The following is a 72,089-nucleotide window of genomic DNA, read 5'->3' on the forward strand; positions in this document are numbered from 1 at the left end:
CAGTCCATCGGACTCCAAAGAATAATCCACATATTTCCCTTCTAGAGTAACCTGAGAACGTAATACCTGACAAACCTCTGCATACCATCCATCCTCTGACAAGTGCCGAAGTATACGGTCTCTCAAGTCTGTGCCCATGGATACGGTGTAAACCTCATGACGTCTCCTACTCAAGGCATTTGCAACTACATTTTCCTTTCCCTTGATGTAGTGAATGTCAAAATCATATTTGCACAAGAACTCCATCCATCTCCTCTGACGTGCATTAAGGTTCGGCTGAGTGAAGATGTACTGAAGACTCTGATGGTTTGAATGCAACTCGAAGTGATGACCTAAAAGGAAGTGTCTCCACCTCACAAGTGCATGCACTACTGCTGCGAGCTCAAGGTCGTGAGTGGGATAATTAAGTTCATGAGTCTTAAGTTTCCTAGACTCGAAAGCTATGGCCTTACCATCCTGCATAAGAACTACCCCTAAACCCTCTAGGGAAGCATCTGTACAAACCATGAAGTCAGCTGAAGGATTTGGTACAACAAGGATAGGAGCGCTAGTAAGTGCCTTCTTGAGTTCCTGAAAGGCCTTCTCGCACTTCTCTGTCCACTCAAATTTCTTCCCTTTACGCTGAAGAGAAGTAATAGGGTGTGCGACTCTAGAGAATCCCTCGACAAAACGTCGGTAATACCCTGCTAAACCCATGAAACTCCTGACCTTTGTCACACTGGTAGGCGCTGGCCAATCCATAATAGCCCTAATCTTTGATGGGTCAACTGAGATCCCATCACCGAAAATAATGTGTCCAAGGTACTTGACCTCAGATCGAAAGAAAGCACACTTCGATAGGCTGCCAAACAACTGGTTATCCCGCAAAAACTGCAATACCTATTTCAGGTGCTCCTCATGCTCCTTCTCATTTCGAGAATATATCAGTATATCATCGAGGAACACAATAACAAAACGGTCCAGAAAGGTACGGAACACCCCATTCATGAGGCTCATTAAAATTGCTGGGGCATTCGTAAGTCCAAAGGGGACTACGGTAAACTCATAGTGACCATATCTAGTGCGAAATGCGGTCTTGTGGATATCACTTTCCACTATTCTCAACTGATGGTATCCTGACTTCAGATCTATTTTGGAAAAGACTTTGGCACCCTGAAGCTGGTCAAATAAATCATCAATTCTGGGCAAAGGATATTGGTTCTTGATGGTTACTTTATTTAGCTGCCAATAATCCATACACAATCAGAGAGATCCATCCTTCTTCTTAACGAAGATGACTGGTGCACCCCATGGGGATACGCTAGGACGGATATGACCCTTCTCAAGAAGTTCCTCAAGCTGAATTTTAAGTTTATTAAGCTCATTTGTGGTCATTCTATAAGGTGCTCTGGAAACTGGCTCGGCTCCTAGTACTAGGTCTATATGAAAGTCAATCTCTCTGCGGGGAGGCATTTCCGGTAACTCTGAAGGAAATACATCTGAATATCCCTTAAGGATAGGATGGTCATCGAGCGATGTTTCTTTTTTCTCCTCTTCCCCTCTGTCACTGATAGTGATAGCAAAAAGCTGACATCCCTTCTACATGCTCCGCTTAAGCTGCATTGCGGAGATCATACGAAGAGACACGGGCCTCTGAATCTTGGTGATAACTATGGGCGAACCATGATCATCCTCACACTCGATCCTTTTCAGGCGGCAATCCATCTTGGCTCTGTGGGCATAAAGCCAATCCATGCCAAATACGATTCTGTAAGATCCAAGTGGAGTCACTCTAAGGTCTACTAAAGTGGTGGTCTTGCCAATTTGCAGCTGACATGCCCTAACCTCTTATTCCACTGACACTCTAGCCCCCGAAGCTAATTCCACTTCCCAACTGACACCCTGCCTAGTTGCCACTAGCCCGCAACGCTCCACAACCAATGGAGATATAAAGGAGTCAGTAGCTCCTGAATCAAACAAAATAGATACATTGTTACCTTTGATTATACATGTAGATTCGATAACCGTGGCCTGATGCTCAGCCTGGCGGTTGTCAACCGCTGTGAAAACTCTATGGGACCTGCCCATATCACCAACTGTCGGCTCTGAAGCGGCCATCCGCTGACTCCTTGCTACCTGTTCCTGAGGGCAATCCCTCGCCATATGCCCCATGGCTCCACATGTTAAGCAAGCACCCTGTGCCTGGAACTGGGCACCCTGAGGCCTAGAGAATGACTGACCTCCTGTCCTACTGGATCTGCTGTACCCACCCCTGGAGGACTGCTGAGTCCCCGCCGGCTGTGTGTACTGCCCTTGTGCTCTCTGATCACGTTTTTGTCCTTGAGTCTGCCACTGCTTGGGCTTGGAGCCCTGCTGATACTGTGGAGGCTTCTGCCTCTGGTTCTGTGGTGTCTGTTGTGGAAGAGGGGGTTTGGAGAACCCCTGAGAATTTCGGTTGTTCCCTTTCCAATGTGGTTTCTGGAATCCATAAGTCTGAGGTGCGGGATTTTGGTTCTGAAACCGATCCCTATTGTCCTGTGGTCTAACCTGAATTTCCTCGCCAATCAGTGCCTTCTCTACAGCAACCCGAAGGCTCTCTGGAGTGGACATCCTAACAGGCCCGGCTATACCGGCATTTAATCCCCTGATGAAGCGGTTTACAAGAAGTTTCTCATCCTTTAGATAATCTACATAAGGCAACAACTCAAAGAATTTACTCTCATACTGGGTTACTGACAAGCCTTTTTGTTGGAGATCATGAAATTTGTCTATATGACGCTGCCTGAAGTGTTCTGATAGGTACCTCTCACGGAACCTCTCTGTGAATATCTCCCAAGTGAGTGTATCAGGCACTAATCCTCATTTGTACTCTTCCTGTCTCCACCAAGTGGAGGCTGTCCCTCTCAGAAGATGAACTGCAACACGTGCTTTCAAGTTGCTCTCATAAGAACGCAATGCAAAACACCTCTCAAGACTCAAAAGCCATGCCTCGGCCTCTACTCCATCTGTAGAACCTCCGAAGGATGGTGGTTGGAGGCGCATGACCTCCCTGATGAGATCCCCTGGATCTCGACGACCTCTCTCAAAATAAACTGGTTCCACCGTTGGAGGTGGTCCTGGCATATGCACTGACTCTGGCTCATTTCCACCCTGACTCTCTACAGGAATCGGAGCTGGGCTTCTGCTTCATTCTCTATCAACAGATCTATGACTCCCAGAGTCATGACTCCTAACCTAAGGGTTCTCTGCTGGGATCCTTTCCTGAACAATGCCAATAAGATTCTGAATGGCTGCTAAGAGGTCTCGGTTAGGTTCATTTGGCTGTTCGGGAGGTGCTTCTGGGTTCTCCTCTAGAACTGATGCCTCCCTCTCTACCTCATCGCGTGCTATGCGCTCACGTCTAGGACCCCGTCCGTGCTTGCGAGCTTGTCGCGTCGTCGGAGGCATCCTAAGAGGAAATAAGGCAAAACAATTAATTTATTTCTTTTAGAATTAAATTCAATTAAATTCAAAAATCAATTTAACAAAATAATTTTAAATATTCTAAGGCGAAACGTAAGTGAGCAAGGTTCCTAGTGTGGAAACCTTGCTCTGATACCAAAATGTCATGCCCAAAATTTAGGGCAAAAACGGAACAAATTTTTTTTTTAAAACATACTAATTAATTAACAAGTTCACTCACACGACAAGTGTTATAGAAATTTCCATAATTAAATTCGAGTTTGTTAAATATTATCTGCGGAAAACTAATTGGTTTAATTTTATCTCCACGATATACCTAGTCATTAGGTTTATTAAATCAATCATGTTAAAGAAAAATAGGAGAGAAAAATTAATTTAATCTCCAATATGACTATATAGCCTAACCAACCATTTTTAAATTTCTCTTTATTACTTGCTTCAAATTATAACCAGAATTATATAAATATATATATATATATATATATATTTATATATACATATATATATATATTTATATATACATATATATATATTTATAATTAAATACTTAATCCAAATTATGACCAGAATTTATATATATACATAACATATATTTTAAATATTTTAATTCTAATTCAAAAGCACAATAACTTTCTAAATATTAATTCATATTTCCCCAACCCTAATTAGGGTTCTATTTTCTCATTTATATATTATCAAATCTAATTATCATATTATTTTTTTAAATTCCTTTGCCCTAGCCCCACCCGAGCTAGGGTTTAACGCATATTTTTTTTAACAGAAATTTTTTTGCTCGGCTGAAGACCCCAAGGCGGCCATGTTTTTTTTTGTGCAGGTTACGGAAGTTGGAGGTGGGGAGGGTCGTGGCACCACTGTGTGGGCGCATAGTGGGCGCCGCGGCACCACTGTGTGTCCACACAGTGGGCCCCGCTAGCGGCTCCCCACTGTGTGGCCACACAGTGGCGGCTGCGGCCGTCCATTGTGTGTCAACACAATGGGAGCCGAAGCGGCTCCACTGTGTGAGCACACAGTGGGCGCCGCGCGGCCCTCACTGTGCATACACACAGTGGGGTCCGCGTGGACCCAAAAACAATTCCCCTTTTTTTTGGTTAAAAATTTAATTTAATTTTTTTTTAAAATATAATATATATAAATATATATATATATATATAAATATATATATATATATAAATAAATATATATATATATATATATATATATTTATATATATATAAATATATATATATATATATATTTATATATATATAAATTTATAATCATAGTTAAAAAGGGTGAAAATATTTCAATATATTTATATATTTAAAAAAAAAAAAAGATTTACATGCAAAAATTTTAAACTAATATAACAAAGGGAAAAGCATTAAGTTAATTCAGGAATATATATATAATTTATATATATATATATATACATATATATATATATATATTTATATATATATATATATATATATGAGAAGCTCTTTAATCAACTCTAACTAAAAATACAATTTAGAAATACATTTTAAGAAATACAATATACTCACTAGAATAAAAAGATTCATTGATTTTTCCTCAAATAAAATATTTACATAAAACATCTTTTTTCTTTAAAATACTTAAGATCTTTCAGCATAAATAAACTCCTGTTTTGCCACAAGTAAAATATAGATAAAATTTAAATGAAATCTATTCTTTTTTTCTCCATAATACAAAGAAGCTTTTGCATGCAACTCAAAATAACTTTTCTTTTACTAAAAACCAGAAGTAGAAATAAAACAAGCTTTTCTTTTTCTTTCTTTAACAGCTCTAAGATATTCTACGAATTTACAAGATGTTTCTTGAATAGCCACAACAATAAAACTTCAAGTCTATTTTCAATAATTACAACTTGCTTCTCCTTTCTATGAATGAGGCATACTTCTATAACAAATTTAAACAAATATCTGCAACTGGATTTAAGTATCTTCAATAATAATCTTCTGTATCTTTTTCATGGATCCTATTCTCTTTCTCCTGACTTTCTTGCATAATAGATAAACACAAATATGACCACGGAGTGCTCACCTCCCAACCTAGGCTAACTGGTAGCCACCCCCGAGCTCGGAGAACCAATTCCTAGACGGGTAACAAACAGGCAAACACATGGAAAGCAAATGCATACATATATTCCAGACACATTCCCAACTTGGCTTTCACAGCACCACACTTTGGTGATGAACATTTTCAAAGGGTGGTAGTGGACCAATACCCTGAGGAGAACTGCAAGTATGAATAAACCAGAAGCCACCTCATGGCACAATAATAATATCAAGAATCTCAACCCCTTATTCCTTATGCCCCCCAAAGACATTCTAGCCTTATATCCCTCCTTATGACCCCCATTGCACAAACAGGCCATGCAGCAAGGGTCACACAAAGTGTTGGGAAAAATGGTGTCTCAACCTTGCATTTATGCGAGGTTACTATTTATAGTAAGTTTTCATTTGAGCACGAAATGGTGCGAAACTCTCCCTAAAGCTTCTGGTTGGTTAGATAAGCATTCCGGTAAAGTTGTGTCGCAAGGTCACAACTAGTTTTGAAGATATTAATGTTTTCGTCTTGGAGGGGTGCAATAAAATATTTAAACTTAATTTTGGGGACTTTAGAGGCTCCGAAACGCCCTGAAAAGTGGCCGTAACCGGCGAAGCCGGTTACAAGGTGATAGAGCACTTCGCAAGCTTTCCGGCGCTTCAAATGGTTCGTCAATCGGACACCCGGTTCTCAAGTTATGGCCTCCGGAAGTTTGTACTCTTGAAATAGGAAAAATAATTTGTATCGGATACATAAATGAGCTGTAAAAGGGAGCGACACGTGTTGATGTGTGCTTTAACATGTCATAGGGCATCTAGAAGGGAGATAAGGTCGGCTACGCCTTATTGGGTGGTTTTAGCCCATGGTTTTGTAATACCGTTTGACGGTTTCCTGTATTGTATCTCCTATTTATGAGGTGTGTGAGATAGAGGTTGTGTGGAAGAGTCTTATGGCTATTGAGTTGCCTCTGAATCTCTGATTAGTGGTACTCCTGCGAAGAGCTTGCTCTGCAAGTATGTTGTAATCTGTTTTTGATTGCTGAATAAAATATTGAGCTGCTTTTGGAGGGTGGGGTTTTTCTCCCGAAAGGGTTTTCCCAACGTAAATCATTGTGTTGTGGTATGATTGCTATTATATCTATTTCTATTTTCTGTAACTGTTGTAATGATCTGAAAAAGTTTTGCATTACCCTCCTCTCAAGGTTAGTGTAGGAAGTTGTTTCCGCTACTTAACTTCCTTACAAGTGGTATCAGAGCCTGATCACCTTTGGTTTCAATTGTGGGCAGTTGGGTTTTTTGAACTAATCCAGATTTGAGTGGGAGCTTGTGCAGAAGACACTTTTTGATCTTGTTGCAGGAATATTCAAATGGCGAGTTCGTCAGGGAGAATAGAGGTGGAGAAATTTAATGGAAGTAATTTTGAGATGTGGAAGCTGAAGATGGAAGATCTGCTAATAGATCGAGATCTTTGGGATGCTGTTGATGCGAATGTCCAAAGGCCCTCAGATCCTACTGCGGCAGCTCAGTATGATGTTATGGACCGAAAAGCCAAGGGTCTAATCAGACTGTGCCTGGCAGACTCTGTTCTAATCAATATCCATGAAGAAAACTCTGCAAAGAAGCTATGGACTAAGCTTGGTGAGATGTATCAAGTGAAATCTTTATTAAATCAAATTTTCTTAAGAAAGAAATTGTATTCCTTGAAGATGGAAGAGGGTGGACGAATTGCAGACCACCTGGAAGCATTCAATATGTTGGTGGCTCAATTAGTATCTGTCGGTGTTAAGATGGACGAGGAGGAGAAATGTCAGATCTTGCTTTGTTCTTTGCCTGATTCGTGGGATTCTCTTGTTATGGCTATCGGTAGTACTTCTGTTGTTTTGAAATCTGAAGACGTGGTGGGTGCCCTACTCGGTGAAGAGATGCGAAAGAAGGTATCCATCAGTTCAAAGGAAGCCCTAACCGTTCGTGGAAGACCTAAAGAGAAAGGCAAGAAGAATGAGAAGCGCGACAAGTCCAAATCCAAAGGGAGATCGAAATCTCCTGGAAAGTCCAAAGTCATTTGCTGGAACTGCGGTAAATCGGGTCACATCCGTAAGGACTGCAAAGAAGAAAAGAAGAAGAAGAAAAAGAAAAAGTTTGATTCTGATTCTGAGTCCGACAAGGAAGATGGCGATGCATTTATTGTGGCTTTGGCGACTCATGCAGGTAATGATGCCTGGCTAATTGACTCGGGTGCATCTTTTCATATGACTTCCAATAGAGATTGGTTTTCTGAATATGAAGGATTTAATGGAGGTAAGGTGTACTTGGGTGATGATTCACATCTAGACATTGTTGGTCGAGGTAAAGTTAGAATCAGGTTTTCTGATGGTAGAATAAAAAGGATTAATGGTGTGCTGCATATCCCTGGATTAAAATGAAACCTGTTATCTATGAGCAAACTGATAGATGCGGGTGTGCAGGTAGTCTTTTCTGAAGCAGGATGTAAGATGATTAAGGGTGCTATGGTAGTTGCTAGAGGTGTCAGGTTTGGCACTTTGTATAAGCTTGAAGCATACACTGTTGAATGTAATAGCACTTCTGTAAAAAGCAAATCTGTTGATACTTCACTGGAAGATTTGAAGGTTTCACCTTCAGCAGATGGAAATGGTTTTTGGGTACCTAAGGGTGCTCTTTCATCTGAAGCAAAGTTACCTACAAAGAAGACTATGTTATGGCACCAGAGACTTGGCCACATTGGAGAAAAGGGTCTAAGGACCTTGAAAAATAAAAACCTTGTTGAAGGTTTGAATGACTGTAACCTTGACTTTGATTTCTGTGAGCATTGCATTTATGGAAAACAAAACAGCGTTCAGTTTTACTCGAGTTCTCATAAAACTTGTGGTGTTTTGGATCTTATCCATTCTGATGTGTTTGGTCCAGTAGATGTCTCTTCGATTGGAAAATCCACATATTATGTTTCATTTATTGATGATTTTAGTAGAAGGACATGGGTTTATTTTCTAAAAAGTAAATTTGAAGTTTTTAGTCGTTTTAAAGAATTTAAAGCAATGGTTGAGTTGCAGACTAGAAAGAAAATAAAATGTTTGAGAACTGATAATGGCGGTGAGTTTTGCTCTAATGATTTTGATAGATTCTGTAAAGACTGTGGAATTAACAGGTAGAAGACAACTCCGTATTCTCCACAGCAGAATGGAGTTGCAGAAAGAATGAACAGGACACCGATGGAGAAGGCTAGGAGTATGTTGAGTGGTGCTGGTCTCGAACAAAAGTTTTGGGCTGAAGCTGTTGCCACTGCTTGCTACCTGATTAACAGGTCTCCTACATCAGCTCTTGTTGATAAAACGCCTATGGAAGCATGGTCAGGTCACAAGCCTTCATTGAGACATCTTAGAGTTTTTGGTTGCGAGGCATATGCACATGTGCCAAAGGAGAAGCGAATAAAGTTGGAGAACAAGGCTGTGAAATGTATCTTCATCGGGTATAGTTATGGTGTGAAAGGATAAAAGCTTTGGGACCCTGTTGCACAAAAGGTAATTCACAGTAGAAGTGTTATTTTTAGAGAAATTAAGTCTCCTTCTGTTACATTGCAGCCAGAACAGACTAAAAAAGAAGATGTGATTCAACTTCTTTCTACACTTGAAAGAGTTGAATCGAGACCCCTAGATAGGCAAGAATTTGAGGAGAGCTCGTCTAGCTCTGAATCTTCAGAAGAGGAGGAAGAACCTCCAACTCAGCTTGTTCGAAGGTCTACAAGACATAGACAACCACCTGAAAGGTATTCACCTGATGATTGGAGATGTATTTTTGCTCTGAATACTAGTGTGGATGAACCGAAATCTGTAGAAGAGGCATTAGGTATGAATGATGCAGAATCCTGGAAGATTGCTATGGAGGAAGAAATAGCAGCTTTGAAAAAGAATGATACATGGGATCTTGTACCATGCCTGAAGGACGAAAACCTGTTGGTTGTAAATGGGTGTTCAAGAAAAAGATTGGTTCAGATGGAAGCATTGAGAAGTATAAAGCAAGGTTGGTTGCAAAAGGCTACTCTCAGGTTGAGGGTGTTGATTACGGTGAGATATTTTCTCCTGTTGCAAAAATGACGTCCATTAGATTTTTGCTTTCTATTGCTACTGCTTATGATTTAGAGGTTGAGCAAATGGATGTGAAAACTGCTTTCCTTCATGGTGATTTGGAGGAAGATATTTATATGACACAGCCGGAGCACTATGTGGTGAAAGGCAAAAGTAATTTGGTCTGTAAATTGAAGAAATCTTTGTATGGCCTCAAACAAAGTCCTAGGATGTGGTACCAGAAATTTGATACATATGTGTTAAGTTTGGGATTTGAACGTTCTAAATCAGATCACTGTGTTTATTATAAATCTTATGGTGATCATTTCTTATTCATTGCATTGTATGTTGATGATATGTTATTCATTGGTAAAGGGAAAGGTATGATTTCAGAACTAAAGTCTCAGCTTGCTGCTAAATTTGAAATGAAAGATCTTGGTGCAGCAAAGCACATTCTTGGGATGGAAATTAGGAGAGATAGGGTGAACAGAAAGCTATGGCTAGGCCAGAGTAAGTATGTGAATTCAGTGTTACAGAGGTTCAACATGCAGAATTGTAGACCATTGAGTGTTCCTTTTACAGTTGGAACGAAACTATCTATTTCAGATTGTCCTACATCCCCATTGGAGATGGAAGACATGAGCAGAGTGCCTTACCAGAGTGCGGTTGGAAGCTTGATGTATGCTATGGTCTGTACTAGACCAGATATTGCCCAAGCAGTGGGAGTACTTTCTAGATATATGTCTAATCCTGGTAGAGTTCATTGGGATGCAGTCAAAAGAGTCTTCAGATATTTGAAGGGTACTTCAGAGTATTCTTTGTGTTATCATGGTAATTCAGTTGGAGACATGACTTCCCTTGATATCCATGGTTATGTGGATTCAGATTGGGCAGGTGATATTGATAGCAGAAGATCCACCAGTGCTTATGTGTTTACTTTGTTTGGTGGTGCAATTAGTTGGATGAGTAAGCGACAGGCTGTGGTTGCTTTATCCACTACTGAAGCAGAGTATATGGCAGCTACTCATGCTTGTAAAGAGGCCATTTGGCTTAAGAGACTGTGTTCAGATATTGGAATAAAGCAAGGTATAGTGACAGTTTACTGTGACAGTCAGAGTGCAATTAGCCTAGCTAAGAACCCGACATTTCATGCTCGGACCAAACATATTGATGTTCAGTATCATTTTGTTAGAGATATGGTCGAAGATGGTAGGGTGAAGCTGGTTAAGGTGGAAACTTTGATGAATGTTGCAGATGCTTTAACTAAGGCTGTGAGCACAGAGAAGTTCAGATGGTGTTCAGAGTCTATGGGCCTTATGGCCCCTAGCAATTGATTCATTGTGTTGACATTCCCTTCCGCTCTTGCAAGGTGTTCGACAAGTGGGAGATTTGTTGGGAAAAATGGTGTCTCAACCTTGCATTTATGCGAGGTTACTATTTATAGTAAGTTTTCATTTGAGCACGAAATGGTGCGAAACTCTCCCTAAAGCTTCTGGTTGGTTAGATAAGCATTCCGGTAAAGTTGTGTCGCAAGGTCACAACTAGTTTTGAAGATATTAATGTTTTCGTCTTGGAGGGGTGTAATAAAATATTTAAACTTAATTTTGGGGACTTTAGAGGCTCCGAAACGCCCTGAAAAGTGGCCGTAACCGGCGAAGCCGGTTACAAGGTGATAGAGCACTTCGCGAGCTTTCCGGCGCTTCAAACGGTTCGTCAATCGGACACCCGGTTCTCAAGTTATGGCCTCCGGAAGTTTGTACTCCTGAAATAGGAAAAATAATTTGTATCGGATACATAAATGAGTTGTAAAAGGGAGCGACACGTGTTGATGTGTGCTTTAACATGTCATAGGGCATCTAGAAGGGAGATAAGGTCGGCTACGCCTTATTGGGTGGTTTTAGCCCATGGTTTTGTAATACCGTTTGACGGTTTCCTGTATTGTATCTCCTATTTATGAGGTGTGTGAGATAGAGGTTGTGTGGAAGAGTCTTATGGCTATTGAGTTGCCTCTGAATCTCTGATTAGTGGTACTCCTGCGAAGAGCTTGCTCTGCAAGTATGTTGTAATCTGTTTTTGATTGCTGAATAAAATATTGAGCTGCTTTTGGAGGGTGGGGTTTTTCTCCCGAAAGGGTTTTCCCCATGTAAATCATTGTGTTGTGGTATGATTGCTATTATATCTATTTCTATTTTCTGTAACTATTGTAATGATCTGAAAATGTTTTGCATTACCCTCCTCTCAAGGTTAGTGTAGGAAGTTGTTTCCGCTACTTAACTTCCTTACACAAAGATCCCTTGTGATCGCTCTCAAAAAAGAGTCTCTCACTCGAGGGTTGTCACTGCTACCACCCTCAAGATCCTCTTCTCTCCCAAGAGTAAGAGGTCTTGAGAAAACTCTCAAAACACAAACAAATCATAATGCAAAAATACCAAAAGATTTTCTAACATAAACTTTCAAGAACAAAGATTTCTTACACCAACAAACTTCCAGACATAAACAAGAAGAAGACATTAAAAAGAATAACTGAAACCAACCTTAATCTGCCCAAAGGTATTATGATATTTGATGAAGAGCTGCCCAATCCACAAATCTTTTTCCTTCTACTCTTAATCAATTTTTCTATTCCATAACATTATTTTCTTTTCAAATTTTCTTCTGTCTCCAAAAATGGAGAGTGGGTGATTACCCTCCAATTCTCAAAAATCTTGCTTAAGAAGCTCACTCAGAGTTCTCACAAGTTTCAAAAAAAACCAGAAAGGAAAGAAAGCCAAAATGCAAAAAGACTCTCATTCCAAAAGGAAAAATCCTGATTAGATTTAACTTCTAATTTTCAATTTTCGCTCAACTCAAAAAAGCCAATTTTTAAAGCGTTAAAAAGATCATTATAAAGTAGAAACTTGCCTAAAATTACCCCTAACCCCTAGGTATACCTTATGGGCTTTAGGAAACCCTATTAAACTACCCCTAGGTGTTCATTTAACCCATTTTAAACCCCTCTGAAGTTTATTTTCGGGTCAAACATAAGTTGACCACCCCAAATATTATATTCCCAAAGTATTTATGACAACACATTATTTTATTAAAGAAAAAACTGTAATTAAACACTTTCCCACCAAGAGACACAAATAAAACATTTAAATTTAAATCCACACATGTGTCAAGTGACACAAATAAAACACTTTTACAAAAATAAAACATGAAATTGTCTCTTGTGGTTTTTACACAATAAATTTAAATAACACTTAACACTCATGCAACTTATACTATTATGAATAAAATACAACACAAACGGGGTGTTGTCTCTCCAAATAGACAAACCCTGGCTTACGAACATACATAAGTCTAGGTTTGATTCTCCGTAATTTTCCATGGTCACATGATAAATTTTCCTGCGCATCTCAATTTACACATTAGTACTTCCAAATATCCATATATAATATAATTCAATAATATAAAAATACACATCATTACTTGCATAAAATTTTCATTTGCACAGATTGAATACATCTTTTATCAAGCAATTTCACATAAGCAATTTCATCCCAATTCACATAAACTAAACATACATCATAGTTCTATATTCAGAGTAAAGTCCTGCAAATTCAATAACGACATCTATCATTGCAATATCATCCTATCTAACAATCATGTAGTGTTCTATCTCATAAAGCATGTAAGTAATCATCCAATCATAGCAATGTTATCCAAATCCTGAAATCATATAAGTTCTAAGTCTCAAAATGCATCAAAATAAAGTATCCATAATAGTCTAAATATAAAATCCACTGAATGTCAGACTGAGTCGAGGTGAGGCCTCACATAGCCCATTACTCTAATGGAAAATTTTAATTCTTCATCAGTGACATTGATCAATTTTAATCCTTTGCAATTAGATTCCACTCTGGTTAAACTGATCAATTCTTTCTATGATATCATCTTCTGGGCTCGAGCATGATCATAAATGGGGTAACCGGTAATCAGATGAATGATTTCCTTGGTAATCTTAAATGGTTGCTCTTCTAGCCACATGAAATCATCATGAACTCTGCTCAGAACAAACTTGACCCACTGGGGTTTGAACACATGGGGATAGGTTAGGGCTTCAGTTAGTCCCTTGATCTTGATGTGCTCATACTTGCTATTCAGTTTACCATCGATACACAACTCATCATAGGTGTCTTTGATTTCAACATGACTGAGTTCTTCAACACGACATTTGGTGAAGAATCTCACATCCTCGACTAATAACACTCTGTCTAGGATGAGTGAAAAGGCTATTTTGTCATCCGGTTCAGAAGCAACTTTGGGAGTCAAAGAGTATTTTAGTGAGGGCTTCTCTACATTCTTGACAACTATGGGATCTTGGATCTTGGGCGCCATTGTAGATTTTGAATAAAAGCTAACAAAGGATCCTTAGGGTTTCAGGTTTTCAAACGACTGGTGCCTTATACTTAGCAGATAATGGTAACTAGATAAGATCGGTAAACTAGCTTAGCAATGTGTTGAGATTGATGTAAATACCTTGAATTTGCTTTGCAGGAGGTTTGATCGCCTTAGAATCACTTGCTCTACTCTCTCAAAAACTTGGTAAGTGAAAATGACTGTGAAAATTCTTTTAAGTACACAAAATACTTTATCGGGCTTCGTGCGGGTTAGGTCAAAAACATTAAATGCTTTCGGTTCCTCTTTAACCGATTTACTCTCATTTTTCCATTTTAACTGAGTAACCAAACTTCCTTCATTTACCGACTTGATAGGCTTCTTGTATTCACCGACTTGATAGGTTTCCTATAAAGTGCTACAAAAGACTTTGATAGAATTTAAAAATTACTAATACATCTTAATTATGTAGATTTTGAATTAAGTACATAATAAAATAGGAACTATTAAGATTAGCCTCAAGAGAATGCAGTCCCTTCATACCTTTAACGATTAATTTGGAATAGGTGCACCTAACTCGGTAGGTAAGGTGCTTTCTTCATTTGACACAATTTCCTTCTTTTTCCAAATCATCTTTAATTTTTCTTTTATTTCTTCTGTGTCTTTTCGAGGTTGATCTTTGCAATCTCCAACTAAGTGTCCAACTTTGTGACAATGAAAACATGCCATACCAGGATTTCTCCATGATCTTCGGTTGTTCATCCCAAACCTTATAAAACAATTGGCACTTATATGTCCATATCTCCCACAACATTCACACCATATCTTTGTATTGTAATCCCATTGTACTATAGAATATTGTCGATAAGGATCTGTGTGTGTTCGGCAACCTCTAGCATTTGCTCGGTGTGCATACCATATATAGTTCTTTTTCTTAAACCAACACTTCTCGGTACTATGTCCATATCTATTGCAGTTTTTACAAAACCCTTTGAATTTTGTCTTCTGATAATTGTTAACAGACTTTGTCTTACATTGATTAGATGTGTGACCAGATTTATTCCAGTTGTAACAATAACCATTGGACTTAGTGACATTTGGTTGCTTACCTTTTCTGATTTGGCATATGTTAGTAGTGTGACCTTGATTTCCACAGTAGTTGCAAATAGGCTTTTTGCTTTTGATGTTCTTCTTGATTCCAGCTTGCTTTGATGATTTTCCTCTCTTGATAGTATGAATTCCCTTCTCGGTAGAGTCTTTTCCTTTGTAACCGAGTCCTGCATCTTTGTTGGGTCTTCTTGTATTCAGTTGCTCATCCAACATCTTTGATGCTTCATAACTCTTCTTCAGTGTTTCTTTGGATTTCCTTTCTATTTCAAGTTCATTGGTCAACCTTGATACTTCAAGTTTCAATGCTTGATTCTCATTATCCTTCAGAATTGCTTCATGATGTGCATAACCTAGTCGATCAGACAGATTTTGCTGAATTCTAGTCAACCTTGTGATTTCATCATTTTTATCAGATACTAAGACTTCAAGTTGTTGTTTCGCTCTTTCTAGATCTCTTCCTTTATCCTCAGCTATCCTCAAAGCATCAAGATTTTTAGTCATCTGCATGCTGAAATGTTCATGATCTCTCTTCATTGCTTTTAGTTGATCAACCAGTTCTTTGTTCTTTTCTTTCAATACTCCAATCATTTCTTCAATCTCTTCAGATATACTGTTCTCAGATGATGTCTCAATTTGTTCCACTAACTCTTGAGAGTCCTACAAATCATCAGATAATCTTCTTCTCCCTTTGAGATATTTTTGCATTTGCCTTTGCATGTCTGCAATCACTTGATTAGCATGATCCAGCTCTTCTTGCAGATACACAATCCTCCGAGATTGTTTATAGCCTTCCATTGATAAGATCTTTTTCTTTAGGCAGTTAAACCCTTTTCCAAGATTCAAGCTCTGATACCAATCGTTAGGCCCAATATGGAAAGCTAATGTACTGAGAGGGGAGGGGTGAATCAGTACTTCAAAACATTTCTTCAATGATAACTTTACTGTTATGCATAAATTGAGTAGTGCAGTAACATAATATAAAGCTAAAACAAATAGATAACAATCGTACATGATTCACTTTATAGCACATATATTTTGGTTACGCAGAAACTCTTGGTTAGAGAGAAAAACTACGGTGGGGATGGTACCCACAGCTTCACTACTGCAATAATAAAGAGTGCTCAGTTAGAGCTACATGTTTAGCTATTTCTGATAGCATACCCTGTTAGGAGTAACAAGATCTATTAGATCTACCTTGCTAAAGGATTTTACAACACTTAAACTAAATGCTACACCTGGTTAGAGGCTTTACAATTTATAGACTTGATTAGAGTCTTTTATCCTATTAAAGGTTTCTCTTACAACTTCAAAATATTACAAATATCTGCAACTTTACATCTGGAATGTTATAGCAGATTCTATGTGATCAGAATAAGATTACCTTACTTGTAGCATACCTCGGTAACCCATATAGTAACTTGCTAAACCCTTCTGTTTACTCTGTTCTTTGACTGTTCTCTGAAAACCTTCTCGGTGACCTCTGTTTCTCTGTAACAGTCATAACACTTAGTGCTTTCACATATCTTGCTTCATATATCTCTGTATCATCCTTTTTGCCATGCTATATGTATCTCTGATCTCAATTCATGTTGTATAAATAGATCTCTTATGATGGTGATCTAATTCATTGCTTCGATCTTACAAATACAATTTAGCGAATGAATAACCATACAAAATATTTCATTGGTTAGATGACCTCAAAATCATACACAATCTTTAAGTGCAATTTTCAATGTGATAACGGTTAGATGTGCCTCGATCTTGTAACACATTTTCATACGCATGTCCAGGTTCAATGAATCTGGTAACATGTTTCACTTGGTGTATATTAACTCGGTGTGTGATCTTTGCTGCTCGGTAGACATGTAATGATACTTGGTAGACAACTCAGTGTATACTACGCTCTGAGCTTACATTCTCCTGTAACCGACTGGACTGTTCATATCGATTGAATATTTTGGTATAGATAACCGACTAGAGTATATAGAATAACTTTGACATAAAACTAATGGCAATCTGATAAGTAGTAACAATCTCCCCTTTTGACATTAGTTGAGATGTTTGACAAAAAACTACTTTCAAAGTTATAACTCAAAAATCTATATACTTGCAAAATTTGACTATACTGACAGTATATACAATAGTAAAAAATATGATATATCCAAATATACTCGCCTTATCGATATATTGTACAAAACTCTGATTTTGCATGCTTGGTGATCTGTTCTTGTTCTTTGCTTACTGTTCTGTATACTGCTCGATTCATTGCTCTTGGATACTCTGCTTACTTTGCTCGGTATATTCACCCTGTATACTATACTCTGAATACTATATCACTCCCCCAATACTGTATTGTATCACTCCCCAAAAACTGTATCAATACTGTATCACTCCCCCCTTTTGACAAACATCAAAACTTAATTACCATTCGGGGGTGGTAGCTGGTCAAAAATGGATTTGTACTTGGTCCAGGCATCGGTGAGAGCGACAGAGAGGGCATTGTTTACACTATCCATTAAAGAATTATGTGCTTGAATATCAGCCAATAATGATATTAAGCCATCTAGAGTGCTTCCCTCTTGTGTAGTAGATAGAGATGTGGCTCGATTGATCTGTTCTTGGACGGATGAAAGATGGGGAAGGAATAATGTATGAAGTGTCATTATGTCCATCCTGATCTTGAGTTCTTCATTTCTTAGGTCAAATTATTGAGCCATGAGCTATTGTAACCTTGTATAAAAATTCTGAACTTAATTTGGCTTTGTGGTCAACTTATTTGAGAGATCAGTGATCTCTTACTCAATTGCCTCTAGTTTATTCTTAATGTCTTTAATAAATAAAGAAAATGTGTAGGGTTTATGAAATAAATAATGAATGTGCTTGAGTTGAAGAGTCAACTTAGCAATAAATTTGACAAGTTTAACTTTGCCAATAGCTATAGCTTTCTGTACCTCTTCTATCATTTTTGCAGTGAGCTCTTTGTCTTTTAGCTTGCTCAAATACTCCGATGCATCTACTCCAAATGTCTCTATCTTTGTTAGGAGTTCATCTAGTTGAATGAGGATGGCTGCATCATTTGACACTGTAGCTTCAGGTAGCATATCTATTAGGAGTGCTTTTACCTTTTGAAGTGCTTTATTTTTCTTTTGAATGGCCATTTTCTTTTTTTGTTCGGCCTTTGCTTTGCACAGTTCACCAAAATCAATGAGTGCTTGCCCCTTTAATTTTGCTATGACTTCATTGGGTAGCACTATTGGTTTTGACAAATCAACTTTAAAACTATGCTTTTTCACTTTCTTTTCTTTACCTTTCACCAATGGAACTAAGACAATGGCTTGTGAGGCCTGATGACCCTCGGTAGGTTGCTCGGTATAGGTAATACTTTGATCGATTACTTTAGCCTTTGTAGAGTCCTGTGGTGTCTCGGTACTTGGTGTCTTAGTTGTAATAGTCTTAGTGTTAGAAGGTGCTTGAGATGTCTGTTCTTGAGTAGTACCTTCTCTTGCTATAGATTTGTGACCTTCGGTGCCTTGCTCCGTGTCATGAGGAGTTTCGGTTGAGACATGTTGCTTGACTGGTGGATAAGGTTGAACTTGTTCCAAGATTGATTCACTAGATACAAGTTTTGCATATGCAGTGTCTTCTATCATTTCCTATTCCAATGCCTTCGTATCCATGACATCTTCATCTATTTGAATGGTGTCAGCAGGGTCTTGTTCGGTAACATCAGGACCTTGCTCGGTGACATCGACAATTTCAACTGTAGATTGCTCACCGACATCCTTGATTTTAAAGATCTCCTACCACTTTGCTTTAGTCTCATTTTCGACTTCAATATATAGCCCATTCATCAGTTTTAAGGCTCTCTATTTAACAAGAAACTTTGAATTGTAGGTTGTCAAATGTACCTTTATTTAAGCTACTGACATGTCAGAAAAGAGATGGACCAGACTTCTTTCTCTGATTTGTTTCTCCAAGTCCATTGCATACTTCCACCTATTATCAATATGCAGATACAGTTCATTTGGAAGTGACTTAGCTTGTTCCAATGGAGCTAACTAGAACTTTAGAAGTGTGCAGATGATAGCTTCTTCAATTTGTCTCTTCTTATCATTATTCCTGGTTTCATACTTGACATATCTAAATCCTCCAAATCCACCATATTCTTTCAGATTAGCACAGAAGATTTCAACACTATGTATATTTACCTTCTTGCTTTTGACAATCTGGAATTTGCTTGCATCCTCTGATTCGGTATCTCTAGTCTCTTTTGCCAAAATGAGTCTCTGAGTAAATTTCTTGTATGTCTTTGTTACCTTGGGAACAATAACACTCTTTGTTTTCTTACTCAGTGAACTTGTAAATGCTCTAGTGTTAGGTCGCTTTACTAGAGGTGGAGTCGGTGAAACCCTTGATGAATCTAGTTTCTTTCTCTTCAACACTTTTCCCTTAGGCAATTTAGCGCTCAGTGTTATAGCTTCCTCTTGGGCTTCAGATTCCTCTTCAGTAATGGCAATGGTGCCTTTGACAGGTGTAGAGGAAGAGTCTTCTCTGAATTTCTCTGACAATGCCTTAATTATCTTTGTTGCCTTTCTTGTAGCTTTGGGTACTACAATGCTCATTTTTACCTTTTCCTTTACTTCCTCATAGGTACCATACTATAGCGTCCTAAAATTGTGACACTTGCAATTTTGACTGCATTTGGGTCTTCACGATGGCGGCGCAACGTTGAACCTGAATGGAGACCCCAAAACCTGTTTGTGACATCAAAAACTGCACCTTTCTGTACCTTGGCCTGATCCTCCTTGCACCCTGCTGTCTCGGGAGGTGGGACCATGGCGCCTAGCGCTCTGGTCCCTCAAAACCATGGCGCTCAGCGCTCTGGTGCCTCAGAGCCATGGTGCGCAGTGCCCTGGTCCTTCAGGACCATGGCGCCTAGCGCTCTGGTCCCTCAAGACCATGGTGCCTTGGTCCCTCAAGACCATGGCGCCTTGGTCCCTGGCCCTATTTTGGGCCCGGCCTCTTGTTGGGCATCGGGTCTTCAAGTTTGCAATTTGGAAAATAATGTTCCTAGGTCGGCCTAAGGTCAGAAAATTTAGTCTCCTAACCCTAATTGACAAGTATATAAATTCCCCTCCTAGAAAGGGTAGTAGGAAAGTAAGCAAGTGCAAGACGCGGAAGCGATAGGCAAACATTCAAACATTCAAACATTCAAGCATTCAAGCATCCCTTCAAGCAATTGAGCATTCTAAGTCTCCATTCAAGGCTAGGTGTTGCATTCAAGACAAGGATTCAACCATTGAAGAGGAGATCACCTACAACATATAACATACAACATCATTACACCTTCGCATGTAAGAGTACAAACATTCTTACAACAAGGTTGCAGGTACGTGGCTATAATTGAAGATCTGGAATCCTTGTGCAGAGACCAACAGATCCCCCTTCGTTTCGCGGATTTTTCGGAGGACCGTGTGCACTTCGGGCGCCATCGTCCTGTCCAATTTTGCTCAAATTTGCAGGATAACATCGTCTCGACAATTTACTGCTAATTTCAGGTCCGTAGCTTCATCCCATGTCCCTGTCTCCGTCTACAAGCGAATCTTTCTTACTTTACATGCACTCCTAGTTCAACCCTTCTATCTACATTCTTTACAAAAGAGGGTATCCTTGATGTCTCAACCCTTGAAACTCATTTAGAATTCAATCTTGCATTGTGTGGGATTGGATCTTGTGAGTTTCAACCCCTCTTTTGAATTTAAAGTCTCTCCTAAGTGAAAACTATCAACCCTAGTGACCTCCTTTCTCTCTCCTTGGAGTGGGGGAACACCTAGGGTTTGATTTTCCGCTTTACATTTTGGTGAACTCGACGTGAACATCCTAGTTCTGATTATTCATGATTAGATCTGAAAAATTTGCTTCCTTAATTACATTTCCATGTTTGATCTTTTGCAAATTTTAGAGGTTAATTGCATAAAAACCCTAAATTTTCTTTTTAGTAGTTGAGCTTGTGAAATGTTTAATTGTTAATGCTTGTTTCAGATCTACCCTTCTATTGCAAATTGTCAATTCATATTTGTGCTCTAATTCTGAAAATTAAGTGGTTAAGTGTCAAAACCCTAATTTTTAGAACCCTCTTGATTCAACCTTTAACCAATGATTTCACTAATCAAAACACCTCCAAATTGGCTGTAACTTTGGATTCCGCAACAAAATCACAATATCTCTCATCCCTGAAAATTTTGAAAAAAGTTGCGAGGACCGTGTGCACCCCTAGCGCCATCGTCCCCGACATTTTTTTCGAAATTTCGGGAGCTAAATCTTACTGCATTTTTCTGCTAGAATCCAGAATCTTGGCTGATTTCATCAATTCTAACACTTTCAAAATTAAAGTCAAAATTGGTCTAGTGATTGCTTGGATTAAGGCTTATAATCATTCAAAATTTGTTGAAATAAAAATTTTGTGTTAAAATTGTGTTTCTTACAGTCCTAAATCTGAAAAGTGTGTTGGCATTCATTCGAAATTTCAGTACTTTATTCAAATTTTTGTAGTTTGTGACTATTGAAATTAAGTGTTTAATTGCAACAACCTTGATTTCCACTTTCAAAATTGAATTTTGCGTGAAATTGAGTCAACTTTTAAATTTCAAAGCTTGCATTGCTTTTAGTATTCCCTCTAAAATCATAAAATTCAAAATTTCAGTTTCCCTCTCTTTTTCAAAATTCAAATTTTGCATTTTTCAACAATCTTGGTAGGGTTCAATTTTGAGATTGCGACTTTAATTTGGCCTATCTACAGATCGTAAAATCACTCAATTTTTTCAGATTAGCTTTAAAATCACCATAACTTGCATCCCTGAAAATTTTGAAAAAAGTTGCGAGGACCGTGTGCACTCCGTTCGCCACGGTCCTCGATATTTTTTCTGAAACTTCGGGAGATTGTCATGATTGCATTTAACAACTTAAATCTAGGAGATTGGCTGATTTTATTAAAATTTGCTACCTCTAAATTCGAAAATAAATTCAAAATTCAAGATCTCAATTTTCAAGATAACAATTAAAATTAAGTGCTACCCCCTTGGCCCTAATTTTCAATTGCGCCTACCTTTCTTGGAAGTTGTGCATGAGTTTTACAACAATAAGCCCTACTTACACTATTCCCGTTAGACGAAGCCTTAGAATTAAGTCCTTCCAAGGTTTAATTACCGAAGAGATGGAACCTAATTTGAATGGCGTTTTTAACGAGGACATGGGTAATTCCTCTAATCCTCTTAATGATGAAGAAGCTCTCCATGAGGCTTCTGTAGAACAACTTTCGAAATTGGATAACCAATTTGATGATTTTCAGCAATGGATGTCTCAAGAATACCCCGATAGTGAAGCTCTTACATTGATTAAGGGTCTAAAACATATGGTTCAAAGTGATAAGAATGGAATTGATATTTTGTGCGGTATTGCACACATTGTGGATTCGAATGTGATGCCTATGAAGAGTTGTGCCAAAACTTTAGGTTATAAACAACCTCCTACTCAAGTCAATCATTCTACCCCTTTGACAACTTCTATTGGTAGTATACCTACTTTTACATCAAACATAATGACTACTTCATTACAAAACATTCCACCTATGATCACCTGCCATGGGGGCAATCCTACTTCTTCATTCATTCCTTCAATGAGTGTTCCTATTATATCCCCACAAATGAACATGACGCAAGGGGGCAATTCATTTAACCCTTCCATTCCTCTTTGTAGTGTTCCTTCTTTCCAATCATCTCCTATGACTAACTATCATAGTGTCCCACCACCGTACTCTCAATCAATACCTTCTTTCAATAACATAATACCTCCATCACAATCTAACACATCTAATATGAACTCTTCGACTGAAGCGACCATTAACAATCTTGCACAAACTGTCTCTTCTTTATAGAAACAAATTGCCTCTATGAATCAATCTAAGTTTAGTGTGCCCACATTTGATGTTGCGAGCCCACTTTCTCTTGACATTGTTCGAGCTATCCCCCCTAAGCATGTTGAAATCCCGCAATTGGAACTTTATAATGGTAAGGGTGATCCTCTAACACATGTTAAGACCTTTCAAACAATATGTACTGATTTTGCTCATGACCAAAGGTTGCTTGCAAAACTGTTTACTAGAACATTAAGAGATAAAGCTCTACAATGGTATTGCTCGTTGCCTTCCTATTCTATGATAAGGGTGATAGTAGTCAACAACCATTTGGGAAGTTTAAACCGAACAGAGAGGTCATTAAGTTCAATGAAAACATCATCAACAACAATGTGAATGCAGCGTGTGCGATCTCTTTAACGTAGGGGGCATACACTTCGTTCATATCTCTTCAAGATACTTGAAAATTTCTTGGCGAATTTAGCTTTACCTTGAAAATTTTTGGTATTTTTCTTGCATGACTCATAGTGAGGGAACCTTACTACTCATAGTCATGGTTCTCCCTCTTGATAATCCCTTTTACTTTGTCAATCGAAGTCGTAAGATCCTTAGTCCACTGGTGGCTTGGTGTATGTTGCCTCCTTGACGTGGTGAAAGTCTTTCAATGTTGTTTCCTTGTACTTTACCGGAAGTATGGGCATATGCTTATACTCCCGCTAAAATGGGGGCTAAATGTAGTGTCCTAAAATTGCAACACTTGCAATTTCGACTGCATTTGGGTCTTCACGATGGCGGCGCAATGTTGAACCTGAATGGAGACCCCGAAACCTGTTTGCGACATCAAAAACTGCACATTTCTGCACCTTGGCCTGATCCTCCTTGCACGCTACTGTCCCGAGAGGTGGGACCATGGTGCCTAGCGCTCTGGTCCCTCAGGACCATGGCGCCCAGTTCCCTAGTCCCTGGCCCTATTTTGGGCCCGGTCTCTTGTTGGGCATCAAGTCTTCAAGTTTGCAATTTGGAAAATAATGTTCCTAGGTCGGCCTAAGGTCGGAAAAATCAGTCTCCTAACCCTAATTGACAAGTATATAAATTCCCCTCCTAGAAAGGGTAGTAGGAAAGTAAGCAAGTGCAAGATGCAGAAGCGATAGGCAAACATTCAAACATTCAAGCATTCAAGCATCCCTTCAAGCAATTGAGCATTCTAAGTCTCCATTCAAGGCTAGGTGTTGCATTCAAGACAAGGATTCAACCATTGAAGAGGAGATCACCTACAACATATAACATACAACATCATTACACCTTCGCATGTAAGAATACAAACATTCTTACAACAAGGTTGCAGGTACGCGACTGTAATTGAAGATCTGGAATCCTTGTGCAGAGACCAACAGATCCCCCTTCATTTCACGGATTTTTCGGAGGACTGTGTGCACTTCGGGCGCCATCGTCCCGTCAACTTTCACTCAAATTTGCAGGACAACATCGTCTTGACATTTTACTACTAATTTCAGGTTCGTAGCTTCATCCCGTGTCCCTATATCCATCTACAAGCGAATCTTTCTTACTTTACATGTACTCCTAGTTCAACCCTTCTATCTACATTCTTTACAAAAGAGGGTATCCTTGATGTCTCAACCCTTGAAACTCATTTAGAATTCAATCTTGCATTGTGTGGGATTGGATCTTGTGAGTTTCAACCCCTCTTTTGAATGTAAAGTCTCTCCTAAGTGAAAACCGTCAACCCTAGTGACCTCCTTTCTCTCTCCTTGGAGTGGGGGAACACCTAGGGTTTGATTTTTTGCTTTACACATACCTCAGCTTGCTAGCATGTCTAGGAAATGTAAGAAATGCATCGATTTGTTGTTGTGTGATGTCAAAATCAATCTCATAACCCATTGGTGACAAAGATTGAGTCCTCGGTTCCACAACATTCACATAACATTGTTCGGTGTCAACATCAAAACATATATCATTTTTGTATTTCTCCACTAGCTGGGGTGGAATCCTATATCTGTTATGCATTTTCTCTTGAAATTTAATGAAGTAATAATCCATAATATCATTGAAATTATCACCTAATTTCTTGATGAAGTCATTTATCTAATGGGTGATTGGTCGGTGTAGCTCCCAAACAACTTTACCAATTGATGGAAAGAATTTTTCAAAATAGAAAAACATGCATACCAGTAATGATGCAAACTTTAGAGTATTAGCCGAGTTGTTCTTCTTTGGCTTCCTGATGGTGTTTAGATTTTCAAATAGGTTCTTCAACAACACCTCACATAGGTCAAATTTCATTCCCTTTTTCACAATTTTGTAAGCCAGGTCTACTGCTGCACAGGGAACACTGTTTTCCCTTGCTGATTGGAAGAAGCAATATCCCATTACTCTAATGGCAAATTTTAATTCTTCATCAGTGACATTGATCAATTTTAATCCTTTGCAATTAGATTCCACTCCGGTTAAACTGATCAATTCCTTCTGTGATATCATCTTCTGGGCTCGAGCATGATCATAAATGGGGTAATCGGTAATCAGATGAATGATTTCCTTGTAATCTTAAATGGTTTCTCTTCTAGCCACATTAAATCATCATGAACTTTGGTTAGAACAAACTTGACCCACTGGGGTTTGAACACACGGGGATAGGTTAGGGCTTCAGTTAGTCCCTTGATCTCGATGTGCTCATACTTGCTATTCAGTTTACCATCAGTACACAACTCATCATAGGTGTCTTTGATTTCAACATGACCGAGTTCTTCAACACAACCTTTGGTGAAGAATCTCACATCCTTGACTAATAACACTCTGTCCAGGATGAGTGAAAAGGCGGTTTTGTCATCCGGTTCAGAAGCAACTTTGGGAGTCAAAGAGTATTTTAGTGAGGGCTTCTCTACATTCTTGACAAATATGGTATCTTGGATCTTGGGCACCATTGTAGATTTTGAATAAAAGATAACAAAGGATCCCTAGGGTTTTAGGTTTTCAAATGACTGACGCTTTATACTTAGCAGATAATGGCAACTAGATAAGATCAGTAAACCAGCTTAACAATGTGTTGAGATTGATGTAAATACCTTGAATTTGCTTTGTAGGAGGTTTGATCGCCTTAGAATCACTTGCTCTACTCTCTCAAAAACTTGGTAAGTGAAAATGACCGCGAAAATGCTTTTAAGTACACAAAATACCTTATCGAGCACCGAGCGGGTTAGGTCAAAAACATTAAATGCACTCAGTTCCTCTTTAACCAATTTACTCTCATTTTTCCATTTTAACTGAGTAACCAAACTTCCTTCATTTACCGACTTGACAGGCTTCCTATATTCATGGACTTGACAGGTTTCCTGTAAAGTGCTACAAAAGACTTTGAAAGAATTTCAAACTTAGTAATACATCTTAATTATGCAGATTTTGAATTAAGTATATAATAAAATAGGAACTGTTAAGATTTAGCCTTGAGAGAATGTAGTCCCTTCATACCTTTACCAATTAATTTGGAATAGGTGCACCTAACTCGGTAGGTAAGGTGCTTTCTTCACTTGACACAATTTCCTTCTTTTTCCAGATCATCTTTAATTTTTCTTTTATTTCTTCAATTTCTTTTCGAGGTTGATCTCTACAATCTCTAGCTAAGTGTCCAACTTTGTGACAATGAAAACATGCCATACCAGGATTTCTCCATGATCTTTGGTTGTTCATCCCAAACCTTATAAAATAGTTGGCACTTATATGTCCATATCTCCCACAACATTCACACCATATCCTTGTATTGTAATCCCATGGTACTGTAGAATACTGTAAGTAAGGATCTGAGTGTGTTCGGTAACCTCTAGCATTTGCTCGGTGTGCATACCACATATAGTTCTTTTGCTTAAACCAACACTTCTCGGTACTATGTCCACATCTATTGCAGTTTTTACAAAACCCTTTGAATTTTGCCTTCTGATAATTGTTAACAAACTTTGTCCTACATTGATTAGATGTGTAACCAAATTTATTGTAGTTGTAACAATAACAATTGGACTTAGTGACATTTAGTTGCTTACCTTTTTTGATTTGGCATATGTTAGCAGTGTGACCTTGATTTCCATAGCAATTGTAAATAGGCTTCTTTCTTTTGATGTTCTTCTTGATTCCAGCTTGCTTTGATGATTCTCCTCTCTCGATAGTATGAATTCCCTTCTCGGTAGAGTCTTTTCCTTTGTAACCGAGTCCTGCATCTTTGTTGGGTCTTCTTGTATTCAGTTGCTCATCCAACATCTTTGATGCATCATAACTCTTCTTCAGTGTTTCTTTGGATTTCTTTTCTATTTCAAGTTCATTGGTCAACCTTGATACTTCAAGTTTGAATGCTTGATTCTCATTATCCTTCAGAATTGCTTCATGATGTGCATAACCTAGTCAATCAGACAGATTTTGCTAAATTCCAATCAACCTTGTGATTTCATCATTTTTATCAGATACTAAGACTTCAAGTTGTTGTTTCTCTCTTTCTAGATCTCTTACTTTATTCTCAACTATCCTCAATGCATCAAGATTTTTAGTCATTTGTGTGCTGAATGTTCATGATCTCTTTTCATTGCTTTTAGTTGATCAGCCAGTGCTTTGTTCTTTTCTTTCAATACTCCAATCATTTCTTCAGTCTCTTCAGATATACTATTCTTAGATGATGTCTCAATTTGTTCCACTAACTCTTGAGAGTCCTGAAAATCATTAGATAATCTTCTTCTCACTTTCAGAGATTTTTGCATTTGCCTTTACACGTCTGTAATCACTTGATTAGCATGATCCAACTCTTCTTGCAGATACACAATATTCCGAGATTGTTTATAGCCTTCCATTGATAAGATCTTTCTCTTTATGTAGTTAAACCCTTTTCCAAGATTCAAACTCTGATACCAATTGTTAGGTCCAATATGGAAAGCTAATGTGTTTAGAGGAGAGGGGTGAATCAATACTTCAAAACATTTCTTCAATGATAACTTTACTATTATGCATAAACCGAGTAGTGCAGTAACATAATATAAAGCTAAAACAAATAGATAACAATCGTACATGATTCACTCCATAACACATATATTTTGGTTACGCAGAAACTCTTGGTTAGAGTGAAAAACTGTGGTGGGGATTGTACCCACAACTTCACTACTGCAATAATAAAAAGTGCTCGGTTAGAGCTACATGTTTAGCTATTTCTGATAGCATACCCTATTAGGAGTAACAAGATCTGTTAGATCTACCTTGCTAAAGGATTTTACAACACTTAAACTAAATGCTGCACCTGGTTAGAGGCTTTACAATTTATAGACTTGATTAGAGCCTTTTACCCTATTAAAGGTTTCTCTTACAACTTCAAAATATTACAATAAAATATTACAAATATCTGCAACTTTACATCTGGAATGTTATAGCAGATTCTATATGCTTAGAATAAGATTACCTTGCTTGTAGCATACCTCGGTAACCCATATAGTAACTCGGTAAACCCTTCTTTTTACTCCGTTCTTTGACTGTTCTCTAAAAACCTTCTCGGTGACCTCTGTGTCTCTGTAACAGTCATAACACTTAGTGCTTTCACATGTCTTGCTTCATATATCTCTGTATCATCCTTTCTATCATTCTACATGTATCTCTGATCTCAATTCATGTTGTATAAATAGATCTCTTATGACAGTGATCAAATTCATTGCTTCGATCTTACAAATACGATTTATCGAATATATAACCATACAAAATATTTCATTGGTTAGATGACCTCAAAATCATACACAATCTTTAAGTGCAATTTCCAATGTGATAACGGTTAGATGTGCCTCGATCTTGTAACATGTTTTCATATGCATGTCCTGGTTCAATGAATCTGGTAACACATTTTACTCAGTGTATATTAACTCGGTGTGTCATCTTTGCTGCTTAGTAGACATGTAATGATACTCCGTAGACAGCTCGGTGTATACTACGCTCTGAGACTACTTTCTTCTGTAACCGACTGGACTGTTCATACTGACTGAATATTTCAGTAGAGATAACCGACTAGAGTATATAGAATAAATTTGACATAAAACTAATGGCAATCTGATAAGTAATAACATTTTCTTTCAACTACTCCATTTTGCTAAGGAGTCCTAGGTGCAGATAGTTATCTCCCGATTCCATTTTTCTCACAATAACTATTAAATTCATCAGAAGTGAACTCACCGCCATGATCTGACGTTAGATATTTTATTTTCAATCTAGTTTTAGTTTCAACCTTCGCTTTAAAGATCTTTAATTTCTCAAAAGCTTGAGACTTCTCCCTTAGAAAAATCACCCACATCATTCTAGAATAGTCATCAATAATCAACATGAAATACCTATCACCTTGAAGCCTTCTAGTCCTCGCTGGACCATATAAGTCAGTATGAATCAAATCAAGTACATCATTAGATTTATCATGTATGTTCTTAAAATAACTTCTAACTTGCTTACCCAATTGACATTCCTTACATACCGAAAATGAGGCTTCATAATCTTAGGTATATCTCTAACTGCCTTATTTGAACTGATCTTAACAATACAATCAAAATTAACATGACACAACCTCTTATGCCATAGCCAAATATCATTAATATGAGCAATCAAGCATGTCTTATTACAAGTGTTCAAGTGAAAGATATTACTTCCTGTCTGAATATCGATTGCAATCTTCAAATGATTCTTGTTAATGATTTTGCATTTTCTATCTTTAAACTGAAGTTAAAAACCATTATCAACCAATTAACCAACACTCAAAAGATTATGCTTTAAACCTTCTACATAATAGACATTATCAGTATTATGCTTTCCATCCAAAGAAATAATACCTCTACCTTTGATCATACATGCCTTGTCATCTCCAAATCTGACTTGACCACCATTGTATTCTTGTAGGGACAAAAAATTCTCTTTATCTCCAGTCATATGATGTGAGCATCCACTATCAGTTACCCATTCATCCTTATCTTCAACTTTTGTTGCTAGGGCCTTTTCTTCATTTTTGATAGATGGTTTTATTTCTTCTTCCTTCAAAGCATAGAACACCCATTCTTTTCCATTGCCGGATCCATTAGAGTCTTTTGCTAGTTCATCTCCAAATTCATCAGTTACTCCTTCCTCATCTGCTATGTAGCATTGTTTACTTTTCTTGAATCTATATCTGTTTTGGTTAGGCTTAAAAGATTTCTTAACTCTTTCCTCAAACCTTGCATTCCTTTCAAGACATCTAGATGCAAAGTAAGCAATCTTATTACATGCAAAATATTTAAAAGATGCTTTTCCTTCATACTTACTTCTAGCTGGTCCTTTAGGTACTCTTCTAGCAAATAAGGCTTCAAGTTGCTCAAGTTCATCTTCTTTTCTCATGTCTTCCAATTCTTTTGCATATAGGGCTTTCCAATCACTTTTACTAGTAGATGATGATGATGATGATGATGATGATGCATGAAAAGTAGGTCCATTCTTTACAACTCCATAAGATCCAAATTCTTCAAGCTGAAAAGCAGATAATTTCCCAATCAGAATGTCTTTGTTAATTGAAGTGTTTTCCATTGTTTTTAACTAATTAATTGCAGTTGTCTTCATCTTGTAATTCAATGGAAGGGCTCTCAAGACTGTAGAAACTATTTCATCTTCACTTAGAAATCCTCCACAACATTGAATTCCCATAACAATCTCATTTACTCTTTCCATAAACACAATAATTCTTTAATTATCTTCTATTTTCAAGTTTTCATATCTTACCCGGTAACCATCAAGTTTAGCAATTTTGACAGTATGATCACCTTCATTCAAAGTTTGAAATTTGTTGCACTTAAACTTAGCCAATGATTTATCAGTGAATCCCATGATCTGTTGTTCAGTAACTACACATAAGAGGGCTTCTCTAGCTATGCAATCATTTTCAATATTTTTATCCAAGTCTGCAAGAGCGGGATTGCCTAATGTCAGATCATAAGGTGTGTATCCTTTCTCAGTGATCTCCCAAATATCCTTGCCAAGACATCTAATATGATTCTCCATTTTAATTTTCCATATCCCATAATTTGTTCCATCAAGCTTAGGGATTTCTCTTCTAAAAATAGTTGCCGATGGATTAGAAGTGTTAGTTGACATAGGATCTACCTCAAGCGGTGAAGCTTTTGCAAAAAGGATGAAAGCTCTAATACCAATTGTTAGGATAACTGGTGAAAAACTGAGAGGGGGGGGGGGGTAAATCAGTTGTTAACAGATTATAACTTTTAATCCACAATACAACCTTAAACAAATCAAGTACCGGTAAAGCACATACAAATGCTGGTAGGATCAGATACCGATAAACAATACAATTTAACAATTAACCACATAATCAATGCAAAGAAACCATACCACATAACACCATGATTTGTACGTGGAAAACCCGGAAAGGGAAAAACCACGGTGGGAAGCCTACCCACAGTTAGATCATACTTCTGCAGAAAGTATGTGATACAATGAGGGGCCTGCACTTGCAGGAAGGCACACTGCCTAGAGAAAACTGCTTATTACAAAAGAGTCTCACTGACTACAGAGAGGCTACAAACATCTCAAGATAAATGGACAACAATCAAATAGAGTGAACTTCCAGAAATAACATCTACCATGCCTGATTACAGTCCCCATTAAGCTCAATACCGGAGGACTAAATCCTCTTTTGAATCCAATCCAATCATCAATGATTGACCAAATCCTCTACTTGAATGATATTACAATATTCACACATTACATTCCTTGACCATGACCTTTCCTATAACCATGATACTCTTCAAAGAGTTTCTTCCTCTTATTTATGCAAACCCTAAGGCCTAAAACAATTAGGTCAGCCACCTAAAAGATATTACAATAAGATCATTACACAATTCCATATTACAATGATATGCCATGTCGGCTTAAGACCAAAAAATTAATAAAAAATCTATAAACCTCTCGAAGCATGTCGGTAACGTGTAGAGTACATGTTAGCATGATATCAGTCCATAATGTAGATATGTACCAAACCTATTCTAGGTCCACCATGCTAAAACAATGTGTTCAAGGAGTTAAAGAACGATTGAAGAACATCTTCAACATCTGAAAATCCATAAATAAGTTGCACCAACACCAATTATGCATCTTGTCATGATTTCTCAATGAAAGCTTTGCCGATAAATTCTTAAACCAATGCCAGTAAGGGTTTACTAGAGTGTATGGTAGTATCCAATTACCAAACCAATACCAATTGACCAAAACATGCTCATGGAGCATATATCACATGAAATCAAACATACTTCACTGATCCAAACATGCTAGAAGTGTCCAACAGATAGTCTCTTTTGCCGGTAACACTAGATCTTCTACCAGTAACCAAAACCTGTCTGCTGGTAACCAATCATAACAGCTAGTGTTGACATTAATGACAAAACATCAATGCAACACATAATCAATTCATTCATAATGCCAACAGATTCCCCCCCCTCTAAGTTGTCCACCAGTCATTCTAACAACATCATCACCAGAAATCTCGCCAAGATCAACAACAACACGTTACACCACCAAGAATACCGCATAACACGAAGAATATCATCAGACCATGAAGATCATCAAGATCTCGCACAATAATCAATGCAAACCACCAAGACATATAGGAAATGATTAGGAAACACCAACAAGTGCATTAGAACCATCCGCAATAGCTGCACCAACACCACTTATACAAATCTTCTTCGATCAACACGCTAACATTCAAGAACACTCAACATCAACAACTTAGATAAGAAAGATAGCTTCAGGAGCACCAAATAATGAGTCATTTGAAAGGACAATACACACAAACATATAAAACATTCACCCAAATCCTCAACATAAGATATGATCATACCAGAGCTCACCGGATAAAAAACCAGACTCTGCCAGCCACTGGACAGTAAGACCACAACTACAAATGCAATCACTAGATCACCAAAACAATTATCTGCAATACAAAAACACATGAATATGTTGACATCAATGATAACAACATATCTTAGCAGCAACAATGACAAACAATCTCCCCCTTTGTCATTGATGGCAACATATAAATGTGAAAAAAAATCAATGGAAAGAAATATATCAATATTAGCAATATCCAATAGGCTCCCCCTAAGATCATGCACACAAAGCTCAAAAAATAAAACAATTGTTCACATGCTTCTCTCCCCCTTTGACTATAATGCCAAAGAGGAATATTGTTGGACATTGTTACTACTAGGATATGTTGTTGTCATTGATGTCAACATATTCCTGTGTTTTGGTATTGCAGAGAATTATTTTGGTGATCCGGTGACTACATTTGTGGTTTTGGTCTTTTTATTCAGTGGTTGGCAGTCTGGTTTTTGATCCAGTGAGCTTCGGTATGACCATATATTGTGTTGCGGATTTGAGAGAATGTTTTGGATATTGTTGTGTATCATCGTTTTAAATGGTTTGTGACCTAGTTCTTTGGAAGCTATCTTTCCTATCTGAGTTGTTGTTGTTGAGTGTTCTTGAACGTTAGCGTGTTGATCGATGAAGATTTGCATAAGTGGAGTTGGTGCAGCTATTGAAAATGGTTCTAATGTTCTTGTTGGTGTTTCCTAATCATGTCCTATTTGTCTTGTTGGTCGGCATTAATTATTATTCAAGTTATTGATGATCTTTATGGTCTGCCATTTATATAGATCATCAACCTTGACTACAAGGTCAGCCAAACCCATAACACCTAATTACAAAATTACATCACACGATACATAAATCAACTACCACACCAATACAATGCCATAGACAAAATAGCATGGACCTAAATCAACACCTCAAACATGTATCATCACTGGAAATATTTTCAAGATCAACCACAACACGTTGCACCACCAAGAATACCACATAACACATAGAATATCAACGGACCATGAAGATCATCAAGAACTCGCACAATAATTAATGCAAACCACCAAGACAAATAGGACATGATTCATGGTTTTGATACTTAATGTAAGTATAGATGCCAAGCTAGTAAGATGAGAGGGGGGGGGGGTGAATCATACAAACTTAATCTTCCATAAAAACATCAGATTCAACCTCAGTAGCATATATTTCAGTAATATATCTAAAACTGCTAAACATGCAAACTCAAAAGCATATAAACATCATAACACTCATAACACTAGATTTAATGTGGAAACCCAAATAGGGAAAAACCACTATGGGATTTTGGACCCACTAAGAAATATACTCTTCTAGAGTATGCTCGGTTAAAAGAAAATCCTGTTAAAGATTACAAACACATTGCTAGATGTGACCCGGTTAAGGGATTTCCCTCAAATCTGTTAGGATCTTCACCTTGTTAGAAGTGACCTTGTTAAAGGATTTCAAACACTCAATCAGAATGTCACCTTGCTAGAGGGTTTTACAAATAAGACTGTTAAGTCCACTCGGTTAAGAGATTTTCTGTCACTTCACAAGATAATAGTAATAAAAATCTATCTGCAAATTCACATCTAAAATGCTAAAGCAGATTCTTATTTTCTCAATACAATATAGACATAGAACTAATCTTGTCTATTTGCTGGGCTTTATACTCTATTATTCAAAACAGGTCTTCAAGCTTCTGTGCTCGGTAATCACTATGTAGCATCCCTGTGCAAACACTTGCCCACATACATTGTTTATCAACAGTTCCTTATTTATAAACAATTTGCCAACCGCTTAATCTCCTTGATCACATTTCCCATGATCAATCATAGCCATTAGATCTTCAAACTTTGTCTAGGTCCAATGTATTCGCCGATCTAAAAATGTTTTACCCCGCCTTGGAACTTGCATTCATTTCTTGGAACTTGTACTAGGGTATTGCGGTTCAATCTGAGCTGTAGATCTTCCTGCCAATTTTCCTTTGCCATAGATTCTTTAACAAACTTCATTCACGACATACCAATCATTTAATCATAGCCAGCTCATCAGCTTCCTTCATTAAATAATGCATCTAATCATTTAATGTATCTTGTTATTACTCAGTTGCAACTCGGTAGATACTAAACTTCTCTCCGTAGACATTTCGCCTTCATTAACCGATAGCGATAACCTTAGGGTTTACCGACTAGGTTCTTTGCTTGGTAACATAGTGTACAATATTAACCTTACAATCAATAACATATGTATGATATCAAAACAATCTAAACATCATGATCTCATCATTGTCTGACTCGGTAATAGTTGCCCATTGAATAACTTATTTCTCCCCTTATTCATCATATTCTTTCTGTGTCTTTTACCGACATCTTTATACTCATCAAATCATACTTCTCAAGATATGGCAACATCATACTGAATTAGAAAATCAATTTCTTGACATCAATGACAAAATAATAACATTAAGACAGTAAAACATCCTTGATCAGTTATATCCATAGTCATCAACAACCTTCTCAATATCCTTAATGAAATGCCAACAATCTCCCCCTTTGGCATTGATGGCAAAACCAATTGATTTGACCTAATTGATTCGGATTGCTTGAGATTATGAAATGCTGAAATTTTCTCCTCCTGTCATCAGAATTCTCCCTCATACATTAGTCTTCTCCAGTTTTCTCCCCCATTGACAATAATGCCAAAAAGGAAAGAACTGAAACATAATTTCTTCTACTGAGAAGTGAATTCCTACTGTTATGTATCAACTTAGTCTTGGTCAGAGCATTTTATTTTCAATTCGTGTTCCTTGTATTGTTTCCTACACACCTTTAGAAAACATCCTAAAGTGTGTAATTCAACATCAACTCTTAAAAGATATTCTGTAGAGTCATCGAATTGATGCTTTCACCGAACTCAGTCAATGAGTAGAAGATAGGGCTAGGACCCCTAACTTACTTCTGAGATACTCAAAAGTGTCCCTTGGTAGTGGCTTGGTGAAGATATCTGCTATTTGTTCCTTTGTGCTAACATACTCCAGCACCACTTTCTTCTCTTGAGCTTCTTCTCTAAGATAATGATATTTGATAGAGATGTGCTTTGTCTTAGAGTGCATAACAGGATTCTTTGAAATGTTAATGGCACTAGTATTGTCACAGAATATAGTTACTAGCTCGGTAACTTTCTCATTTATATCTTCCAACAGTTGTTTGATCCATGCTATGTTGGTACAATTCAATGCTGCAGCAACGTATTCAGCTTCTGTTGTTGACTGTGAAACACATCCTTGTTTCTTGCTAAGCCAACTCACTAGTCTTTCTCTTAAAAATAAAGCTCCTCCACTTGTGCTTTTCTTGTCATCAATGTTGCATGCCCAATCAACATCAGTATAAACTTTTAGATCAAAGTCATTTCCTTTCTGATATACTAAGGCATAATCCTCAGTGCCTTTCAAGTATCTGAAAATTCTCTTGATTGCTGTCATGTGTGTTTCCTTAGGATTTGCATAGAATCTTGCAACTATACCTACTGCATGTGCTATGTCTGGTCTACTGTGAACAACATATTGTAGCTTTCCAATCATGGATCAGTAAAGTGTCTCATCAACAGATGCAGATTCATCATTCTTTGATAATTTGTAGTTGGTAGTCATTGGAGTACTTACTAGTTTTGAATCCTCCATTCCAAATTTCTTCAAGATTTCCTTTATGTACTTGGATTGAGTAATGAAAATCTCATTTTTCATTTGCAGTATCTGTAAACCTATAAAATACTTTATCTCACTGATTAATGACATCTCAAATTCTTTTCTCATTTCATTTCCAAAGTTCTTACATAGAGAGTCATTTCCACAAAATATAATATCTTCAACAAATATGGCTGATATCAGTATTCCATTTTCTTCATTCTTCATGTACATATTGATGTTCTTACTTGTCCTTATAAAACCAATCTTGATTAAATAAGAGGTCAATCTTTCATACCATGCTCTAGGTGCTTGTTTCAAACCATATAAAGCTTTGTTCAATTTACATACCTGATCTTTATTGTTGTCTTCAACAAATCCTTCAGGTTGTTCAATAAAAACTTCTTCTTCTAATATACCATTCAGAAATGCAGATTTGACATCCATTTGATATACCTTGAAATTTTTGAAAGCAGCATATGCCAACAATGTTCTTACTACTTCAAGTCTAGCCACAAGTGCAAAACTTTCACCATAATCAATTCCTTCTTCTTGAGCATAACCTTTGCAAACTAGTCTAGCTTTATTTCGAATGACCTCTCCTTTTTCATTTAGCTTGTTTCTGAAAATCCACTTTGTACCAATTACATTTTTGTCCTTCGGTCTTGGGATTAGTGTCCATATGTCATTCTTCTTGATTTGATCAATATCTTTTGTCATAGCATTTATCCGATCTTCACTGTTAAATGCCTCTTTCACTATTCTCGATTCAAATTCAGATATCAAACATGTGTTCTATCTTAGTTTGTTCCTTGTCATCACTTGATCATCCTTATCTCCTATAATCTGACTTGATGCATGATGTCTTCTGACATACTTGGCTAATACAAGCTCAGTAGGCTCTGTATGATCTTCTTCATCACTCAGTAACTGGATATTCTCTTCATTTTCTTCAATAGTTCTCTTGGTAAGACTTGTCGGTTGAACATAGACAAATTCATCATAATCTTCTGGTTCTTTGGAATTTCCTTCATCATTTCTTTTTGCAAATTCATCAATTTTCACATTTGCAATTTCTACTATTTTGTTAGATGATTTGATCAGACATTTAAATGCTTTACTTCTAGAAGAATAGCCAAGAAATGTTCCTTCTTCACTTTTTTGATCGAACTTGCCATTTCTATCATCTTTGTGTACATAGCATCTACTTCCAAAGATTTTAAAATAACTTACATTAGGTTTCTTGTCATACTATATTTCATATGGTGTCTTCAAAGTACCTTTCTTCAGTTGTACTCAGTTCAGGGTGTAAACTATTGTGCTTATTGCTTCTCTCCAAAATGTTTGTGGCACTTTCTTTTCAATCATCAGGGTTTTGGCACAATCCATAATAGATCTATTTCTTCTTTCAGCAATTCCATTCTGTTGTGGAGTTCTCGGTGCAGAGACTTGTCTTTTTATACCATGATCATTGCAGAATAAGTTGAACTCATCAGATGTGAACTCTCCTCCTCTATCTAATCTAAGACATTTCAGTTGTCTTCCTGTTTCATTTTCAACTCTTGCCTTGTACCATTTAAATATTTGAAAAGCTTCTGATTTTTCTTTTAAAAACATTACTGACATCATCCTTGAGTAATCATCCACAAATAATATGAAATATTTATCACCATAATAACTTTGAACTTTCATAGGACCACAAAGATCAGTGTGCACAAGATCTAAAATTCCCTTAGAAGTGTAAGACTTACTTGTAAAGCTTGATCTTGTCATTTTACCCATCTGGCATCCTCAACACATAGCATTCTCAAGTTTTTCAAGACTCGGTAGACCTCTTACTCGGTGCTTTTTTCTTATTTTGATCAGATTATCAAAATTTACATGAAAAAAACCTTTTATGCCATAACCAGGTATCATCTATTTTTGCATGCAGACACTTATTCCGTTGAGCCAAGGTGAAATGTATTACCTTTTGTTTGTGTCCCGGTAGTAGCTAACTTTCCATGCTTGTCATAAACTTTGACAATTCCTTTATAAAATTCTATTCACTAACCTGTGTTGTTTAGCTGTGCTACACTCAACAAATTGTATTTCAAACCTTCAACCTAGTAAACATCATTGCACTTTGCATTGTCAAGAAGTGTTATGGATCCTTTACCTTTTACCGGACATGGTGCATCATTACCAAATCTTACATAACCTCCATCATAGTCTTCTAACATAACAAACTTGTGTTTATCACTTGTTATATGATGTGAGCATCCACTATCTATGATCCAAGAGTCATTAGTATTTATGTGAGATATTAGGGCTTTTTCTTCATACCTTTCTTCATCTGATCCATCTTTGATAGCCACATAAACTACTTCCTCTGTATCAGTTTCATTTGATTTATCATCATTGGATTCCTCATCAACTATTAAGCATGTCTTTCTATCTCTTCTTTTGAAGTCTCGGTGTCCTCTGCAATGATTATCTCTCTGTCTATCATCTGGATAATCTCTCTTTTCAGTAGAATCTTTGTCAGGACAGTTAGAAGCCATATGTCCTATCTTATCACAATTGAAACATTTCAAAGGTAGTTTTCCTTTATACTTACCTTTGCCTCTCGGTAACCTTCTGTCTAATAGTGCTTCAAACTCTTCTTTCTTTCTTATTTCCTCATACAGTTTGTGTACTTCCTCCATGTTCTTGTGAAATCTTTCACTTGCTCCACTATGATCTCCTTCAGAGTACTTATACTTTCTTTCATTGTAATCATTAGATTCATCAATATGAAAAGAACTAAATGCAGATTCAACTTTATTTACCAAAGACCCACTGTTATCAAAATTACTTAACTCAAATGCATGTAGCTTACCAATAGTAGCATCTAAATAAACTGGCATATTTGGTACAGACCTTAATTCATTGATTGCAGAGACTCAGATTACATAAGTTGGTAGAAGGGTTCTTAATAACTTACTTGTTATGTCCTTTTCTTCAATGGTTCCACCTGCTCTTTTGATTTGATTGATAATCTCCTTTAGTCTTGTATTGTACTAGGTTTTGTTCTCACCTTCATTCATCCTCATAGATTCAAGTTGGCCTCTTAGACTGTCCACTTTTACTCTTTGAACGTGCTCATCTCCTCCATACACTGATATGAGCTTGTCCCACATAGCCTTTGCATCATTGCAACCTTCTAGATCATTAAAATCTGAGTCAGTCAATGCTGATGCTATTTTAATCATTGCTTGGATATATTCTTGCTTTGCCTTTATCTCTTCCATTGTCAATGGATAGGTGCTGGGTGTAACAAAATCATTCTCCAAATAATATACAACATATTCTCAAACTCCTGATAGGTGCAGCTTCATCCTTTTCTGCCATGTAGAGAAACTTGACTTGTTCAGCTTTGGTGCATCCCTCTTATACATCTTTGGATCTTTACCTCAAGTACCTTTAAACTTTTTCTTCCGGAGTCCAAAGCTCTGATACCAATTGATGGTTCTGATACTTAATGTAAGTATAGATGCCAAGCTAGTAAGATGAGAGGGGGGGGGGTGAATCATACAAACTTAATCTTCCATAAAAACATCAGATTCAACCTCGGTAACATATATTTCAGTAATATATCCAAAACTGCTAAACATGCAAACTCAAAAGCATATAAACATCATAACACTCATAACACTAGATTTAATGTGGAAACCCAAATAGGGAAAAACCACTGTGGGATTTTGGACCCACTAAGAAATATACTCTTCTAGAGTATGCTCGGTTAAAAGAAAATCCTGTTAAAGATTACAAACACATTGCTAGATGTGACCCGGTTAAGGGATTTCCCTCAGATCTGTTAGGATCTTCACCTTGTTAGAAGTGACCTTGTTAAAGGATTTCAAACACTCAATTAGAATGTCATCTTGCTAGAGGGTTTTACAAATAAGACTGTTAAGTCCACTCGGTTAAGAGATTTTCTATCACTTCACAAAATAATAGTAATAAAAATCTATCTGCAAATTCACATCTAAAATGCTAAAGCAGATTCTTATTTTCTCAATACAATATAGACATAGAACTAATCTTGTCTATTTGCTGGGCTTTATACTCTGTTATTCAAAACAGGGCTTCAAGCTTCTGTGCTCGGTAATCACTATGTAGCATCCCTGTGCAAACACTTGCCCACATACATTGTTTATCAACAGTTCCTTATTTATAAACAATTTGCCAACCGCTTAATCTCCTTGATCACATTTACCATGATCAATCATAGCCATCAGATCTTCAAACTTTGTCCAGGTTCAATGTATTCACCGATCTGAAACCGTTTTACCCCGCCTTGGAACTTGCATACATTTCTTGGAACTTGTGCTAGGGTATTGCGGTTCAATCTGAGTTGTAGATCTTCCTGCCAATTTTCCTTTGCCATATATTCTTTAACAAACTTCATTCATGGCATACCAATCATTTAATCATAGCCATCTCATCAGCTTCCTTCATTAAATAATGCATGTAATCATTTAATGCATTCTGTTATTACTCGGTTGCAACTTGGTAGATACTAAACTTCAATCGGTAGACATTTCACCTTCATTAACTGATAGCGATAACCTTAGGGTTTACCGACTAGGTTCTTTGCTCAGTAACATAGTGTAGTATTAACCTTACAATCAATAACATATGTATGATATCAAAACAATCTAAACATCATGATCTCATCATTGTCTAACTCAGTAATAGTGTCCCATTGAATAACTTATTTCTCCCCTTATTCATCATATTCTTTCTGTGTCTTTTACCGACATCTTTATACTCATCAAATCATACTTCTCAAGATATGGCAACATCATACTAAATTAGAAAATCAATTTCTTGATATCAATGACAAAATAATAATATTAAGACAGTAAAACATCCTTGATTAGTTATATCCATAATCATCAACAACCTTCTCAATATCCTTAATGAAATGCCAACAATCTCTACTTGTCTGTTATAATGCCAAATGCCAACAATGATTAGGAAACACCAACAAGCACATTAGAACCATCCGCAATAGTTTCATCAACACCCCATATGCAAATCTTCATCGATCAACACAGTAACATTAAAGAACACTCAATAATAGCAAATCGGATAGGAAAGATAGCTTTCAGAGCACCAAATCATGAGCCATTTAAAATGATGATACACACAAACATCCAAAACATTCTCCCCAATTTGCAACACAAGATATGATCGTACTGGAGCTCATTGGATCAAAAACCAAACTCTGCTAGACAATGAATAGAAAGACCAAAACCACAAATGCAATCACTAGATCACCAAAACAATTGTCTGCAATACTAAACATATGAATATGTTGGCATCAATGACAACAAAATATCCTAGTAACAACAATATATTCATCTTCAATAGTAGATAGAGATATAACATCTTGTTTCTTACTTGCACATGACACCAACTTCTTCCCAAAAAAGAAATCTCCACTAGTAGTTCTCTTCCAGTCATCTATATCACCTGACCAAGCAACATTAGTATAGGCACAAAGCATAAAATCATCATTCTTTGGATACCACAACTCATAATCAATAGTTCCCTTCAAGTATCTGATTTTTTTTAACAGTAACTTGAGTCACTTTGGGATCAGCTTGAAATCTGGCACAAAGACACACAACATGCATAATATATGGTCTAGTTTGAGTCAGGTACAAAATCCCACCAACCATAGGTCTATACAATGTCTAATTCACTTTCTTAGATTCATCATTCTTAGATAAGTTGCATCTAGTCACCATAGGAGTTCCAACAGGTTTAGTATCAGCTAACCCAAATTTCTTCAACAATTCCTTCACATACTTAGATTGAGAAGTGAAAATACCTTTACCAGTCTGAGTAATCTACAATCCTAAGAAGAATTTCATCTCATCTATCATAGACATTTCAAATTCCTTTTTCACATCATCAACAAACTTCATACTCAAATCATCATCTCCCCCAAAACTAATATCATCCACAAATACTTCAATAATCAACAATGTTATCATTCTTAACCTTAAAGTATAAGTTACTATCAACAGTACCTTTACAAAACCCCAACTTCATCAAATATTTATCTAATCTTTCATACCAGGCTCTATGGGCTTACTTCAGTGCATACAATGCTTTCTTCAATCTGCATACCATGTCTCCATTTGATAAAGAAAATCCTTTTGGTTTCTCAATGAAAACTTCCTCCTCAAGATCACTATTCAAAAAGACCGACTTGACATCCATTTGATAAACCTTGAAATTCTTATAAGCAGCATACGTAAGCAACAATCTAACAGCTTCAATTCTAGCAACAAGAGAAATTTTTTCTTCATGATAAATACCTTCCATCCAAGATCATCCCTTATATACTAACCTTGCTTTGTTTCTTACCACTTCACCAAATTCATTCAGTTTAGTCCATTAGTGAAAATCACATTTTTGTCTTTAGGTCTTGGAACAAGCTCCCAAGTGTTATTATTTTCAATCTGATTCAACTCCTCTATAGATTTTATCCAATTCTCTGCATTACATGCTTCAACAACATCTTTAGGCTCAATATTATAAATGAGACACATCTCTTCAGCAACAAGTCTTCCCCTAGTCATCACACCCTTGTTCTTATCACCAATAATATAATTCTTAGAGTGATTCAATTTTACATACCTCAAAGTCTTCAGATTATTTTGATTCTCAGGCTCTTGAAGTCCTTCACTAGAAGCACCAATATATGGATTAACTGTCTCTACCGGATTGATCTGCTTCAAGAACTCAGTTTGTGCAAGCTTAGAGACAATATCATGATCATCAATCTCATATATGCATGCTCTAATTTGCTTACCAAAACATTCATCAACTTTTACATTTGCACTCTCAACTATCTTCTTTAGTCTCTTATTATAGCATAGATAGGCCTTTCTCTTAGTAGAATATCCCAAGAAGATTCCTTCATCACATCTTGCATCAAACTTTCCTATACCTTCATCTCTTTTTATATAATATTTTCTTCCAAAAACACTGAAATATCTAATTGTAGGAACATGGGAAAACCATAGCTCGTAAGGAGTCTTACTGGAATCACCTTTTATATGAACCCAGTTGAATGTGTAAAAAATAGTGCTAACAACTTCCTTCCAAACGATTTGTGCAACGTTTCCTTCAATCAACATTATTCTAGCAGCATTCAAGATTGTTCTATTCTTCCTTTCAACAACTCCATTTTGCTGAGGTGTTATAGGAGTAGATAACTGTCTTCTAATTCCATTCCTCTCACAAAATGTATCAAACTCACCGGATGTGAATTCTCCTCCTCTGTCAGATCTCAGACACTTCAGCTTCAATCCTATCTTAGTCTCCACCTTTGCTTTGAATATCTCTTGAATTTCTCCAATGCTTCTAATTTCTCCCTTAGAAAAGTCACCCACATCATTCTAGAGTAATCATCAATTAACAACATGAAATACCTGTCACCCTGCATGCTTCTCACTCTAGTAGGACCACAAAATTCAATATGCACAAGATCTAACAGTCCAGTAGATGTATACAATTTTCTTTTAAATGATGTTCTTGTTTACTTCCCCAACTGACATTATTTACATATCGGATTAGAGCGCTTCACAATCTTAGGCAAGTAGCTAACAACTTGAGTAGAAATTATCCTTATCATACAGTCAAAGTTAACATGACACATCCTTCCATGCCACAACTGACTTTCATCTATTTGAGCAATCAAACAACTTTTCTCACCACCATTCAAATGAAAGATATTACCTTTAGTTTTAGTCCCTGTTGCACTATCTACACCCGAGGCATTCATAATCTTGCATTTACCATTCTTTAATTGCAAATCAAATCTTTTGTCAATCTTTAATCCTTCAACATATAAGATATTATTAGTGTTATTCTTACCATCAAAAGATATAGAACCTCTACCACCGATCACACAAGCTTTATCATCTCCAAATCTTACTATACCACCATCATAATTTTCCATACTCACAAATTTACTTTTATCACCTGTCATATGATATGAACAACCACTATCAATTACCCATTCATCTTTCTCTTCAATCTTAGCAACCAAAGCTTTCTCCTCAACAATGCAACTTGTAGGATTCACTGGTATCAAATCATCTTCTTTGATAGCAATAAACACAAACTCATCTCCTAAATTCCCATTGTCTGATTCTTCATCTGTCACACCTTCATCAATAGCATAATAGCATCTCTTCTGATTTTTGTACTTCCGGTAGGGCTTGTAGGGCTTGTCATGCTTATAATGATTCTCATATCTATCATGCTTATCAAATCTATCATGTCTTTCATGCTTATCATACCTAGACATTCTTTCAAGACACCTAGAAACAAAATGTCCTATCTTATTGCAAGAGAAACATTTCAAAGGTAAATTTTCATCATACTTACTAGCTCCCTTAGGCAATCTTTGAGCAATAAGTTCTTCAAGCTCATCCAATTCCTTCTCTTGTTCTTCCATCTCTCTCATCTCTCTTTCATATCTTGAAATCCTAGATGAAGTCCCTCCAGGATTATACAATTTCTTCCTAGATACAGAGGCTTTTAATGCAGTCTCAGATTTACCATGTGATTCTCCAAACCCACTCAACTCAAATACAGCTAGCTTACCAACCAACATATCTCTTGTCACAGTAGTCACACTCTAAATCTCATTGATAACAACAAATTTATCCTTATAAGCAGAAGGCAAGGATCTCAATACCTTAGCAACAATCTCATCTTCCTCAAGAGTTCCACTGACATATCTGATGTTCATAACAAGCTCATTCACTTGAGCCATAAAGGAAGTTATGTTCTCATCTTCTCCCATCTTTAATGATTCATATTTTCCCTCCAAACTCTGAAATTTAGCCACTTTAACTTGTGCATCTCCTTCATAAAAGACCTCAAGCTTCTTCCATATTGACAAGACCTAAAATTATGTCTTGCAAAATTTGGTCATTCTGGTTTTATTTTGCTCTTTGTCAAGTTATCAGGGTTTAGGGCTTTAGGGGTTATGTCTTTTATGATTAAATCTTGGGTTGAAAGAAATTATTTCGTCCCTTTTATATCCTGTCGTTACCTTTTTCTCACTTAAGGCTAAGGGTTCCATTTTCGTTTGTGGGGCCATTTTCATTTCCTAAGTATTAAGTGGTAGTTAACCGGTTCGTGAAATATGATATTCCTAAGTCATTCACATAGAATTTCATATGACCAGTTTTCATTTTAAATATTTGTGCCCACGCTTGTATTTCCTAAGTCCGAAGAGTCCTATATACTCTGACTGTTTGCTAAAGACATGACAGATCCAATGGCTAGCACTTCCCCGCGATCAAAGATGCAAGGATTTTAATGACTGTGATATCGTGAGATTATGCTGCGTGTTATAAGCAGAAACTAGTAGGGTTGGCAGTGTAACCAGTCGAAAGCATTATGTTACCGGTTAATAGGTGGTAAAGGTCGATCTACTAATAGTCCCATCAATTTGCACTTGCTCAAAATGAACGAAGATGTTTTATCCTGAGGTAAAAGGTGCTCAATTTTTTAGTTTAGGAAGAGTTAATGGGCAGTATGCTAGGCAGTAAAGCTTGAACAGATTAGATGGTCCTTGTGTTCCACAATAGAAGTTGCAAGGTGGCTATGGACCGCGACATTGCGAGATGATGCCACATGTCCCGGGTTGGCCAGGAAGACCTACTGTGGGGTGAATGACAAAGTTTGACATAAAGATAATGTGGTGCTGATTAGTCACAATTTTGTGGGCCGTTGATATAGATGGAAATTCAGGTGCTGAGTCGACAAGATATGATCATTAGATTGGCCAACTTGGAAGATGATCGACGACTAGTTTTGATATTTTTTAAATGTGAAGTTATGAGCCATTATTTCACTCGCGTGAGTATTAATGGCAGACAAGACATTTGCATTCTTTCCTAGGCAACAATTAAAAGACTCTTAAAAGGTTTTGTCATTCATAAAAGATTTCATAGCAATCCTAAAGAATTTCCTGTTGCTGAAGGAGGCTGAAACGACTCTCTGTGACATAGAATTGTCATCTCTAGTGAAAATAAAATCTATAAGTTTATCTGAGCTCTCCATATGTAATTGAAATAAATTGATATTACAAATTACGCGTGAGGTTGTAAGAAGAGAATTCAATTTGTTTTAGGGTTAGGTACTAGATAGAGAATAGTGAAATTTTCTTGAATTACTCTAGTAATTTAAAATCTTGTACTAGCCCTAGTTTTCCTTCCCAATTTTGGAATTATAGTATAAAGCCGTAGTTGCGTAAAGATGGATCTCTCACAAAAACATTCAAGACAAGTGGATTATATTAAAATAAATCTTTATGATGATTTCTTGGACTAGTTAAAGTCCTCTACAAATGATAAGAAATAGGGGCAGAAGTTTGTGTCCATGGAAAAACCCTAGGGGAAGGGTTAACTATGATAGTTCTGATACAAATTGTTAAGTATAGATGCCAAGCTAACAAGATGAGAGGGGGGGGTGAATCATACAAACTTAATCTTCAATATATTCAATAGATTCAAACTCGGTAGCTTAAACAGATATATGTAATCAAAACTGTAAAACATGCAACCTTAAGAACACATAATCATAACAACACTCATAACACCAGATTTAACGTGGAAACCCAAATAGGGAAAAACCACTATGGGATTTTGGACCCACTAAGAAATATACTCTTCTAGAGTATGCTCGGTTAAAAGAAAATCCTGTTAAAGATTACAAACGCATTGCTACATGTGACCCGGTTAAGGGATTTCCCTTAGATCTGTTAGGATCTTCACCTTGTTAGAGGTGACCTTGTTAAAGGGTTTCAAACACTCAATCAGAATGTCACCTTGCTAGAGGGTTTTACAAATAAGACTGTTAAGTCCACTCGGTTAAGAGATTTTCTGTCACTTCACAAAATAACAGTAATAAAAATATATCTGCAACTTTGCATCTAAAATGCTAAAGCAGATTCTTATTTTCTCAATACAATCTAGTCATAGGACTTATCTTGTCCTTTTGCTGGGCTCTATACTCTGTTAATCAAACAGGTCTTCAAGCTTCTATGCTCGGTAATCACTATGTAGCATCACTGTACTTACACTTGCCCACATACATTGTTTATCAACAGTTCCTTATTTATAAACAATTTGCTAACTACTTAATCTCCTTGATCACATATCCCATGATCAATCATAGCCATCAGATCTTCAAACTTGACTAGGTTCAATGTATCCTTCGATCTGAAAATGTTTTACCTCACCTTGGAACTTGCATAAATTTCTTGGAACTTGTGCTAAGGTATTGCGGTTCAATCTAAGTTGTAGATCTTCCTGTTGATCTTCCATTGTCATAGATTCTTTAACAAAATTCATGCATGTTATACCAATCATTTAATCAATTCTAGCTCATCAGCTTTCTTCATTAAATAATGCTTTTAATCATTTAATGCACTCTGTTATAGCTCGGTTGCAACTCGGTAAATACTAAACTTCACTCAGTAGACATTCCACCTTCATTAACTGATAGCTATAACCTTAGGGTTTACCGACTAGGTTCCTTAGGTTTTACCGACTAGGTTCTTTTCTAGGTAACATAGTATAGTATTAACCTTACAATCAACAGCATATGTAGGATATCAAAACAATCTAAACATCATGATCTCATCATTGTCTAACTCGGTAATAGTTGCCCATTGAATAACTTATTTCTCCCCTTATTCATCACAATCTTTCTGTGTCTTTTACCGACATCTTTATACTCATCAAATCATACTTCTTAAGATATGGCAACATCATACTGAATTAGAAAATCAATTTCTTGACATCAATGACAAAATAATAATATTAAGATAGTAAACATCCTTAATCAGTTATATCCATAATCATCAACAACCTTATCAATATCCTTATTGAAATGCCAACAATCTCCCCCTTGTCTGTTATAATGCCAACAATCTCCCCCTTTGGCATTGATGGAAAAACCAATTGATTTGACCTAATTGATTCAGATTGCTATGAGATTCTGAAATTCTCTCCCCCTATCATCAGACTTCTCCCTCATACATTAGTCTTCTCCCCCTTTGACAATAATGCCAAAAAGTAAAGAACTAAAACATGATTTCTTCTGCTGAGAAGTGAATTCCTTGTTGTTATGTGTCAACTCAGTCTCGGTCAGAGCATTATGTCTACAATTTCTATTCCCTATATTTTTTTCCTACACACCTTTAGAAAACATCCTAAAGTGTGTAAATCAACATCAACTCCTAAAAGATATTCTTTAGAGTCATCAAATTGATGCTTTCACCGAACTCGTTTAGTGAGTAGAAGATAGGGGTAGGACCCCTAACTTACTTCTGAGATACTCAAAAGTGACCCTTGGCAGTGGCTTGGTGAAGATATCTGCTATTTGTTCCTTTGTGCTAACATACTCCAACACTACTTTCTTCTCTTGAACTTCTTCTCTAAGATAATGATATTTGATAGAGATGTGCTTTGTCTTAGAGTGCATAACAGGATCCTTTGAAATGTTAATGGCACTAGTATTGTCACAAAATATAGTTACTGGCTCGGTAACTTTCTCATTTATACCTTCCAATAGTTGTTTGATCCATGCTATATTGGTACAATTCAATGTTGCAACAACATATTCAGCTTCTACTGTTGACTATGAAACACATCCTTGTTTCTTGCTAAGCCAACTCACTAGTCTTTCTCCTAAAAAGAAAGCTCCACCACTTGTTCTTTTCCTGTCATCTATGTTGCCTGCCCAATCAACATCAGTATAAAATTTTAAATAAAAATCATTTCTCTTGTTATATACTAAGCCATAATCTTCAGTGCCTTTCAAGTATCTGAAAATTCTCTTGATTGTTGTCATGTGTGTTTCCTTGGGATCTACAGAAAATCTTGCAACTATACCTACTGCATGTGCTATGACTGGTCTGCTGTGAACAAAATATTGTAGCTTTCCAATCATGGATTGGTAAAGTGTCTCATCAATAGACACAGATTCATAATTCTTTGATAATTTACAGTTGGTAGTCATAGGAGTACTTACTGATTTTGAGTCCTCCATTCCAAATTTCTTTAGGATTTCCTTTATGTACTTGGATTGAGTAATGAAAATCTCTTCTTTCATTTTCAGTATCTGTAAACCTATAAAATACTTTATCTCACTGATTAATGACATCTCAAATTCTTTGCTCATTTCATTTCCAAAGTTCTTCCATAAAAAGTCATTTCCACAAAAGATAATATCATCAACAAATATGGCTGAGATCAGTATTCCATTTTCATCATTCTTCATGTACATATTGCTGTTTTCACTTGTTCAATTTACATACCTGATCTTTATTCTTGTCTTCAACAAATCCTTCAGGTTGTTCAATATAAACTTCTTCTTTTAATATACCATTCAAAAATGTAGATTTGACATCCATTTGATATACTTTGAAATTCTCGAAAGCAACATATGCCAACAATGTTCTTACTCCTTCAAGTCTTGTCACAGGTGCAAAAGTCTAACCATAATCAATTCCTCTTCTTGAGCATAGCCTTTGCAAACTAGTCTTTCTTTATTTCAAATGACCTCACCTTTTTCATTCAACTTGTTTCTAAAAATCCACTTTGTACCGATTACATTTTTGTCCTTCGGTCTTGGGACCAGTGTCCATGTGTCATTCTTCTTGATTTGATCAATCTCTTTTGTCATAGCATTTGACCAATCTTCACTATTAAATGCCTCTTTCACTATCCTTGGTTCAAATTCAGATATCAGACATGTGTTATGTCTCAGTTTGTTTCTTGTCATCACTGGATCATCCTTATCTCCTATAATCTAATTTGATGCATGATTCCTTCTGACATACTTGGCTAATACAGCCTCGGTAGGCTCTGTATGATCTTCTTCATCACTCAGTAACATAATATCCTCTTTATTTTCTTCAGTAACTCTCTCGGTAAGACTTGTCGGTTGAACATAGACAAATTCTTCATAATCTTCTAGTTCCTTAGAATTTCCTTTATCATTTCTTTCTACAAATTCATCAATTTTTACATTTGTACTTTCTACTATTTTGTTAGATGATTTGATTAGACATTTAAATGCTTTACTTCTAGAAGAATAACCAAGAAATGTTCCTTCTTCACTTTTCTAATCAAACTTTCCATTTCTATCATCTTTGTGTACATAGCATCTACTTCCAAAGATTTTGAAATAACTTACATTAGGTTTCTTGTCATACCAAATTTCATATGGTGTCTTCAAGGTTGCTTTCTTCCATTGTACTTGGTTCAGGGTGTAAACTGCAGTGTTGATTGCTTCTCTCCAAAATGTTTGAGGTGCCTTCTTTTCTATCATCAAGGTTCTTGCACAATCCACAATTGATTTGTTTCTTCTCTCAGCTATCCCATTTTGCTAGGGTGTTCTCGGTGCAGATACTTGCCTCTTTATAACATGATCATTGCAATATAAGTTAAATTCATCAGAAGTGAACTCACCTCCTCTATCAGATCTAAGACATTTCAGTTGTCTTCCTATTTCATTTTCAATTCTTGCCTTGTACCATTTAAACATTTGAAAAGCTTCTAATTTTTCTTTTAAAAACATTACTGACATCATCCTTGAGTAATCATCCACAAATAATATGAAGTACTTATCACCATAATAACTCTGAACTTTCATAGGACCACAAAGATCAGTGTGCACAAGATCTAAAATTCCCTTATAAGTGTAGGACTTGTAAAGCTTGATCTTGTCATCTTAACCATTTGGCATCCTCGACACATAGCATTCTCAAGTTTTTCCAAACTCGGTAGACCTCTTACTCGGTGCTTCTTACTTATTTTGATAAGATTATCAAAATTTACATGACAAAACCTTTTATGCCATAACCAGGTATCATCTATCTTTTCATAAAGACACTTATTCTGAATTGAGTCAAGGTGAAATGTGTTACCTTTTGTTTGAGTCCTAGTAGTAGCTAACTTTCCATGCTTGTCATGAACTTTGACAATTCCTTTCTGAAATTCTATTCGGTAACCTGTGTTGTTTAGCTGTGCTACACTCAACAAATTATATTTCAAACCTTCCACCCAATAAATATCATTACATTTAGCATTGTCAAGAAGTGTTATGGATCCTTTACCTTTTACTGGACATGGTGCATCATTACCAAATCTTACATAACCTCCATCATAATCTTCTAACATAACAAACTTGTGTTTATCACCTGTCATGTGATGTGAGCATCCACTATCTATGATCCAAGAATCATTAGTATTTATGTGAGATATTAAAGCTTTTTCTTCCTACCTTTCTTCATCTGATCCATCTTTGATAGCCACATAAACAACTTCCTCTGTATCAGTTTCATCTGATTTATCATCATTTGATTCCTCATCAGCTATTAGACATGTCTTTTTATCTCTTCTTCTGAAGTCTCGGTGTCTTCTGTAATGATTATCTTTCTGTCTGTCATCTCGATAATGTCTCTTTTCATTGGATTCTTTTTCAGGGCAATTAGAAGCGATATGTCCTATTCTATCATAGTTAAAACATTTCAAAGGCAACTTTCCTTTGTACTTACCTTTTCCTCTCGGTAGCCTTCTGGCTAATAGTGCTTCAAACTCTTCTTGCTTTCTGATTTCCTCATACAGTTTGTGTACTTCTTCCATGTTCTTACGAAATCTTTCACTTGCTCCACTATGATTCCCTTCAGAATACTTACTCATTCTATCATTGTAATCATTAGATTCACCAAGATGAAAAGAATTGAATGCAGATTCAATTTTATTTACCGAAGACCCACTGTTATCAAAATTACTTAATTCAAATGCATGTAGCTTACCAATAGTAGCATCCAAAGAAACTGGCATATTCGGTACAGACCTCAATTCATTGATTGCAGAGACTCGGATTGCATAAGCTGGTAGAAGGGTTCTTAATAACTTACTTGTGACATCCTTCTCTTCAATGGTTCCTCCTGCTCCTTTGATTTGATTGACAATCGCCTTTAACCTTGTACTATATGGGGTTATGTTCTCACCTTCATTCATTCTCATGGATTCAAGTTTTCCTCTTAGACTTTCCACTTTTACTCTTTGAACATGTTCATCACCACCATACATAGATATGAGCTTGTCCCACATTGCCTTGGCATCATTGCAACCTTCTAGATCATTAAACTCTGAGTCGGTCAATGCAGATGTTATTTCAATAATTGCTTGAATATGTTCTTTATTTTCCTTTATCTCTTCCATTGTCAATGGATAGGTGCTCAGTGTAATGAAATCATTCTCCAGATAATATGTTGCATATTCTCCAACTCCTGATAAGTGCAGCTTCATCCTTTTCTATCATGTAGAGAAGCTTGACTTGTTCAACTTCGGTGCATCCCTCTTATACATCTTTGGATCTTTGCCTCAAGTACCTTTAAACTTTTCCTCCTAAGTCCAAAGCTCTGATACCAATTGATAGTTATGATACAAATTGTTAAGTACATATGCCAAGCTAACAAGATGAGAGGGGGGGGGGGGGGGGTGAATCATACAAACTTAATCTTCAATATATTCAATAGATTTAACCTTGGTAGCTTAAACATATATATGTAATCAAAATTGTAAAACATGCAACCTTAAGAACACACAATCATAACAACACTCATAACACTAGATTTAACGTGGAAACCCAAATAGGGAAAAACCACTGTAGGATTTCGGACCCACTAAGAAATATACTCTTCTAAAGAATGCTTGGTTAAAAGAAAATCCTATTAAAGATTACAAACACATTGCTAGATGTGACTCGATTAAAGGATTTCCCTCAGATCTATTAGGATCTTCACCTTGTTAGAGGTGACCTTGTTAAAGGGTTTCAAACACTCAATCAAAATGCCACCTTGCCAGAGGGTTTTACAAATAAGACTGCTAAGTCCACTCAGTTAAGAGATTTTCTGTCACTTCACAAAATAACAGTAATAAAAATATATCTGCAACTTTGCATCTAAAATGCTAAAGAAGATTCTAATTTGCTCAATACAATCTAGTCATAGGACTTATCTTGTCCTTCTACTAGGCTCTATACTCTATTAATCAAACAAGTCTTCAAGCTTCTGCGCTCGGTAATCACTATGTAGCATCCTTGTGCTAACACTTGCCTACATACATTGTTTATCAACAATTCCTTAATCTCCTTGATCACATATCCCATGATCAATCATAGCCATCAGATCTTCAAACTTGACCAGGTTCAATGTATCCTTCGATCTGAAAACATTTTACCTTGCCTTGGAACTTGCATACATTTCTTGGAACTTGTGCTAAGGTATTGCGATTCAATCTAAGTTGTAGATCTTCCTGCCGATCTTCCATTGTCATGGATTCTTTAACAAACTTCATGCACGACATACCAATCATTTAATCAATTCCAGCTCATCAGCTTCCTTCATTAAATAACACTTTTAATCATTTAATGTATTCTGTTACAGCTCGGTTGCAACTCGGTAAATACTAAACTTCACTTGGTAGACATTTCGTCTTCATTAACCGATAGCGATAATCTTAGGGTTTACCGACTAGGTTCCTTAGGTTTTACCAACTAGGTTCCTTAGGTTTTACTGACTAGGTTCTTTGCTAGGTAACATAGTATAGTATTAACCTTACAATCAACAACATATGTAGGATATCAAAACAATCTAAACATCATGATCTCATCATTGTCGAACTCGGTAATAGTTGCCCATTGAATAACTTATTTCTCCCCTTATTCATCACAATCTTTCTGTGTCTTTTACCAACATCTTTATACTCATCAAATCATACTTCTTAAGATATGGCAACATCATACTGAATTAGAAAATCAATTTCTTGACAAAAATGACAAAATAATAATATTAAGACAGTAAACATCCTTAACCAATTATATCCATAATCATCAACAACCTTCTCAATATCCTTATTGAAATGCCAACAATCTCCCCCTTGTCTGTTATAATGCCAACAAACTAACAAAGCATTCCGCTTGGTGGATGCTAATATATCGGTGTCTGGGTTAGAGATATTCAAATTATGGTATGGACAAATGAAACTAAATTCCCTATTATCCAGTTCTTGGTAGTATGATTTTGGAAAGTTGGTGGTACCGGGTGTTTTCATGGATCTCGACTTACTCAAGGCTATTACAAATAGATATAACCTAGTTTCAAGGGTTATTAGGGGAAATGATGGAGAGATTATATTAACCATCAGGAGGGAGGAGTTTCAAGAGATTTTTGACATATATGAAGCATCCCCTAGCTTGGTACCAATAGATTCAAATGAACAAAAGGCAGAGTATTACAATATGAAGGAATTCATTAGAAACAATTTCCTTCAAATGCATTTAGCCAGAGCGGGAAGTACAACATACCATATTGGCCCTATCTCAGAGGAGTTGTTCCCAATCAGTTCTTTCACTCCCTATTTCCAGGATACTTTCTTTTCTCTGTGCCAAATATTGGGTTTTAATCCCATTGTAGTGATGCCACCTGATTTTATGTACATGGCTATGCAGATACACCATCCAAACTTTACAGTAGTTTTTGACTTTGCCTCTTACCTTGAGGAAAAGATTCATGAAGGGTTAGTAGACATTAAGAATCAAGTTGTTGGTGTTAAATTCTCCTGGTATTCTTTACTCATGCACATGTTCCTTTCTAGGAATGCAGATTATTTTGAGGGTACCATCTCAGAAGGACAATTGATAATCAAGAAATTCTAGTACAACTCTGGAGCACAAATATATCTTGGGATAAACAAGAGGCTAGTTATATAAGGTTTGATAACAATTTTGCTTCTAGGTTAAGGAAAAAGTTGACAGTAAATCCACCAAGGATTTCTAAGGGATTGCATGATTTTGTGAGACCCAAGGAGAGGGTGCCTCTTGCGAGGATTTAACATAATTGGGGGGATTTTATCCCATACTCTGTAAGTACTATTATTGAAATCTATGAATTCTTTGGACTGCTACATGTACTTCCCTTCAATATTCCTCTTAGAATGGGCTTTGTTGAGGTGATGTGGCAAATAGGGTGTATTCAAGATAAGGATTTAAAGGGAAAAGGAAAAGGAATAATTTTCCCTGATTACACCATTATCTCTTACTTTGTCATTATAAAGGAAGGATATGAGAACTTTGAAAAATTCTTTGCTCTATATCATTTGGGGGTAGGTATAGCTAGAAATAGTGACCCTGAGGGTTTTTAGAATGATTTTAGAAGAAGAATAAAAGGAGCTTTGTTGCCCCATTTGCATAATTTTCATGAGGGCTTAATCAGAAATGAATTTGACCCCATGACTCAAGAATGGAGAAAAGAGAAGTGGATAATTTTTAGAAAATTATGGGCTGCTATCCAAAAGATGGATCTAAAATATGATCCATTAAAGGAGTTTTCCCCATTCTACGCCAAGATTGAATCTGCTATGAAATTTTTTGATGAATTGAAGAAGATTTTAGAGGAGAAGAGAGCCAAACTTGAAGAAGTTCATGGCCGAAAACAATCAAGCTCACAACCTCTTTTATCCCAAAGAGCAAGTGATGTGATAGCAAGGATGCCTATTCAGGAATCTTCTCACAAAAGAGTTAGAGATGAAACAAGTGAGATTGAGGATAGTAGCAATGATAGTGGGAGATTGATAAGGAGAAAGGGTAAGAAGATGATGAGTTCAGAGCCTTTCCACAAGATACAAACTAAGCCTCTTCAAGGAGTCAGGATTATTGATCTTAAAGATTCTAACAAAAGTCCTTTGCCATCAGTTGTATCTCTTTCGCCAGTAAGGCCAGATGAGGAACAAATGGAGGAAGACAAGTTTATTGCAACAAGTGCAGAAATGCAGATTGGTATTTCTATATTGCCTCCTAATTTGGAGTTGGATCTTACTCCCTTGGATATCCAGGGTAAAGCTTTCAAAGATACATGAAAGGAGCTATGTGATAAATTCCTTGAGGATGATTCTTTTGTAAGGATCCCAACCTTTTTGTAGTTAGTATGGAAGACCAAGGTTGACGAATACAAAGGAAGAATTACTGAGAGGAAGGCCCAAAGGCCAATCAGATCAGATCAAGAAATCCAAGAGGAAGTAAAGAGTGAAATGAAGGAAGAATTTAAGAAAATCACTGCTGACGAGGGTAGGAAAAATTGTAAGTCAGGCTGGAGTCTTGATATTGCTAGAATGGGACATAGAAGATGCAATGGCATTTGACACAATTAGGAAATCAAAGGGAAGAAGGAGCAGGGTTAGCTTTAAGAGGATCATATTTTGCAGATGATTATGTAACCTTGGCAATATGGGCACTAGAGGAAGGACCTAGGAAGCCTAACATCAGTGATTTAAACCCCAACTTAAGGGGAATCCTAATTATAAAGAGAGCAGCCAACACATCAAGTGTAGAGGCTACAAAGTTAAATGTTGATGTCACCAAGCTGACACATGAGAGCGCAAAAAAGGAAGTTTCAGAGAAGGCTGAGATGATATAGAAGTTTAACAAGGTTTTTAATGATTATAATGCATCTCAGAAAATGTGTGTGGAGTTGCATACGAGAGTGCAAGTCCTTGAGAAAGGAAAAATAAAGGTTTCCTATCCTACACTTATAGGGTCATCCGAGCCATCAACATCCAGGTCACCACCTATGGTCCAGGGAGGAGAAGCATCTCAACTAAATACAAGTACTAATGTCCCTAGCATGGTATTAGTCCCTTATGATGATGATGATGATGATGAGCTTGATACTACAAGTTCAATTGAACCAAATGAGTCTCCACTTTTAGAGAAGATTGTTGAATTAGAAAGTAAACTGAAAGAATTAGAAAAACAATTAGCCAAGTAGTAGAAGGATATAGTTAGCTCAGTGCTAACTCATTTAAATGAGAAAATTGAAAGTGGGTTAAATAGTATCCATGACTTATATTCTTTACTTTTTGATGCTATTCAAAAGTTTAATGATGATAAAGAAGTGGCAATTCCCCTATTTACAAAGTAGTTACTGTTGGGAGTATTTAAAACTGAGTCAAGTTTATAGGCCCATTTCAAAATTTTGCCTTGCGTTTCCAAATGATCTGAATGAGTTAGTTTGAACGGCCTAGTTTGCGAGAGGGTAAAATGGAGCCAGTTGATTTTCAGAGGGTAAGGCTCGGGATTCATGTCCCACACCTTTCATTTGACCTATTTAGTGTGTTGAAACTTTCAGAATTCAGTTTGGAGAAGTTTATCATGTACCCAGTTTGAGGGGTGAGCTGGAAGTGCATTTTAGGCACAAATGCAGATTTTATTGAGTAGCCTACTTTGAGCGATTACATCTTTTGCCCTGTTGATTCTCATGGATAAATTCAAAGTGGATTCAATTCTATGCATAAATGTGAGTCAGCTTACAAAATTTCAGGTCTTGACAAATCCATTTGCTCAGTTTTTGAAGTCAAATCCGTTTGTAGTTTGTGTGTTTTGACTAGTCCCTGTTTCGACAGCTAGTCGGAGCCCTGTTTTGCATAAGTATAAAAGTTGCCTCAGTAAGAATCATGTCAGAATGTTTGTTCTGAGATAATGTTGGTATAAATGGTGAGCTACATTTCAAATTTCAAGCCTTTATCAATCCGTTTGATTGGTTTTCAAAAGAGCTCATTTTGCCATCATTTTCCGTTATCCGCACTCTAGTGTTATATCAGTTAATGTAGCCGTTTTGGTGAGTGTACCATTTGCATCCTGTCAATTTGGTGATCGAACTGAGGATTCAAATATTTAATATGTACTTCAAGGTACCTATGTTTCAAATTTGAGGGCCTACGGAGGTCGTTTGATATTTTTGAGAAAGGCATCATGTGTTGCCAGGACATTGACTTCATCAGGTCCGCAGTGTCGACAAAGCTAGTTGGGCATTTTCAAAAATTAATATCTCTTCGCTCGGGACTCATCTTGAGAAACTGTTTGGTAGAAGTCATCCTTGTATATCAGAGTACACGCCTATAAGACGACGAGCTCCAGAAAGGTGTTTTGACCACTTTGAAAATTACGTCTTCGCGATTAAATGCAAAAATTGTGGCGTAATTGCCTGAAGGTTGTAAAATGTGGATTAATGATCCGAAAATGATGCTGATCATTCCCAGAGGTATTTTTGAGGTCCGTGAAGCATTCCAGAGGCCAGTTGCTTGAAAACGAATTTTTTTTTAGTCGGACCCACTTTGGGGCCCGACCTGGATCATGCCTGTGCCTTATTATTTTGCTGGCAACTTGGTTCGCTAAGAGAATTTCATAATGTTGAAATGTGTTTTGTAATCATGGAATGTGCCATAAGAGTTGAAAAGACTGTAGACCTCCAGGCAATTTTAGATTGGCGATTTTAATGTCAAATCCTCCTTCAGCGACAGAGAAGAGATTTTAAAAAGTAAATGTATTTGGAGTGTGGCGTAATGAATGGAATAGCACTCTTTATAAAATTTTAGCAAATGTCATTGGCATATTTTGCAAGCAAGCTAATCTCCTCCTTGCTATTCATGGTGTTTTAAAAGGGGATTAAATAAATTTCAGCTAATGTAGTTGGCATGTGCCAGCTCCCTCTTCACCAAATTTGGGGAGATTCCAGTGGAAAACTCTCAGCAAATCCATTTAAATGGATTAGAACTTTCAACAAAATGGTAAAGAAGGCAACAGAAGCTTCAAAGCAAATGTGATAGCAAGTTTCAATTGCTGGTATCCTCCATGTATGAGCTGGAGTGGGCATTTTAAACTTCAGCAAAAAACCATTGTTGTCAAAGCTAATGTCCTCCATAGGCATGTAAGAATGAGATAATGGGCAGCTGCAGACCCAATTTCTCCCCATGCCATGAGCTGAAAGATATAAGGTGATGTTGCAGAGACAGTGAAATCAAAACTACAAAGTCATTTACACAACAACACACAAGCAAATTCAGAAATTAAATGAGTTTGAAAGTCTAATGATTGTTAAGAATAGGTATAGCAGTTGAAAGGACATCCGTGCTTGACAAAGGAAATAAGGGAGCGATGAAATCACAGAATTTTCTACAGGAAAAGCCCAGCCCTTCCATGTTTGAGCAGGTTTGTGAAATATTAGCAGCAAAGTGCAATTGGCAACCACAACCTTTTTCCCCCTTCTATTGTAGCTGCTGAAAAGACTTAAGAAACTCCAAACAAATGCTTGTGGCAAGCATAAAGCCCAGCAGCCAGCAATCTTTCCTCCACGTATGGGCTGAAAAGGGCATTTATAAACTTCTAAAACAAATTAAAAATTGGCATGTGTTTGGAGCAGGCATAGGAACCTTCAAACCAAATGCAATCTGGTTTAGTTCCTCCTTGTTGGGCGTTGAAGTTAGCAACAACAAAAATAAAAAACAAACTTTCAAATTAAATGGATTTGGGCAGGTGTAAAGTGCCAAACTCCATGACCTTTGCCAGTCCTCCCTCCTCTATGCATAATGAAAAGGGGCAAGGTATTAAACAAGAAACTTCCAGGTGCACTCAGGAAACTCCAAAAAACAAAGTCCTAGGCAAAAACGTTAATCCCACATTGGCTGGGAAATGTTCTTTTTTGATATTTAAATATAAAGCTCCACAGTAGTAATATGTCTAAGCCATAAAGGCTTTTGACAGATGGTGCTTGATGGCACCCAAGGTGGGCCCCTGCGCGAGCACGCATCTCGAGGCAACAGAGGAGGTGATTGAGCGACGACCAACTGGACCCCACGCAGGCACGCTTTTCAAGGCAGAAAGGCAAAATTTTGCAGAGGAAGGCCGGCTTAACGAGTGCGTGCTATTTCGTGAAAGGAAGATGCACACGAGTTACACCCTGCGAAGTTGCGAAAGCCAGGTGGCGGGTACAGTCAGCGGTCCAGCAGGCGGGTCCCAGTGAGGTGGCAGTGACGTGGCACATAGTTGGTGCATAGGTGGCACCTAGGTGGTGATGACATGGCACTGAGGTGGTGTACGCGTGGCGGCCAAGTGGCAGTGACAACGTAGATGACGTGGCGGTGATGAGGTGTCATCCCAGGTGGCATCCGGTCAACCCCATTAGCCAATCAGATCCTGCCACGTGGCAAAAGCGTCAAGACCAAATGGAGGCAAAAATCAAAATTAAAATGAATAAATGATATAGTTTAAACTATATTAAATTTTGAAAAATTTAAATGACTAAGCACAAATGGGAATTAATTCGCCCAGGGTCTCAATTTTGGCCAAAATATAAAGTGTTATATATCGCCGGAAAGCTCTCAGAGTGAGGAATCTGATTACGAGGTTAATTTTGACAAGTGTGGGATATTTTAAAAGCAGTTTCGATGGGAACAAAATTCAGTTAGAGGGGAGACACTTGGCAATTTTCAGTTGTAGATTTGATTCTCTTCCCTCTCCTTCTTATTCCCAATTTTTCTCAGTTGTAGGGGTTCCAGTTTTTGAGAGATTTGCTCCAAGGGAGAAATCCGAAATTACAGGTTCCAGTGATGGCATCCTTTTATCAATGCAAATGACAGTGTGTTCGTCTATGTTTTCAGTGTTATCTTTACTGTAGGTTTAGTTTCAGTTTGCAGGTTCACACATATGCAAGGCATGTGTGAGTTTCCATGAAATTGTCTCCAAAATGTACTCAGATTCATATAATTTCATATTATCAAGGATAATTTGAGTTGTCTATTTTAGATTCCTCTAAGAGTGTAATGTTGTCTTTTGGGTATTCTTCAAGGAAGGATTTAAATCCTAAAACCCAGCATTAATGATTTTGAATACATATTGGATATCTACATATAAGTATGGTTTTGTGACAGAGAAGAGGATTGTATTAATGTAAGGCATTGATACATGAAAATTTAATGTTGAAAAGAACTTGCATCTAAGATTTCTCTTCCAGTTTTATGCATGACTCTGTGGCCTGGATAAGGCACTGGTCTCTTGTAATATTTAAAGGTTGTCAAAACACCATTTAAAAATCCAAAATCAGAATATCTTTTATATTTTATGTTATATGGAAGTGTCCCTCCATCTCATGATTCAAAATGTTGAGTTGCAAGTGTGGATTTAGCCCATCTACAGTTATCTCTTCGTTTTTGAACCTGTTGAGATCCATCTGCTTTTGATTGATGTAGTCTTGTGTGTAATAGGTCTGATTAAATGCATCAAAGGTATACCCGCCTAGGTTTTGCAGAGCCTGAAGAGTAGAAGGATTCATATCCTTGTCATGTTGTCCAAGCCCTGAGGTGTTTCATTGATTGAGATTGGCTATCTCATAGATAGATTTGCAGGTATACTTGGGTTATCACTTTTGGTGAACAACAGTTACAAAGGAGAAATGAGCTTAGAAGGATGTCTATGGCCTCTAAATTTCATGTTGAGAGACCACATGCACTCCAACCAACATATTTGTTGGTGAAATCAATGCAGGTTGCCCAAATTTTGATAGAAAATATGAAAAGAAAGGTAAGGGAATTGATGAAGAGTTTTAGTGAATTAGAAGAAACTCTTTTTCTAGATATTGAAGATAGAGAAGGGGCAGTCAAGCATTTACAATTTTGGAAGGAAGAGACATAGAGGGTCATCAATACCCAGGTAGAAATTATTTGTGATGGGTTAAATATGGATATGCTGGAGGATAGCGTGGATAAAATAATTGCTACAGGATTATTTTTTGAAACTTTTGAAAGAGAGCCAAACCAAGCAGCCGTTAAGTATATTCCATACAGGGCAAAAGCTGATGAAGTCATGAATTTCAATTGGCCATCCGATGAAGACTATAGTGCATGGAATAGCATGTATTTGAATGATGAATAGAAAGTTGTAAATAGTTTGCATAACTGTTTGTTGTCTTCTAGTGGCAAATATTTTGGAACCCATATAAAAAGACGTGGGTAATTTTTATCATGAGTTTTGAAGAAGGCAGTTGCATATTTGATCTTGTGTAAGCAAGTTCGAGGAGGGTTGTTTTGTATAACAAAATTCAGTTATGTATAGTCATTCTGAGATGACAAGTGTCTCATTTGGCCTGAAGCTTTTTTGCTCCCTTATTTTTCATAAAAGGGAATTCAAGGCTATGAGATGGGGTTCAAAATTTTGGTCCCTTGAGTGTTCCGAATTTCTGTTTCCAAATAGAAAAGTCTAGGTGAAACAAAAGGGTTGTAAAAGGTTATTTTACAGAGCAAAAATAGAAAGAGTCTTGTGTTTGTAATTTTTGCAGGTTCTTGAAGGAGTTATGTATGGATTGTATTCTTACAGACACAACAAAATTAATAAATAAATATATAATTCAAACCCATTTCTCTCCAATGTATTGCCCAGTCATGTTTTGAATGCATATTATCAAGGATTTTATCATTCGTTGCACTGTTGTGGTGTATGTATTTTTATTCATGCTTTGGTCTAAGGGGTCAATTAAATGCTTGAATAGAATTATAGAGTGATAAGGATATTTACAGGGATTTTGATAAGTAGTTCTGGGTAGGGGTTACAAATACAATGTATTGCAAGGTAATATTCTCTCAGGTTATGTGTTGCTAGACAAATTCTGTCAGAAGTATAGTTTAATGCAGTATTAATTCATGTACCCAATGGAATAAAGCACTGATCATAGTTAAGTGAATTCCTAGGTATTTATTTACTATTCATAATCACCACTGATTTGCTATAACTTGTTGAATATCAAAATATTTTTATTTTACATGAATGTTGTCATGTGTATGAATCATCTCATGCTCCAAGCTGGTTGAGGATCATAAAGGAATTTTTCATTCCTGAGCATTCTCCCTTATTGTTGAGTCTTTATATGAGATTATCTGCTTTGTTTCATGCATGATTTATGAGTGTGGTGTAAAATCACAAATAAGCATGGGGATCACCCTCTCTAGTTTTTTAGAGCCTAAAGTGTAGAAGGATCTTGCATCCTTGTTATTGTTGGTCCAAGTGTGAAGAATATTAAATAGTTGGAAGTGGATTTCCATAGATATTTTCAGGAGAAAACAACTTGGTCTCTGCCTTTGAGTCAATATTAACCATTTTTCGGGCACCAATAGAAAAATGATGACTCTGCTGGGGAAATGAATGATAAAGAGTCTTTGGTTAAAGAGGTTTTTCTTAAATTAAATTATAAGTTTTCATGATATCCCTGTGATTTGACAGTTCAACTTGTTGTTCTATATTTTTGGTTCATGTTTTCCTGTGAAAAGGGTGTTCTACATTTTTGTGAGAAAGATATTCCAGTCTATGAACAAGGTTCACAGGTTTCTTTCAAGGATTATCAAGCAATATATTATTTGATATCCGAAAGTAATCTGGGTGGCAACTCTGAGGTTTTTACACTAGTGCATATATATTTGAATAATTCTAACAAATCTTTGAAGGACTCTTGTACTATGAGTAAAGCAAAGAACACTAGAGGTTATATTAGGCTGCACCCCAAAGAAAAGATGGAAGAGCTTTAGGGAGCTTCGCAGAGACAAGGAACAAGAAGAAATGTAGATACAAGCACCACTCCCTCATCATGGAAGCCCAAGCATAAGAATGAAAGTAAGTCATAGTTAAACTTTATTCCTAAGGTTCATGCATCATCTTCTAAAAGTTATGAATCAGAGAGTTTAGGATTTTTCAATTCTTTATTTGATACACCTATACAAGAAGAAATGCAACCACAAAGGAAAGAATGCACTCATGTTCAATATTCAGAGAAGAGAAGAGGCCGGAGTAGAAGTAGAAGTCATCAAAGAGAGAATGCTATTGGTGTACCTCCTCCTCCAGGTCTCATAACAAATTGTTCTCATAGTTATGAGTCAGTACGAGAACAAGACAATGTGAACTTGATTGACTTAGATGACACTTCCAGATCAGAGATAACTTTGCCAGATCCAAAAGATGTTTTTGGAGATATAGATACATTGAGAAGAGAAATCCAAGAACAGATAGATCTTAGAAGTAAGAGAGAAAAGGAAAAAGGAATATGAGGTTATTAGAGATGTGATAGAGAGAGATGGTCTGATAAGACAGTTAGAAACACTCAAAGCCTTAGCTCAAGAAAATGATAAGCCTAGTGTTGAGGGCCCTGTTTTAAGAGAGATTTTAGATAAGAAATCTAAAAATGTCATAAGGGAAAAGGCTAAGAGTAATATAGATAACCAGATGTTAGCGGATCTTAGTCAGCCAAGTATTCAGGTTCCTAAATTAGACTTGGATAAAGGAAAACAAAAAATGTCTAGTGTTAAGATAGATGATAGAAAATCTTCGACTATCCCATATTTAAGCCTAAAGTTATCCCAAATTGATATTGAGCTAGAAACAACCAAGATAGAAAATGAAACTCTTGCAAAAGAGTTGAAGAGAGTTGAAATGGAAACCTCATATGCAGAGATGAAAAGGAAAATTGATTTCCTTAAGTTGTCAACCTTGAATAGTGCTTCATTTATTTCTGGCCTATCCAAAACTCAGGCTATTTCTAGTGCAACATCAAATGTCATTATGAGTGTTCCATATTAAAATGTCCAAAATAATCAGAACACTAGGATTCCACTTATTGGACGGAAAAGTCAAGTAACTACTCAAAATAATAGTCAACCCCAATATCTTAAAGATCTTAACACAGTTGTAGGGGTTAACATTAAAGCAGACACTATTGTAGCTAATACTATAACAAGTATTGTAGGACAAGCTGCAACATGGCAATTTCAAAGAAGACCTATCCACCTAAAGAGGTATAGGTAATTACATTTTTATGGGATCCCAGGATATCCTAATGTTATCTCAAATGACTTAAGGAATAAATTTAGTAAATTCGTAGGTAATAATGCTATAACTGGTGAAGAACACCTAAGGGCATTCACTGACAAGTTGAATGGTTATGAGGTGGAGCATGAAGATGTGGTTATGAAATTATTTGAAGAATCTCTGATAGAGGGTGCTAGGGATTGGTATAGAGGATTGCCAATTGCAAGTATTCATTCCTGGGAGGAATTTGAGAGACTTTTTAAGGAGCAGTATGGTGATGAAACAAACCCCAGTTCATGTTAAACAATTTCAATAACATCAAGAAGTCATTGAACAAGGATGTGTCTGATTTCAATATCAGATTTCAGAAAGATATGCACAAGTTGTTTCAAGTTTTAAGGTTGGATGACAATGTTTGTCTGACTAAATATATGAATGCATTTGATGCAAAAATGGCATATATACTTAGAGACAAGGATACTCAAACTCTGAGAGATGCATTTAGAATAGCTATAAATGTGGAAGGAAATAGAAGAGCTTCAGGTAATCTTGGAAGAAGAGAGGATCCAGACTTTCTAAAAATGCCAAAGATAAAATTGAAGTCTTTAGGTAAAAAACCTAAAGAAGAAGAAAGATGGGACAAGGTACTTAATACCTTGAAGGAATTGAAACTGACTGTGGCAAAAAATGACAAGAGTTCAGTACTAGAAAAGCCACAATTCAATAAATTTAATAGACCACTAAGATTGCAAGATTATCCTTACAATAGAAATTGGAAGGATGGAAAGTCTTTCCAACAACAAAAGGGTAAACAAGAACAACAAACCCCTGACCCATTGCAGAAATATATAGTGAACATGGTGGATGATACTCCCTGGTGTGTTGCTTGTCAATCACCCCATTCACCTGAATATTGTGCCATAACACAAATTATTTCTGCTAAGGATGAGACACATGAAGAAGAGGAAGAAACCTTTGAAGGTGACAATGCTAACTATCTTATGATTTCTTCTTGTCTTGGAGAAGAAAAAATATTCTTCTGATATTGAGACTTAGGAATTTGATATAGATAAAAGGCAAATAAATGAAACATATCATCAACATGATTTTTCTAATGAGGAATTATCTGTTGATGACCGAATGTGCAATGCTGAACAAGGTGAGTGTTATGTGTGCTTGAGAAGACCCTCAAATGAAGAGATTGCTAAAATAACAGTTTCTTGGTAGCTTAGGTAAAAAGCAATTATCAATTGAGAAATAGGGTTGTGGGTGAAGACCAGGGTAAGCCGTCGAGTCTATTTGTCAAAAAAATTAAAAAATAAAGGAAAAGAGGTCAAGGAGGATAAATCAGTGAAAGAGGCAATCAAAATTAAGGAGGTCAAGAGAAAGGAGTGAGCTAAGAAAGAAGAGGTTGTAAACCTATTGACAAAATTTCTCCACTTAAGATGAAAGCAAAGATGGTTCAAAATTCTTCTTTGCTCATTGAAGGAGACTCACATAATACACAAAATTTTGAAGGCAACATACCAAAGAAATATGAAGAACAATCAAGTATGTCACTTGAATTACCAAACTACATGCCTATGGATATGCTTTAGTTGCTTTCTCAGATTACAGTTAAGGTTCCTTTGCAAGATATGTTAAGAATTGAGGAGAATAGGGAGAAAGCCATGGCTTGGGTCAAGGGTATTTCCCATTCTATTGAAATTAAAAATAAGAATGTATCTTATAATATAAAGGAGTGAATGATTAAAAATGAAACAAAGGATAAATAGTTAGAGGGAATGGTTTCTCAGATTCCCCAAATTTATCTTGAATATATAGTAGGTGAGAGCCCCGACAATGTAGATCCTTTCTTTCTAAGTGTTATTATAAATGGAGGAGTCTTGAAGAATTGTATGATTGATTCTAGGGCCTCAAATAATGTCATGCCAGTAAGGATAATGCGGTCCATGGGTTTGAAGGTAGATACTCCTCATAGAAGATGTTTTGCTATGGATTCAAGAGAAGTGGCTATGATAGGAACTATAAAGGTAGTACCTTATACGCTTTTTGCTTTTCCTGAGAAAGAATTAATTATGAGTGTCCTAGTTGTGGATATTCCACTTCATTATGGGATGCTATTATCAAGAAAATAGAGTGCCTCTATGGGTGGAAATTTGTAATGTTACCTATCTTATGCTACCTTTTGCATAGATGGTAAAAATGTAAAGGTTAAAAGAGAATCCAGGGTACCATATATGATGGTACATACACCACAATTTGATGAAGACATGACTTGTTTTGTAGACACAGGGATAAATGCATTCAGGATTGAAGATTCTCCATTGAAGAAAAAGGAACAACTTGCATTATTGGATGAAGAAGTGGAAAAATCATCAGGCTATGATGATTTGTGGACCATGTATTTCGATGGAACCTGTTCTAAGGAAGGCTCAGGAGCAGGTGTGTTATTCATATCACCCCTTGGATAAACTTTTAAGTTTTCTTTTACTTTGTCCTTTGCATGTACAAATAATGTAGAAAAATATGAAGCATTGTTACTTGGTTTGAGGTTATCTGAAAAACATGGGATAAAGAATCTCAAGGTGGTTCGAGACTCCAAGTTAGTCATATCCCAAATAAGATCTAAATATGCATCAAAAAAAAAAAGGATGAAGCAGTATAGAAATGTTGTATGGGACCAAATTGAGAACTTTGATGTATTTGGTATTGAATGGAAAAAGAGAAGTCATAACAGAATGCCTGATCTCCTGGAAAATATAGCTCTGAGGCCAAAGGACATCACTTTTGTTGGAATCTCAAAGATTGAGATTTAGAGAAGGCCTTCAGTCTTTGATAACATTGAAAAATGGTAGGTTTTTAATGATGATGATGATATTTTAAGATTTCTACATTGTGTAGATGAATATGAAAATCAGGAGATTTATTTTAGTGCTTTTGTGCAAATAGAGGATGACAAGGAAATAATCTTTGGGAAGGAAGTGATTCAATTGAAGACAAATAAAATTCCTAGAGGTTTGGTTGTTTTAGAAAGGGTGTTTGATGGTTGGGATAAAGCTAAGGTTGTTACTACTACCCCGCACCCTGAAGATTTCAAATAAGTTAACCTTGTGACAGAAGGAGCTCCAAGGAAGGTATATATTGGAAAGAAAATGTCACCCAGGGTTAGGAAAATGTTAATTGATTTATTGAGAAAATACAAGCATGTTTTTGCTTGGTCATATGATGACTTGACGGCTTACATGGAAGATTTATTTCAACATGAAATTCATTTGAAAGAAAATGCCAAGCCTTTTAGGCAAAAACAGAGGTCTATTAATCCAACATTAGCACCTAAAATGCAAGAGGAGCTAGTCAAGCTAAGAGACGTTGGGATTATAAGACATATCAGACATTCATCATGGGTGTCTAACTTTGTACCTATTAGAAAAAAGAATGGAGATATTAGACTATGTGTTGATTTCAGAAATCTGAATATATGCTCACTAAAAGACAATTATCCATTGCTGAATATGGAAGCAATGTTACAAAGGGTAACATGCTTTGAGCTTTTATCTATGATGGATGTATTTTCAGGTTATAACCAAGTGATGGTTAAAGAGTCAGAACAATATAAAACAACATTTACTACACCTTGGGGAACCTATGTTTATATAAGAATGCCTTTTGGTTTAACAAATGCAAGAGCAACATTTCAAAGAGCTATGGATGTTGCATTTTCTGATATCATAAATATATTTTTGGTAGTGTATCAGGATGATCTAACAACTTATTCCAAGAAGGAAAGTGATCACTATGGTCACCTTGAAATTTTTTTTGACAGAGCTATTGAGTATGGGATATCTCTAAACCAAAAAAAATGTGCTTTTGGGGTAATTGAAGGTAAGTTGTGTTGGCAATTGACACTCCTTGGATTCATATATTGTCATTGATGGCAACAAGATTCTATAGAAGGCTTATACTGGCAGATACCGATATTTGGAGGCATACACTGACAGATACCGGCATTGGAGTAATCACCGACACCGACACCGACATCTAGCATTTCAGTGAAGCTAACATCACTTTGGGATCCAAAAGGTTTTATTTATAAAATCATTTTGTAATTATTATATAGAGCTGACATTGAATATCTTTTGTATTGTAAGACGACATAAGACATATTGTTTGTAAAGGGTATATAAGTCAGTCTGTTAGTTCATTTTGATATAGGACAAGATAGTAGAATAAGGTGATGCGAAGGATATGTATGTAGGTCATTTTGTATGAGAAAGTAATATCATGCTATGATCAATAGATGGTTTGTAAATCATTCTTGGAGGAAAGGAGATACTGGTAGAAGGGTTTAGGGTTTATAAATCAATACAGAATAGAGCTATAACTGGAACTCTTTTTGGCATTGTAGATATATTTTGTGAGTTCACCATTACTATTTTATCTTAACAAAAGCTTGTAGTCAGTGAGACTCTTTTGTGTTGAGCAGTGTGCTCTAGGAAGTGTGCCTTCCTGCATGTGCAAACCCCAATGCTATGTAATACCTTTCATATGGCCAGTGAATTGATATTGTGGGTCACAAATCACACCGTGGTTTTTCCTCTTTGAGGTTTTTCACATATAAATTCAGCATGTTATGTTGTTCATTCATGTGGCTGGTTTATTTACTTCATGTTATATGTTTCTTCATTTATCGGTTTATATGTGTATATTATAAAAGGTTAAAATATTGTGTTACCAAAAAAATACTGATTCACCCCCACCTCTCAGTGTTCTTGGACTCATTGTATTACAACAAGTTGTTGGGTCACATTGTTTCAAAAGATGGTGTGAGAATTGATCCAGAAAGGGTGATAGCGATAGACAAAGTGAAAGGTATCCAATCTTTCTTTGGGCAGATAAATTTTTTAAGAAGGTTTGTCACTAATTTTGCTGAAATTGGTAGACCTATATCCAAAATGTTAAAGAAAGGTGCAAAAATAGAGTGGAACGAGGAGCCAGTCAAGGCATTCCAAGAGATTAAATTGGCTATTAAAAATGCACCCATTCTTAAACACCTGATTATGGCAAACCTATGCAGATATTTTCATTTGCATCTTTTCCTATTGTTGTTGCTATATTGTTGCAAAATAATTTAGAAGGTTTTGAGTAGCCTATAGCATTTTTTAGTAAGTCTTTGCAAGTTGCAAAATTGAAGTATGATTTAAATGAAAATAAAGTTTATGCACTAGTGAAGGGTGTTAAAGCTTTTAGGAGTTACTTGATGGGAGCAACAGTGGTTGCATATGTGCCTAGTGCTGCAATTAAAGTTATTTTCACATAATAGGAAGTGTCTGGAAGAAGATGCTGATGGATAAACATGACCCAGGAATTCAATATTGATATCCAAATCACTAAGTTAGTGAGAGGATTAGGATTGGAAAAGTTAATGGCCTAGACTAATTTGGATGCCAATCAAATAAATATTGTGGAAGAAGAGCATGGGTCTTGTATATGTGATATGGATGGTTGCAAATGGTATGATGATTTCATATATTATTTGCAAAGGATGAAATGTCTTGAAGACATGACTGATAATAAAAGGAGAACGTTAAAATTACATGCTATTAAGTATCCCATTGTAAATGGGAAGCTCTGGTGGAGGAATAGTCATGGTGTCATGTTAAAATGTGTGGACTAGGATCAAGCTCAAAAGTTGTTGTCTAAACTGCATAGTGGAGTTTATGGAGGGCATCATATGGCTAAAACAACTGCACACAAAGCATTAAGAGATGGGTTCTGGTGGCCAACAATTTTCAAAGATGAACATCAACTAGTCAAGAAATGTGACCCATAACAAAGATTTTAGGAAAATTAAAATTTTTAGGAAATTTGCCATTAAGACCTGTAAATGTGCAAACTCCATTTCAGCAGTGGGGTATAGATTTAATTGGAGAAATAGCATGCAAATCTAGTAGTGACCATTCTTGGATTTTAGTGGCCACTGACTATTTCCCTAAGTGGGTTGAAGTTGTACCCACTAAAAAAGAAACAAGTAAGGTGGTAATTGATTTCCTTATAGACAATATATTGACCAGATTTGGATGTCCAAAGAGGATGGTCTCTGATAATGCAATGAATTTTAGGTCAGAAGAATATGAAGACTTCTACGATAAATATGGTACCTAGATTACTTAGTTGTTACCTTACCACCCACAAGGAAATGGGCAAGTTGAATCCAACAATAAAATTTTGATGAAAATTATTAAACGAATCCTAGAAAAGAATAAAAAGGCCTGGGATTCAAAGCTAAGATTAGTTAATTGGGAAGACAGGGTAACAATTAAGAAAGAAATTAGATGTGCACCTTTTGATTTGATGTATGGTATGTGTGCAAGGTTACCCCAAAATAATCTTATGGAGATGTATAAGTTTGTCCAAACTTATAACAATGATATAGATGATGTTATGCAGTTGAGAATTGAGGCTTTAATGGAATGAGGCAAAGCTAGAAGAGAAGCAAGTACTAAAAATAAAAAGTTACAAATGCAGGTTAAAAACATGTATGATAAAAGAATAACTACAAGGATTTTTCAGGTTAATGATTTGGTTCTAATGTGGAATGCCAGAAAAGAAGACAAAGGAAAACATGGCAAGTTTGACACCATTTGGCTAGACCCATATCTGATTCAAAGCAAATAGGGATATACATGGTAATACTCTTGAATTGCTAGTTCATGGAG

The sequence above is a fragment of the Cryptomeria japonica genome, chromosome 8 (genome assembly GCF_030272615.1).
Source record: "Cryptomeria japonica chromosome 8, Sugi_1.0, whole genome shotgun sequence".
Lineage (NCBI taxonomy): Eukaryota > Viridiplantae > Streptophyta > Pinopsida > Cupressales > Cupressaceae > Cryptomeria > Cryptomeria japonica.